The 68,612-nt window shown below is 47.4% G+C and overlaps 4 protein-coding genes across 7 annotated transcripts; 2 read left to right on the plus strand and 2 right to left on the minus strand.

The window, feature by feature from the left end:
• The first annotated feature begins 923 nt into the window (after positions 1 to 923).
• On the plus strand, positions 924 to 2,904 carry LOC128399255 (DNA-directed RNA polymerases I, II, and III subunit RPABC5-like). Of its 2 annotated transcripts, none has more exons than XM_053360501.1 (3): positions 924 to 1,037; positions 1,857 to 1,962; positions 2,537 to 2,904. In XM_053360501.1, the coding sequence occupies exons 2-3, from the start codon at positions 1,868 to 1,870 to the stop codon at positions 2,643 to 2,645; spliced, it is 204 nt and encodes a 67-aa protein (XP_053216476.1). In that variant the 5' UTR covers positions 924 to 1,037; positions 1,857 to 1,867; the 3' UTR covers positions 2,646 to 2,904. The 2 variants fall into 2 exon arrangements, with proteins under 2 accessions (XP_053216476.1, XP_053216477.1); XM_053360502.1 differs by having other exon boundaries at positions 958 to 1,049; positions 1,856 to 1,962.
• Positions 2,905 to 6,469: 3,565 nt separating this feature from the next.
• Positions 6,470 to 25,147, minus strand: PRMT1 (protein arginine methyltransferase 1). 2 transcript variants are annotated; one of them, XM_053363839.1, is made up of 11 exons: positions 25,023 to 25,102; positions 21,319 to 21,372; positions 16,229 to 16,330; positions 15,927 to 16,082; positions 15,286 to 15,349; positions 14,679 to 14,821; positions 13,540 to 13,627; positions 12,773 to 12,888; positions 11,026 to 11,176; positions 10,380 to 10,501; positions 6,470 to 7,426 (listed from the first exon to the last, which is right to left on the minus strand). In XM_053363839.1, exons 1-11 carry the CDS (start codon positions 25,050 to 25,052, stop codon positions 7,343 to 7,345), a joined length of 1,110 nt encoding a protein of 369 aa, XP_053219814.1. In that variant the 5' UTR covers positions 25,053 to 25,102; the 3' UTR covers positions 6,470 to 7,342. The 2 variants fall into 2 exon arrangements, with proteins under 2 accessions (XP_053219814.1, XP_053219815.1); XM_053363840.1 differs by lacking the exon at positions 21,319 to 21,372 and having other exon boundaries at positions 25,023 to 25,147.
• Positions 25,148 to 27,808: 2,661 nt separating this feature from the next.
• On the plus strand, positions 27,809 to 53,097 carry GYS1 (glycogen synthase 1). Of its 2 annotated transcripts, none has more exons than XM_053363837.1 (17): positions 27,809 to 27,970; positions 29,123 to 29,297; positions 34,889 to 35,070; positions 39,817 to 40,008; positions 40,234 to 40,419; positions 41,018 to 41,162; positions 41,708 to 41,825; positions 43,071 to 43,191; positions 43,984 to 44,090; positions 44,988 to 45,047; positions 45,289 to 45,367; positions 45,715 to 45,828; positions 46,258 to 46,384; positions 47,863 to 47,958; positions 49,128 to 49,291; positions 50,577 to 50,657; positions 51,990 to 53,097. In XM_053363837.1, exons 2-17 carry the CDS (start codon positions 29,180 to 29,182, stop codon positions 52,293 to 52,295), a joined length of 2,196 nt encoding a protein of 731 aa, XP_053219812.1. In that variant the 5' UTR covers positions 27,809 to 27,970; positions 29,123 to 29,179; the 3' UTR covers positions 52,296 to 53,097. The 2 variants fall into 2 exon arrangements, with proteins under 2 accessions (XP_053219812.1, XP_053219813.1); XM_053363838.1 differs by lacking the exon at positions 27,809 to 27,970 and adding an exon at positions 28,320 to 28,448.
• Positions 53,098 to 55,638: 2,541 nt separating this feature from the next.
• LOC128399970 (ferritin light chain, oocyte isoform-like) lies at positions 55,639 to 60,053 on the minus strand. Its single transcript, XM_053361868.1, has 4 exons — positions 59,810 to 60,053; positions 57,453 to 57,599; positions 56,526 to 56,651; positions 55,639 to 55,984 (listed from the first exon to the last, which is right to left on the minus strand). Exons 1-4 carry the CDS (start codon positions 59,909 to 59,911, stop codon positions 55,826 to 55,828), a joined length of 534 nt encoding a protein of 177 aa, XP_053217843.1. The 5' UTR covers positions 59,912 to 60,053; the 3' UTR covers positions 55,639 to 55,825.
• Positions 60,054 to 68,612: the final 8,559 nt, after the last annotated feature.

A 68,612-nucleotide genomic window follows, 5' to 3' on the forward strand; every position in this document is an offset into this window, starting at 1 on the left:
GGCTACATTTTAATATTTTAATGTTCCATTATTTTAATGTTGTATTTTATTTTTGTTTTTAAGTTGTAATCATTCATCTTGTTTTTATTATTGCTTGCAAGCCGCTCTGAGCCCGGCCTTGGCTGGGGAGGGCGGGGTATAAATAAAAAATTATTATTATTATTATTATTATTAAAGAACATTCTCTCCTTCAAAAGAATTCTGAGAGCCGTTTGTTACGGGTGCTGGGAATTGTAGCGATGAGAGGGGTAAACTACAGTTCCCAGGATTGTTTGGGGGGAGCCGTGCGCTTTGCAATATGAAGATCGGTTTACCATATGAAGACCCCCGTGTGGAAGACAGAAAGTTTATTGTCAAATAGCAGATGCGGGGAGCGGGGGCACAGAAAAGTAACGGGACAGCGCTCAGGATTTCACAAGCGAGGACCTTTACCTCGGAATAAACCCCTGTTTGAGATGGTGGCTGTTATCAACCCCCTGTATATAAATATTCCACAATCTTTGCAACAATCCTGTAAGGCAGGCCAGATATCATGATCTCGGGGAGAGAGAATGCGCATCACTCTCATAATTTAAACCGCATGCGCAAAAATTCCAAATTTGGGGGGCAAATGCCTTTATTTGCGCCAAGCAAAATGTATGAAATTACCAAGCAAACTTCCGAGTTCTCCAGAATTCTTCCTCAGGCGGGATGCGTTACAGAAAGAAAGAAAGAAAGAAAGAGAGAGAGAGAGAGAGAGAGAGGGGCGGAGAGAAAGAAAGAAAACTTGGATAAATGCGAAGATCCCGAGGATGTAAGCAACAACAAGATGACCCTCTTGCAGATCGATTGCCGCTTATAAGGGAAAGAAATTTGGGCTCCGCTAGGAAGGGGCGTCGCCGCCGTCGGGGCTCCTCCTCCTCCTGCTGCTGCGGCGGCGGCGGCGCTTGTGTCTCCCTCTTGCGGGCAGCGGAAGAAGGCTGCCCTCGGCCTCGCTGCTGCGCCAGAACCACGAGGGACCCCGGGGAGAGAGGAAGGCGGCCGAGGCCGAGAGGAAGGTGGGGAGCGGCGGGGAGAAGGAGAAGGGTCGGCCAGGGAGGAGGGCGAGGGGGAAAGGTGGCCAATGGGAGGGAGGGAGGTCTGGGGAGCGCCGAGCTGGCGGGAGAAGGCCGGGAGCAAGTGAATGTGTGGGGCCGCGGAGGGCGAGGGCCGCCCCCACTTCCCGGAGGGGGAAGCAGGAATGGGGGAAGCGCTTAGGGGAGCGGAAGGCTATTCGGGACGTCTCCAAGGGCACGAGAGGCAGAGATTCACCCGGTGAAGCTTGTAGAGAGATGAGGAAGACGCAATAACAGGGAAGCAGCACCTGTTGAATTTCAGCCTTCCCTGAAGCTGTTTACAAGCGTAAAAGCCGGGGGTGAAGGTGTGGCCTTAACCTAAGATGTGTGGGGTTTTTCCCTCCCGATCGCCTTTGCAGCAAGAGCAGTTAACCCGTGGCTGAATTATGATGATGATGATGGGGGGGGTGTCCTACGACTTCCATCACCTTTGGCCAGGTCAGTTGGGGTTGGTGGGAGCTGAAGTCCCCCACAATAAAATATTTGAGGGGCCAGGCGCCCCCAAAGTTGATGAGTATTCCCATTCAAACGGTGTGGGTGCACTGCATCCTGTGATCAGTTATGTGGGGGTGGGACTTACCTGGACCCCCACAATGTTTTATTCAAGTTGGGGGGCCCCTGATGTAAACTAATGTTAACAGAGAAATTCCTGCAACACTAAGAATAGCTAGGTAGCCCAGGAAGGTTTGGTGGGAAGAGAGGAAGCCTGGGTGACTTGCCTCTCTTCCTCTTTCTCCCTCCCCAAAATATATTCCTTTTTAGGCCACCTCACAATGATCATCCCAGTTCGGTGCTTCACCTGCGGGAAAGTCGTGGGCAACAAGTGGGAAGCCTACCTGGGCCTCTTGCAGGCCGAATACACAGAAGGGTGAGTCCACAGGTTTGCCTCTTTGCTGTATCTTCTAGGATTTCTACCTTGTCTTTCTCTGTTGACCTGCTGAAGCAGGCCAAAGGCGCATCTAGCCCCCCATCCTGTTATCACAGATAATAATAACTTTTACTACACGACTTTTTTGGATGAAAACCTTTAGTATACCTGTAATGTTTTAATGGTCTGCTTTCCCCCATCTCCGTCAATGGCTTCTGGACTTCTTCCAGTTGTTGTTGTTGTTTTATTTGTATCCCGCCCATCTGACTGAGTTGCCACAGCCACTCTGGGCGACTTCCAGCATATACAAAAACATAATAAAACATCAGACATTTCCCTATACAGGGCTGCTGCCCTCAGATTGTGGGATAAATTGGATAAAACTGGCTAACTCACTACACTGGACACGGGTGTTTATCTGTGTCTCCAGTCCAGAGCAGGCCGCTGATGAAAGGGGCAGGAGCAGAGGGCCGCAGAACTGTTGGCAATCCGAGTCAGGAGAAAGAGAAAGGGAGAGAAAATCCAGAGCAAAAATCTTGAGACCACCCACTCATTTTTCCGTTCCCTCTCTCAGGGATGCGTTGGACGCCCTTGGCCTGAAGCGCTACTGCTGTCGGAGGATGCTCCTGTCACACGTGGATTTGATTGAAAAGTTGCTGAACTATGCGCCCCTGGAGAAGTAGTAGCGTTGGCACCCTGGAACAGAGCCACAATGAGGCTGGAAGACACCCTCCCCCCTGTGGATGGATAGATAGATAGATAGATAGATAGATAGATAGATAGATAGATAGATAGATAGTCTGTCTTCAGATTGTATCCAAACCAGGCACCTCCCACTGGAGGGTGCTATTGTGCAATGGAAGGATTCTGTCTCATTCAGTGATGTGCAATAAAGAGCATGGTGCATAGGAGCACATGCACTGTGTTCCCAAAAGAATGATACTCACAAATCTACTCTTATGTTGTTTTCCGTGGGGTTTTTGGCGTGGGGGTTGAGCAAAATGATCTTTGGTATTTTGTGGCATATGCTTGTAGAGTAGATTTTACTGTTGCTTTTCATTTTGTCTTAAGCGCTGCCTTCCTCAGGATTTTAATTTTGAATGAAAGGAGAAACATACTTCATTGTGTTTGGAGCGGTTTATGCAGCCTTGTTTCCCTGCATATAGGCTTGCCCAGGTTTTTGGAACAATCTTGTGAGATTTGATCAGAACTAGTGTTAAATCAGAACAGACAATACTCTGAACAGTGAATTATTGAAGCAGGCTTTCCAACAGAACAGAGAGAATGATTTCAGGAGACGTGCCCTTCTAAGAACCATGGGTCCCAGAGTTCCTCAGTTCCTGCAAAAGCGAACAGGGTATGGCAGCAAGAGGGGGAGAGAGAAGCACCATTTCCCTTAAAAACAAGAAGGCCCCAGAGATTGCAGGAGCCAAGATTTGTAGGCCCTAGGAACATATTACACACAACTCCAATCTTCTTGTGCGGTTCAAGAGGTTACAAATGCTTTACCCAGGGTCTGTGTTCCTTTTTGGAGAGGCACAGCAGTCTGTGATGTCTTTAGGATATATAGTTTATTTACACATATATGCAAACTGTGGCTACTGTGAACCCATGTTGATTTCACAGAATTATGGATGTATGGCACACAACTGATTTCATTGGACTACACGCATGCTAACTAAAGGATTAGCAGGGACCCAGCTACCACCTCCAAGGAAATTGGCTTTGACGCCACCAAACCTCAAACAAATTTTGGTCTCTTGAATGTATGGACCCCACTTTAGGGCGGGCGGTAGCTCAGAACTTGCCGGTGTGACAGCCAAGGCTGCCAGTGTGCCTGCGAGTACCTCTTACACCTGCAAAAGGGATCAGTGAATATCCCCTCAAAAACCGACATGAGAGGCTGTATGCTGTTCCTGCTCAGTTTGTGTTTGCACTGAGATGGCCTTTCCTCCGCCCGCGTTTTGTTGGCTGCAAGAACTGGGCACCGGCCCTTGCTTCCATTTTGTTCCAGTCTCTTAAATGTATGTGGCAGCCATTTTGTGTTCTACCCATAACCATTTTGTGACTGCTGCCCACTGGTCCACAAAGGTTGGCAACCACTAACCAGACTAGCTGAAGCCTAGTTAGATAAGTGATTGAACAGGAATTAGTACTGGAAGTAGGCACAGGTAAAACACCCATTTATATAAATTAGCATGGCCACACATAAACCTTCCAGAGCTTTCAGAATCAACTTTCAGTGGTGCAGAAGTTAAGCTCAAGACCAGGGGTCAGCAAACTTTTTCAGCAGGGGGCCGGTCCACTGTCCCTCAGACCTTGTGGGGGGTCAGACTATATTTTGAAGGAAAAAAGAAAATAAATGAATTCCTGTGCTCCACAAACAAGCCAGAGATGCATTTTAAATAAAAGCTCATTCTGCTCATGTAAAAACACCAGGCAGGCTCCACAAATAACCCAGAGATGCATTTTAAACAAAAGGGCACATTTTACTCATGTAAAAACACACAGATTCCTAGACGGTCTGTGGGCTGGATTTAGAAGGCGATTGGGCCGGATCCAGCCCCCAGGCCTTAGTTTGCCTACCCGTGCTCAAGACCACCAAAGCCAATTCAGTGTTTAGGTTAGAAGTATCATTCAGGTTTCCAGATTCAATGGTGCACAACAGCAAAATACCACTGAAACTGCTGATGCTGGCGGAGTTCTGAGGCTTGTTCTAGGCCTGGGTGATAGATTAATATATCACCCAGGACCGGTATGAGCAGACTGCGATGTTGGCTTCACCCAGCAGTCTATTGCTGGCGAAACTACTGCTTCGGATTCCCTCTACTAGCAACTTCCTCCATTGAGTGTTTGTGAAACCACCATCCCATTCTGCCCTCATAGTGCGCACAGGGAGAAAAAATCTGCATCAGCGCTGATACAGCTTGTTCCTCCCTCTGCATCTTTTGCTCAGCTGAGTGTGCAGTTGCTGCTCCCCTCTGAGCAGTTAAAGGATCCCCCAGCCTGGCGCTGGCTTCCACACAAGTCGGGGGAGCACCAAGGATGGCGGCTCTGCCGGTGATGGGCTGAAAGTTGCGGATGCAGCTTGTTTTTGAACCTGCCTAGGCAGCAGAGTCGAGGATAGGCCCAGTCTACCAGCCTGCCTTTACTAGACTCAAAAACAGGAAGCTAGATTAGGCTGGACTTTGTTACAGGCAGAGGTCTTTCTCCATTGCCTGCTTAGCTAATCATTTTACCCTGAAATGCCAGAGAATGTGATACCTCTTGCATGCAAATTATGAGTACAAGAAGTTCCCTTATACAAAGTCAAACCATTGGCAATATCTAGTGCTGTGCTGTCCACATGGACTGGCTGTGGTTCTCAGAGAGTCCTTCCCAGCCCTGTACTTGGGGATGCCAGGTACCTCCTGGAAGAAGCACTCTACCACTAAGATATGGTGAAGGCACCTGCCAGTTCACAATTCCCTCCAGGTCCAAATTACAGCCTTCTTTGCAGCTGGAACTACCTTCCTCAAAGAGGGGAACACCGCATGGTTCAGCATCACCTCAGCTTCTTAAACCTCTGTTCTCAGTGATGTTTCATGTAGAGAAGCAGATCTCTGTAAAGCACTCCTTAACAGCTTTGATCAAAATTATACCCTAGGGAAGTCTCCACGGCCCCTTCTGTTCAGCCTCCTTCACACCCCTGCCAGAGACCCATAGAACAAAAAACCATGTGACTACATTGGTTCTAAGAAAATCTGGGTTTTGTCAATACCTTTATTACACCAACCATTCCCACCAGCGTGCACACTATTTTGTGATCTTTTGATGGGCCTAATAAAGGTACTGTCCTTTTGTGAATTTGAGGTGAGGGAGACATTCCTGTGTCCAGCTCTTTTGGCACTTTAAAATGGAGTTTTGGACCCTACATCCAAGGTGCAGTGTCGGCTCCCAATCCCAGGATCAGCATTCGTCCCCCGATCCAAATTCTCCCCCTCCATCTTAAAATCGACAAATAACTGCGTACGCAGTTAACCTTCTTGATAATCTAGGCTCCCCACTTAAAACAGGATTTGTAACAAGAATCTGAAGACACTGCTGGTGCAATTGGGCCCAAGAACAAGTCACTTGCTGGTCCCATTGGCTTCTGTACCTGGCAGTGGGAACAAGGGGCCTTGTTCTCCATCTCCAGTAACATGTCCTGGGATGGCTCTGTAGAGACCACCACTGTATCTGTAACTAGTCCAAAGCCACAGTGTTATGGAACAAAAGCATGTCTTCCTCAATAACCTCATTTTTGTGTGTGTGGCTGTAAGTTCGGCCTTGTGAGGTTCGACAGCTGGTTCGAGAGACCTACACCTTACGTTGTACTTCTCTTCTGTCCACACAGTTGTTGGAGGTGGTGTTTTTTTTTTGGGGGGGGGAGAGACATGCAGTGAGGCTGAGCCCAAGGAAAGGGCCCCTCTCTAAATGTAATTCTAAGGCCGGCAGGCAGGCAAGCAATATGTTTGAGTAAAAGAGGTGGTTTCAACTTCTTTATTATTATTTTTTCCCTCATGAATGTAACCATATAAAAACCATAAGTTATGAAACAGTCACACGATGTCAGCTTTCGAAGGGGCAAAGGATTTAAAAAAGAAAAAGAAAAACCCCACACAACTCCCTCCCACAGATCCAAACAGGGAATTGTTAAGGGGGGGGGGAGTACAAAACCGTCAGTGGGGAAAAAAACTTAACACTCACAAAATGGAGATGCCTTTTCCACCCACACCCCTCCATGTGCCCTCTTGATAAAAACCTGTTGGGAACCCCCTCCCCCATTTGGGCACTGGATAGAAGTGTGTACCCTTCAAAAAACTGAGCAGCGTTTACACTGGAGCAGAGGATATTGTCAGGAGCAGTTACTCCAGAAAACAGGGCAAGAGGAGGAATGAGGATCCTGGGCAACACAGTTTGGCAGGTGATACCAACAATGATTTAACTAACAAAAAAAAATTTATTATTATTTTTAAAAAAGAAATTCATGATGGAAGTCTGCTGTCGGCACTCGGGCCTCAGAACAAACGGACGGATGGACAAACCACCTGTGTCTTCAGTTGTGCTAACAGCCTTGGCTCCTGGCCTGGAGGAGGGGAGGTTGGGTGCGGGTGGGGAAGGAAGATTTGAAAATGAGGGGCAACAGGGTTGAGGGGGGGGTCTTGGCTATTTCCCCCTAGCCTCTAATACTGACCCTCCCCTTGCTGGCCCAGAGTCGCAGCAACAAGGAACTACACAATGAAATGAATTAGTGAGACACCAACTTAAACAGGACGACAGGGAGGGTTATCTCTGGGTTGCAAGGTCAGTTGGAGGAGGAGGAGGAGGAGAAAAAAAAATCTGGCAAGGGGTGGCTGGGCTAACGCATCCGGTAATCCGTTGAGCAAGACAGCTCACACAACTGGCCCTTGAAGTCCAGGTCGATGGTGAAGTCCAGGTCTCGCTGCACAAGGGAGGAGAGAAAGGAAAGGGGTGTGGTTGTCACAAAGTGTTTTTTTCCAAAATACACTCCCTTGGAACAAACCTCACATATCCTCTGTGCTCCCAGGGCATGGCTTGCCCTCTTTACCTCCTAAGTACAGTGCTGGTAATGTAGCTAACTCCTTTCAACATCTCAACACCTGAGGGTGCTCCCCGGCCACAAAAGATGTGTTTACCAGGTCATACAAATGGAGCACTCACAACCACATTGAAAGCATGTGTGCCCAAACTTTAGAACCTCTCGACAACCCTGCATGCCACTTCCTTGCCCCATGCCCCCCCCAATACTGCACCCGTCTCTTGATGCCACTGGATGGTAGGGCTGGGTGATGTATCGTCCAAAACCAGTTTGAAGTCCATATTGTAATACCGCTTTCATAATTTTTGGCCTAGCAATATATTGCGAACCATGTGTGTGTGTGCGCGTGCGCTATGCAAAAATCACAATGCGGGCAAAACCGTGAAGCCAGCAAATGCCTCTACTAAGCTCCATCCTTATTTCAGATATTGTGATATATCAGTATATCATGATGTTTAGCTGGCGATATATCACAATGTTGAAAACCAGATGTCACCCAGCCCTACTGGATGGCTTCCTGCACCAAATGCCTCAAAAAGGAAAGGTTAGAGAGCTGAATGCCGAGTTGGCTGGGAAGAATGTGACTTTCTGAAGTCAATGAGCAACTATGGCCCAGACTGGGTGAGCTGGCCAGAGTGGCCCAGGCATGGAAGAACTGCATTACTGCCAATGTGCCAAATTTAAAGGCCTCTTTCATTATTCAGAGCCCTAAGCAACTTAAAGGGACACGGGTGGCACTGTGGGTTAAACCACAGAGCCTAGGACTTGCCGATCAGAAGGTCGGTGGTTCGAATCCCGCGATGGGGTGAGCTCCTGTTGCTCGGTCCCTGCTCCTGCCAACCTAGCAGTTCGAAAGCACGTCAAAGTGCAAGTAGATAAATAGGTACCGCTCCAGCGGGAAGGTAAACGGCATTTCTGTGCGCTGCTCTGGTTTGCCAGAGGCAGCTTAGTCATGCTGGCCACATGACCCAGAAGCTGTACGCCGGCTCCCTCGGCCAATAAAGCGAGATGAGCGCCGCAACCCCAGAGTTGGCCACGACTGGACCTAATGGTCAGGGGTCCCTTTACCTTTACCTAAGCAACTTAGGGCAAGCTTACTCCGTGTGTCTCGCTGACCAACCAGAGAAGCATTTTGAATGATGATTCATGGTGCCCACTAGGAGCAGGGCATTTAGCAATATTAAGCGAGCATCATCAATGCTTCGTTTTGGATGAGGGGTGGGAACCTATAACCTTCCAGATGTCACTGGACCTCAACTCCCATAATCCCTGACCATTTGCCATGCTAACTGGGACTGATGGGAGTTGGAGTCGAACATCTCTAAGGGCACAGGCACCTCGCCTGTTTAAAAAAGGCCTTCACTCAGGCTTCCCATGATGGGCGACTCAGCCACGTGCTCTCTGTGTGTTGCTGATGGAACAGTTTCTTCCCTATGACTGAGAATCTATTGTTATTCATTGAGTAGTAGTATAAACACAAAATACTAATGCCTCCTCAAAATTGTAAACGCTAGTTTGTCAAAGTTCTAAAACGTTCACTTGTGTTTATCTTTTCAAGCTTTGTGCAACTGAAGGAATTTAAAACTGAGTTGAGAAGGAAGAGACAGGGCTGGGGAGAGGGAGCTAGACTGTTTAAGCAGCATAGGCAGACACATAAATGAGGGAGGGAGAAAGTCCGCTGGCAGAGGCTCCCATGGAGAGATTTATTGAGATCAACTTCCAGCCCGGATTGTGCCGGGAAGCAACAGAATTCCTAGGCTTGGCAGCCACCCAGTCCTTGTGAGTCATAAAAATGCTGGGGTAATAAAGGGCTGGCCCAGATTAAGGACATATTGTCTCCCATCAAATATAGTCAATTCACCAGTTACTTCAGTTTAATGCACTTTTAAAGTCCTTGAAATCCCCCCCTCTCTCTCACACACACGGAAGGGAAGGGGGGGAGAGAGAGAGAGAGAGAGAGAGAGAGAGAGAGAGAGAGAGAGAGAACCTATATATACAGGGACTTAAGAGGAAGATACAGAAGTGTCTGTTTGCAACTTGAACCTTCCCTTTACTACCTCTGCATCACTGAATACATTTCTGTTCTTTAACAGTGTGCAATTACAGGAGGCGGCCATTTTCTGCAAGTTCAACTGTTGCACAACTGCCAACACGTGGGTCATTTGGGACCTGGAAGAGGGCAAAATGGGGCGGGATGGACTTTGCCAACGCACATGGGGGCCAGCGATAGAACCCCTGCACAAATGGGTCACTGCCTGTGGTACAAAGGGTATTGTCTCAACACAGTGGCTGTTACCAAATGAACAAGACAAAACAACTCTTGACAAGTTATATGGTGCATTTCCCTGTGTGTGCATGCATGTATATACGTGGATGCGCACATGTACACACACACACATACAGCTGGGGTTGATTTTTAACTGAATATGTGGGACCAGCCTCAAAATATTGCCATGAATCCTCACCCGCCTAAATGGAGTGGCTCCTTTTCCTATCCAGGCTCAAGCCATGCTCCTCCTCCAGCCAACCATTCCACTTCCCACCCTCAGGTTTTTTGTTACTCTTTTTCCAACTGACCCTCCCCACTCCATCGCTACTCAGCCTGCACTGGACTGGTTTCTGGAGTTTCCTCCCTCCCCAGCCCTCCCTAATAATTTTTTGCTTTGTTTCCTTAAAGTATTTTGCAAACCAACACGCAGTTACTTCTCCCCCTCTTATTTCTCAGTGGCCCCCATTTGGGCTTTGTTTTCAGCTCACCACGCTTGTTTGCCATTAAAGGAAGTGATGCTGTCGGTGTTTACAGGGGCATATATAAGAACCAAAGTCCTCGACTCACATTGTTCTTGGCGTTCGGCTTCATGCCAATGGTGCCAAATATCTCCTCTCCCGTCTTCACTGTTAGGTAGTCCTCCATGTAAAAGACTGTCTGCTTCCAATGGGTGTAGGGAGATTCGGGACCTGGGGAGCAACAGCCATGTGAGGACAATGTGCCAGAGGGTGCAGGGTGGGGAGATAGAACAGACATAGGGAAAGAGACATAGGCCCTACACATAGTGTCCCCTATAGTTTGCTTGGGTTTAGTATACTTTTAGCTTTAGGTACTTCTTTTCCAAAAGAACTGAACCTTCCTCCTTGCCTTCAAGCTTCCCCCCAACTGTGCTTTATAAGCTCCCACTTGGCAAAAGCTACAAGAATTTCTAGGCTGGGAGGAAAGCCCAGCCTCATAAACTACTTGCTCCTGGCTTCAACTGAGCACCTTGCTTGCCAGCAACAGCACATTCTTCCCAGAAGTACAGGCTAAAAGTAGTCTGTTAACCAGCTAGTTCTTAAAAGCAGATTTTTAGAAAGCCAAAAGTTCTACTGCTCGTTAAGATGCAGCCACCAAGTCCCACCCTGCTTCAAGTATACTCGGGAAGGCAGAACCAGACCACCAGCCCGCCCGCTCCCCTGCTAACTCCTCAAGCCAAGGTCGTTCCCCTTACTGGTGGAGAATCCAGTGCGCTTGTGGCAACGAGTGAACTCTATGTTGAAATAGGCAACCAGGGCATGGATGTAGTCATTGCGCTTCACTTGGAGGCAGAAGGGTGATGTGAAGGTAAGATCTTCCACCTTCACCGTGTAGATATCCACCTCCTGCCAACCATGGGTGACGAGAGAAAGAAAGAAAATAAAGAGAAGGCATGAGAAGAAGTAAGAAATGAGGTCAAGAACATACTAAATAATCCTCGTCCTTTACTAACCCAACACTACAAATTAAAAGCCAATCATTACTTTTAAGAAGCAAACTTCTGTGACCCTGTGCCAATCAAATCAGGGCCACATATAAACAAAGGGGAAGATCCATCATATTGGGGAATTTTGAAACAAGCAGAAATACAGACATTAAAAAACAGTTAAGGGAGGACTGCGCTTTACTCATTGTTTATTTGTGTTTGGTCAGCTCTGGCCTTCGAGCTGGCTGTGAGAGGTTTGACAGATTCTCTCCTGAGGAGACACTTTTCTCCTCTCTCTGAGGAGAGACCTTTCTCACTGGCCTCCAACAGCCTTACAAGACAGGCTCTGCAACATTCTGCTGTCAATTCCTTTTGTGGTGCTATTTCTCCATCCATCCATTTCCTCCCACCAGAACAACAAGGCTGCAACCTCTTGCCTGCAGACTCCATTAGTGGGCCATCTGCTCCACGTCCGTAACAATAAACTAATACAGTCCAGAGCAGTTGTGTCACAATGAGGGTGAGTGCAGGTGCTCTGCCAAAAAAAGGAGCAGGCAGGAAAGCTGAACTACCGACAGCAATGGCAGGCAAAAACAGCCTGCAGCACCACACACCGCAGCTAAACACTCACATCTACCCTCCCACTTATCCAGATGTGGACTGCAAACCCCATAGACTGGCACCATGTTTCCCCTAAAGTTTTGCATATCACCATTGCTCCGTGCTTATCCATCTGAAGTTATGAAAGCCAGAGTTTCATTCCATCTAGTGAGCCATGAACAGTTTTGAAGAGGCAGCAGCAACACAGGCAATAAAGGGAGGAAGTGAAGCACCCAAAACCTTCCGGTTCCTTTTGCTGTGCATTATGCCCTCTAGAAAAGCACATTGGCCTGGAAACAAGAGCATAACCAGTGGACAAACTGCCTTTCGTAGGAGACATGGTTCTCAGCAGCAGCCATGGAGGTCCCTGGGCAGAAGGGCAAGATGTCTGTGTGGTACCAAAGGCAAACTGCTCCAGAAGCTGTACTTCCGCCATCTTGGCACTCAAAATGAACCTTCAAGGAGCTCATGTATGTTTATATATGCCTGCTTTGATCCACTAATTGGCTTAACTTTCATGGTGCCCTTATCTGGATGAACTGGGATGCTGGGCTCAAAAGCCCAGAAGAGGAACTTTGTATTGTCTTGGGTATCTGCTACCTACAGCCTTGGTCAGGTGGCTGATGTCATCTGCCATAGTGTATAAAGAATGTATGCATCTGGGGCTGGGTGTGGACAGTCTCCCAGCGGACAAGCCCTCTCCTTGCTGTGGAGCCTACTTGCTGTAGCGTCTGTCCCATGTCTGTAAGGGCAAGGGGACCTGACAGACTGCTTTGCTGTAAGCCTATACCAATCGACAATAAAGCAGCAAGACTGCTCACTCTGGCATTTGGCACTCTTCCTGGGAACTCCTGCATCTCACAAACTCCCAGCAGCTTAGCCCTGGCTCAGGGATGTGACACTCAGCTAGTAGTACCTTGATGAGACAAGCATTGGTGACCAATTGCTTCGGGTCAACAACATCCACCAGGGGCTCCTTGATCGCCACGTCTTTGATGCAGGACATGTCAAAGCCGTAGACATTCTCCCACCCTGCGGCAAGAGACAGAGGTTGGAGGTGAAGTCAGATCCTGGAAGGCCATAACGATCAACCACACAGAGGGGCACAGCATCGAGAAACAGACCAAACTCCCCAGCCATGGCTAGTCTAAGAGTTTTAAAACTGTGAACCTTCAGGGAACTATTTTGTAAGACATCTCTAGCACCTCCCACCCTGCTTCTCACCACAGAACCCCTGGACATTGCAGAAGGTTCTAGGACAAGTTTGTGGGTGCGCAAACAAACTGCTGACTGGGGCCCAACAGGCCTGGTGGCACCCCTGGATAACCAAGGGTTGACCCAAGAACATACTCCACACCCCTATGCTGCTGTGAAATGTATCCTGGGGCCCAGGAAGCCATAGTTTTGAACTTGCTGCCTTTTGGGGAAGCTTGTTTCCCATTATTCATCTTCTCTTCGAGAACCAACCAATCCCCAGAGGACTGTTTGAAAGTCACTGGGCTGGGCCACCATACAAGCGGAGAGAAAGACTTGCTCCAAACCAAGCTAGAAAGTACAGCTTGCCTTCAGTTATAGCACCCAGCCACCGACACCTGCACTTGTCACCCTTGTCTTCCTTGTTAGGGGAGCTCTTGAGCCTGGCCTTGTTCCCTGCAAACCACTGTGGTGCCGCCTGCTACTTACAGTGGATCTTGTAATCTTTGTACTGCCGGTCTTCAATAGCTGTGATGTACAGTGTAGCACGGTCTGGAAATATGAGTCCATCGGGGGTCTGGGACAAAAAAGAAGTATGTGAAGGAAGTTGTTACAACTCAATTCAGCCCTATAGTGCCCATAATTTTTCCCTGTCCAGAGAAACTGATTCCTTGTGCTGAACTACTAGATGAATGTGTGTGAGCTTCAATCCAAACACCATCCTGATTTGAATTATGACAAAGTGGCCTGGATTCAATTTACATACTGCAGAGCTTTAGACTTCAAGCAGCTGTTAGAAAAATGTGACTATAATTAAAGTCATGGTTTGCTGCTAAGCTTCAAGTCACACATTCACACTCCCAAGTTATTACAGTATAGAACTTAAAGTTTACCTTTTCCTATGGCCTTCCTGAGGGCTGATCCTGGACTGGGGCAGTACCATGCACTATTCACACATACACAACTTGCTTCTAGAGCTACCATGGAAGAATGTGTCCCAAATGTGTTTCCACACCTCAGACCATCCCAATAGGAAGTGGCTCTAAATCCCCACTGGGGCCATTTTGCCCCTTGATGAGGTTTCATTTCCCCTCATTCTTAAAAGCTGTTTGAGCATACTGCCCTTCTAAGGAACATACTCTAATTCAGCACCTGGTTGCTCTTATGACCGAGGGCCAGTGACAAAACCTGCCCTCTGTGAAGCAGAGTCCCCACAAGGAACAGCTCTTGGCTCCAAAACAGAGGACCTGGGAAGTATACAAGGCATGACACAGTCCCACTGTCAAAGGAGCTGACACCATATTGAAAGTCCTGGTTACTGGATGTTTGTCCAGCTGATCAGATTTGTGAACCTGGGATATTAATAAGCAGCCGCCCCAAATTTGCACCCTCCACATGTTTTGGACCACAACCTCCAAAACATTTGGTGGGCAACAGGTTGGAGGAGCTGATTATCTCAACTGCTCTTTCAGCCAAGAGAGCAACAGAAACCATTCTGCCCCTACGTGTCTAAGGTTGAAGGAGGGAAGAGGCTGGTGCACTCAGTTATCAGCACATCAGGAGATTTGAAAGTGTGAGTATGGACCCAGGAATTGCAGACACAGCAACAAGGCAGGGCAGAGACTCACCAGCCACTTGTCCCGGGCGTAGATGACAGTGTTGAGCATGGACTCGTAGAAGAGGCAGTAGCCCATCCACTCACTGATGATGATGTCCACCTTCTCCACAGGCAGCTCCACCTCTTCCACTTTGCCCTTGATGATGGACACCACTTCACCAGAGAAACATAACAAGAATGTAAGGGCTGCACTGGAAGGAGGTGCAAGCCAGCTGCAGCAATGGGATTTCCTCATATTAACAGATGTTGGTCAATAGATGTTAGATGGGGGCTCTTGCAAAAACATGACGCTCCCCAAGCAAAGAATCAACACACAAAGTGCCTGGGAGAGTTACAACAGCAACGGATCTCTGCCCGATGGAGCTTTCAGCCTAGCACTCAGCACAGATGAGGAAGGTAGAAGCAAAGTAAGGCAGGGGGAAAGGGTGTGCGTTAAAATTCAGTTCCTTGTATTCGTGCTTAGTTTTAGTCGGGGAGAAGGACTAAAAGATGATGGAGGTTTCAACAATTGATTTGAAGGAAGGAAGAGACAGGCAGCAGCAAACAGGTTTGATATAGGTGCATGATATTGCAGATGTTTAAAGGGCAAGGGAGAATGTAAAACAAAATTAGCTCACCATGATCGAGTTTGTTGGCTTTGACAATTTTGACAGCATAGTCAGAGATACTGGAGCATTCAATCTGTTAGGAGGGTAGTACCAAAAGGAAAGAAAGGATATTCACATATGTTCGTACAGCACACAAAAAATAAAAATACTTCTCCCTTCTTGCCTTGCTCACCCAGGAAAGAATCTTATTCATGCCCTCCACCCTCCACTAAATGTTGTTTCAATTCAGTACATCATAACCTCAACACTCTTTGGGGCCAGGGTTTACTGCAAACTAGAGGTAAATAATGTTTCTAGTCTTCATGGCTGTGCAGCAAGACATAGCAAACAAAAGGGCAGCAATGTCTAATCTCTCCTCCAATCTCAGCTTTCTCCCGAGGTCCAGCTACCTTGTCCCACATTCCCAAATTCTGAAAGGAACAGAGAGTCAGGCTGGCAACACAAACACACTCTTAATAGGCATGACTGGTTCCCACAACAGAATTTGGTTTTGTGGCGGGAGAATATAGTTCCTTCCCTACAAAATTCCAGACCCGTATGCTCACTCCACATAGCACCACAACAGATTATATAGAACCTATCAGTGTTTTTATGCTTACCACCCCGAACGAAAGCAAAGGAACCAACCAGCCTTTGACCACTTCACTCACCCCAATGACCCGCTTGGCACCAGCCTTGGCTGCAAACATGCAGAGGATTCCGGTCCCGCTGCCAACATCTAGGACCACTTTGTCTTTGAAGAGGTGCCGGTTGTGAAACATGGAATTTCTGTAGGTCAGCGTGCGCACCTCATCTTTCAGCATTTCCTGGGGGCAGGGAGAAAGGGCAGGAAGGCACATCAGTCAACTTTCACAAAATCCAGCTACACAAACGCACCCCTTGGACAGGCAAGAATGGGTCCCTGCGCCAAGGAGGTGCTTTGTAACCCATGCCCCAGCCAACTCTCTGTCACCTCGTGGATCCCGAAGTGGGCGTAAGAATCAAAATAGTAATCCTTGGAGGTCATCTCCTCCGCCGTTGGCTTGCCGCTGCTTTCTGGCTGGGTGCACGAGACCTGGTGAAAGACAAGAGGCAGTTAAGGCGAAACAGGCCCATGCAGGCAGGATTTCTCAATATAACAAGTCCCCGTCCCCCCACCCCAACCTCTTCATCAGAGTCACTCCCATCAGCTTTCATTCTTTTCGTCTTAAGATTCTTCAGCTGGCAGCAGGGTTGCAATGTTTATAGTTAATTAACAGGTTGGATAAATTCAAAACATTTTACAATAAAGGTCCCCCTGATTATTTTGGGCTGGGTTACAATGTTTATAGTCAATTAACTCGCTGGATCAATTAACTGGTTGGATAATTTCAAAACATTTTACTGTAAAGATGACCCCGACAGTATTGGACAGTTTTTTCTTTAAAAAGTCAGTACAACTACTTATAAAAATTCAGACCGGCAAGTGCTGTCTTAACAGGCATTACAGTCTATATGTAGGAGGAGGAATGCAGCCAGCATCATCTCAGAAGAGGCAACAAACATGCATGAATGAGCTGAAAAGAAATATGCCTTTTTTTCTTTGAGACTATTCCTTTAATTCATTTGCACACCTATGCCAATTTAACCAATCGCACAATTAAAATTTCTTCAGTTGTGTGACTGCCTTTGGTAGCAGTATTGATAAACCAACTGCTTTATAGTGTCAATTGTTTCTGATCATCACATCTGCAAAAGTAATCCCGTTTTTGAAGGATGAATACATTGGGGGGTTTTTCCCCCAAGGGACCAACAGAGCCTTTTGGAAATATCTGCAACTGGTTTTCCTCTCTTCCCCATAAGCTATATATTCCAATTATGCAACAGTTTCTTTATTCTAAGAGCCAGGTGATATAGTCTTCAGAAGTAACATCTCACCCCAAACTCATGAGTACCACCAGCCCACATGTGCTAATCATTTGTATATTAAAAAGCAAGGGGGGCGGGAGAGAGAAACTAGCACTTAACAACTTACTTGCAGACACACTTACTATAACTGATTTTTATAAGCCTGAATTTGCAAGCTGTAGGGTCAGCAACTGGTAACCCCAGGACCAATCTGACCCTGCCAAGAAGGCTATTGGGGACACTGTAGTTGAAACCACCTAGCTGGAGGTTAGCAGCAGCAGGGAATTGATCTCTTTATTCAATTGTTGAATTAGGGTGCATATCCTATGCTACGCCAACGACGGGGAGTCAACTTCGTATCTGTGCAGATCCTGATATAGTATTTTACTGAAACGAACCACAAATACCCAACAAATATATAAGACAGGGCTCTAATGTAGAAGACAGCAGCTCCTGAGGCAGTCTCATGCCCATCCACCAACCACCAGAAATTCTGACACAATTCAGAGACTAAACCTCAAACCTATCCTTTTGCTCTTCTGTTATCACCCCAATTACTAGGATGTAGATAAGCTCCTTCAGGAAGGGATCAAGGGTGTTTTAGGTATCTCGGTTTTGCTTAGGAAAATATGGAAAACCTATTGTGTACATTGATGGCACTGCAATACTCCTATTGGGATAGTAGCCCCATGTAAAACTAAATGCTAATAGCGGCTCTCAAAGTGAAGTTCTGACTTACAGCCCGTCATTCTGCCTGCAATGGAAATTACATGGCTCTCCTTTCCAGCTCCACCTCAACATTAAGTCATTAGGGTAATGAAAGCTTAATTATCTTATTTCCATATGTAGCACACCCTCACACTTCCATGTGTCTTGGGTTCTCAGTGTTGCTGACAGGCTTTAGAATGGGGCCAAATATCAACCCTAAAGCATACCAGAATTATTTGCATTTGGGGGCCGATTTACAAAACTACTTCCTGGCCCGTATCAAGATCACACAGGTCTATTTTGCGTGTGTGCTCGCAGTGGATTAGCCCTGTCTTGAGAGATTACCAAAGCCTATTCTTGGATAAAGAGCTCATTTAGCTCAGATTACGCTGGGACTGGTTAACTTTGATTGCTTTCATATTTTAAAAAAAAGAAGCACTGATGCACTTTCTGTGGTTTTGGCTTTTAATTGACAACCTCTGAGGAAAAACTTAAGATATTTCACGATCCTTTTAAGTAGACTGCTTCATTTAAAAACAGAATCCATTATAAGCTATTATTAGGACAAGGGGATGTTTATGTTCCCGCTGCGTCAACTAGAATTCTAACTTTTTAAAAAGCCACATTTGCATCCCCTGCCCCCATTAGGCAATGTGAGGTGAGAGAGCAGGGGACCACTTTTGCACCGCTGCTGCAACCACCAGATTTCAAGGTTCCAGTCCTAACTTTCACTTCTCTAGGCTCCATATGGTTGAGGTCTCCTGCTCAAAACTGGGGGCAGGAGAAGATAGGAACATAGGACTGAACAAGGTGTGACCTCAAATCATTTACAAGTTGCATTTCCAAGCATGACACTCAGCAGGGGGTGGGGGTGTTTGAACCTGCCCCAAAACAGTCTTCGGATGTAAAAGCTGGAAGCCCCCATCGGATTCATGCCTCCAAAGTCCCAAAGCTAGACTGCTGTGACATGCTAGGAAGTTTCCCCCATGAAGCAAAGAACAGAGGCTTGGTTGCGGGGCGGGTGGAGAACATAGGAAGCTCCCTTCTACAGTCAGGCCATTGGTCCATCTTTCCCAATATCATCTGCAGTGACTGCCAACAGCTCTCCAAGGTTTCAAACAAGAAGTCTCTCCCAGTCCTGCCTGCTGATGCTGTGGACCGGTGTTCGAAATTCCCTAGACAATCTGCTGCAAGCCGCCTTGAGGATTACTGGGATTGAAAGGTGGGATATAAACCTCCTGAACAGATAAAATATAGGGCAGGTGGAAGTTTCTCTCATTCCTGCCTGAATGAGGACAAGCTGCAGTTCCATGGTCCAGCACATGCTTTACACAAAAAAGGTTCAATCCCCAGCATCTCTAGGTTGGGCTGGGGTGGAAAAAAGACCGCGCTGCGAAATCCTGGAGAGTCGTCATTTGTTCGCTTTGAGAGTTCTTAGCCAGAAGGACTAATGGCCTGATTTGGAATAAAGAAGCTTCCTGTTGCAAATCTTCCACCATGGCCTCTTCTATACCTGGGTCACTCTTTCTCCTTGACTCCCCCCCCCCAAATATTCCTTTAAAAATTAAGTCAAAATAAAATTGGTGTAAGCCACCTTAAATTTAGCAACTCACTTGCAGCTCCCATTCCATCTGCTAAAACACGGGTGGGAAAACTCTGGCCCTTCGGATGAATGCGGACTCCCAGCCCCCCAGCTCTCAACCACTGGCCCCATGGGGTAGAGGTGATGGGAGACCAACAATATCCGGAGGGCAGCAAATGTTATTGTGGCACGCAATCCTGTGGCCATGTCAAGTGCACCAAAAGTGGGCGACAGTTCACAAAAGCTTCTGCCTGCAATACACCTGTTTTTGTTTTATAGTGCCCCAATATCCTGTTCTTTGGAATTTTAGGAGTCAGCTCTGTGCAGGGATGGAAAGCACTTAAGTGTCAGGTTTGTGTGTGTCTCAGTGACAAACCACTGGGTTCTCCCCCCTTTGGGTCAACCACAGCACACCAATTCCACTTTTGTGACTGGAAAAAGTCTGTCCTCTGGGAGAAATCCAGCAAGACTCTCTACTTCAGTCTTCTTAGCTCCACAATACCTATGGACCCAGATTCCACCCCCCCTTCCACTCTAGGGCCAATATTTTCACCCCAACCCAGGGGAAGGGTGGCAGGCTGCCCCAGTGTAGGCCTACCTCCTGAGCTGCTCTACCCCCCACCTGCCCCCAGGAGTGAGGAGCTGCAACGAAAGTTAAGGAAACAGTGAGTCAAGATTCCCAAATGCAACCAGCTCCTTCACCCATGACCCAGAGCCACATGGGTCCATATGCAGCCCTGCCCCACGTATCTCCATGCTCAACATACATTGCATGCCTGTTGGAAATGAACCAGCCTCCTTACAGTTTGGATTTTAAAAAAAAAGGAAAAGAAAGAATGGAGGGTGGGTGGGGAATTTGTAGTATGAATTCCTTCCTGCCCTCCACCTCCAGTTCCAACCCAAAAATAAGCTGCAGAATTTATTTGACCTGATTTTGGGATGACGTTGTATTAGAATTGGGAAAGTGTGGATTGGGAAGAAAGGCTCGGAAAACACTAGAGGGACAATGGGTGTTTAGCGCATTGGAAGTAGGAGCCACAGGGAAAGACAAGCAGCCAGGCTGAGCACAGCTGTTCCATCTCTCTGACCAGCAATGAAATCCTCTTTTTTCTCACTCCCCCTCCCCCCAAAGAGGTTCCTGAACCTTCAACCTGAACTCCCCCTCACAATCTCCATTTTCGTTTTCTCTCTGAAAAACAGAAACCCGGGTTTTTGTATAACAAACTACCCGTTTTCTTTCACTTGCAGCCATATATAAATTATTTGGATCAAAAGTGGAGCAGGCTCCAGTCTACGCGAGATCGCATTATCAGCAGATTTAACCGTCTGAAATAGAACAACTGTGACCTGGCTCCGTAGCCTCAGTTTGGATTAGTAACACCCATTCCACAAAACATGTATGGTCAAGGGCCCCCACTCTTTTCTCTCCTGTGCCACGTAGCTTTCTGGACTGAGTGGGTACCGTAAAACAAGTCAAAATCACCAGCGAATATTAATGATGTGGTCCAAATGATGTACACAAGCAAGCCAGAATGGTAGGGATTAAAAACCAATTCTGCAGACGGGGGGGGGGGCAAGTGGGCAGGAGAGGGGGGAGGCAGAATGTGGCTACATCTACAACTCATGGGAAATGAGATGGGTTATTCCTAGCAGCTCTGAAGAAGGGCAATACTTCTACGCCTCTTAAAAGCATGGGAGCAACTACAGAGGCTTTTTTTTTTTAGCAGAGGACAAGTGCAAGGTAGAAAAGAGGGTGACTGGGTGATGCACCGCCAAGCTGGCGACATAGCAAGGAAAATAGGTTTTCTTTTGCCAGGGCTAGCGTGCCTCACCCACACCCAGGGCTGGGCACTAGTCTAGCCCTCGTGAACTCAAAGGATATTTACATCTTCTAGCGGTGTCTGCAGGCTCATCCCATTAGCCAGCGTGGTTACAAAATTCTAGGAGAGAGAGAGTAACAAGGGAAATAAGGTCAATTCAAAGCTCAACGGGAACTGAGCCGGAGACTGGGTCTAATTGACGATGGGGGTGGGGAGGGGGGGTCAGAAGAGGTGGCAAAAAGGTGGTTGAGGACACAAAAACCAGACTGTGAGGGTGGCAGGGGTGTGTGTCAAAGGAATCTCCTGCTAAGTTTGCCACAGGTGGCTAAGAAGACTGGGTCTCCTTCCGGAGCCAGGTACTGGGATTCAAGATCGCCATGGCAACAGAGGCAGATAGATGCAAGGAAGGGGAAGGTTGTCCTCAGTAGGGGTTCTCTTATGGTGTGAAGAGTGACAAGACGCCCCACCTTCCAAATAATGCATGCACTCTATTATCAGCCACTATGATAACCGCAGCACATGGAACAAGGTCGCCACTGGTCCAAAAAAGCCCTCTTACAGGATTACCACAATCTCATGCCGTAAATAGAAAACAAAACCCGTCTGAAATACCAATGAGGTTGCTATGCCAAGCTATTAAGGGCCCTGCCAAGCTGCTCTGTTAACACACCCGTCCCAGAAAATTCAACAATAGCTCCCCCTCTGCCTCCTACTCTCCCTGCTCCGCTCCCCTTGATGAAGGGCCAGGTATGAGATCCAGATGTTTTTGGACAGCATCTCCACAAGGGACTAATAGGCAAAGATGCATAGACATGGCTAGAAATGGCCATGTATGGAGATGAAAAAGGAATGGCATACTGTTTGCATGGGCTCTTTTAAGATGTTGAGGTGGGGGGGAATATCCATGACTGCCACTTGTCATTCAGTACTCCTGTTCGGGACCATTCCACTTAACACCCCCGCCATTCGGTTTCACTACTCTCAATAGTCATTGCATATATGTCCATTCTTTTCAAAGCCCACAAACGCATGGGATCTACACTGCAAGCTGCCAACCCAATCCAGGGGAATCATTTGCAGGAGCCTCTGTTCTAGTCTGGTGCTAGTTGCCCTGTGCCAAACCACCGTATTTTTCGCTCTATAAGACGCAGTTTTTGGATGAGGAAAACAAGAAAAAAAATATTCTGAATCTCAGAAGCCAGAACAGCAAGAGGGATCGCTGCGCAGTGAAAGCAGCAATCCCTCTTGCTGTTCTGGCTTCTGGGATAGACGCACAGCCTGCATTCACTCCATAGGACGCACACACATTTCCCCTTATTTTCTAGAGGGAAAAAGTGAGTCTTATAGAGCAAAAAATATGGTATATCGCTTCTCACTGGCTCAGAGGCACAGGCACCAGTGGAAAGGGCTGTAGCTCACTGAGAGTATCTGCCTTGTATGCAGAACACCCAAGGTTCAATCCCCAGCATCTCCAAGGACTGGGAAAGAGTCTCAGCCTGAAACCCTGAAGAACTGCTGTCAGCCAGTGTAGACAATACTGACCTAGACGGACTGGTGGTCTGACTCAGGAAGCTTCCTTATGTTCAGCGAAAAACTTTGAATGAATGTGGCAACTGTTTTGGAATGTTGTTGAGGGGCCGCTTTTAAGGGCACCCGACCTATGCAAATTGAAAGGCAAACTGCCTCCTTGTCAGCTCTCCTTCCTTATCCAAACTACGTAATGCCTTGATCCCTTTTCAATAAAGACACATGGCAGAGAGTTGTGTGGGGAGTTCCCCACTGTCCCAACACTGGGTGCTCCTTTGTTCAAATGATCACCGCATGGTGAAATAGGCGGGAGACACACTAATTTCCTGTCTGAGGAAACCCCTCTCTGCTAAGGCAGGCACATATTCTTCCCTGCTTCCAGTCCCATACAGCTTCCTCTTCCAACATTGTACAACCCCCTTTCACTTCCAATCTGACTTTCATTCTTTCCCTCACCACAGCACCATCCTTCCAAACTTAACCCCATCCTCTCAAGCCTATGGGTTGTTGTCCAAACTTCCCCTATTATTTTCCTCCCCAATGAAGCTCCACATGCAAGGCCCCCAGGCTCACCCTAGCCCTATCTAAGTTCCGAGAGCTTTCCCTGACCACCTTTTCAACCCATAAGAAGCCCCCCCCCCGGATTTCCCAGTATTACCAAACTCCCTCCAACTCCTCCTCTTTTATTGGCACCTTTTATTGGCAAAGCACAATAAGCGCTCTCTTCCTAAAATCAAATTTCACTGAAGATGCAGACCCACACATATATGACAGGGGTGTCCTCCCAGGACACAGACAAACCCTCCATCAACAACAGCCCCCTTAATTACCAGAGAACAAGCCACTTAGAGTTTGGATCCAGTGCTTAAGTGAAAAGTAGGAAAGATCAAGGGGGGGGGGGAATCAGGAAGCAACAGACAGGCTGAGCATGCCGCTACCCCAGGTAGGCTGGAGACGGGGGTAATGCTTGGGACGAGGTTTGGGAAGGAAGACCATTTAGCAAATTTCTTCGGGTTTTTTTTTGGGGGGGAGGGTCCTTTTTCCCTCTGGAATAACTGGATTTGATTAAGTAGCACTGGCCTGCTCAGTTAGGAAAAGGGGACCATTGTTAGATGAGAGTCAATGTGGGGGTTCGTTTTTGGTCCACGGTGGGGTTTAACACGAGCTCGCAGACCCCAGCGGTCCACGATGCGGGAATATTACATTACAAGAGAAAGTCAATCGCCTGCGGGACTAACAAGAATCCCAAGGGGGCTTGAAGTTCAATGGGCCGGATTCTCCTTGGACAAAGAGCTCAGTTACAGCAACGAATGGCCGGGGAGCGGGGCGGAGAGAGAAGTGTTACGGGGGGGGGGGAGTGCGGTGGTCGGGGAGGTGGGGAAAACTGTGAAGAGCGACCCAAGGGGGCCAAGGAGCATCTGCGAGGGAGGCAGCCTGTCGGCGGGACCGAGCAAAACAATGCTTTTTTATTTAATTGGCGGTGCTGGGGGGTGTTGCAAAGAGGACTTTCCATGGTACGAGGCTTCTTCTACATTCATCGCGGGAGGCTGGCGGGGGGCGGAGCTCCACGGGCCTCCCCCCCCCCCGGCCAAAGGAGGCGGGGTCCTATGGGGCAAGGCGTGCCATGCGGCTACCATGAGGAGCGCAGGCTTGTTCAACGGGGAGGGAAGCGTGGGGGGGGGACCCCATAACTTTATGGTGTGGGAAGTGGGATGGAAGACGGATGCAGAGCGAAAAGGAAGGGGAAACCAAACGGGAGATCCTGTTCAATATTATTCATATGGGGGGGGGCCGCACAACTGAATCTTTATTTCCATCCCACCTTCAGACTGATACTCACTAACCCGGGTGGGGGAGGTGAATGAAACCATGGGGAGAGCCCCCCCCAAATGAGCACAGGAGGAGGAAAGGGGGGCGATGGGCTGCTTCTCTAGGGCACCAAAGGCTCCCAGAGGTGAGAAAGGACAGGATTGAACAAGCAGAGGCAGAAGGGAAGGGGGAGATGTGGGGCTGAGGCGCTTGGGGGGCCGGGTCAGCGAGGCACCGCGGGGCCTTTCAAGGGAGTGGGGGGGGGCTCAATGGCAGGGGGCTGAAAGGGGTCTCAGGTGAGCAACTCCACCCGCCCCCAAGGAGCAAGGGGGTATGGGGTACTAGAGGGGGGCTGGGGCTGCCACTAGGTCTTTCCCCGCCGCCGCCGCCGCCTTTCTTTCTCCCGTCCACCCGCCCTCCCACACTCCCCTCACCTCCATGATGCAGTTTGCAGCCTCCGCCATCTTGTGAATGAGACACAGAAAGAGAGAAGCACTGGCTCGGCTCCCCCAGCCTTGCTGAGCGGAGGGGAGGGGACTGGGCAGCCCATTGGGCGGAGCCGTTGTCATTCAAGGAGCATGGGCGGGAAAGGAAGTAAAGCCCGCCTCTGGATTTTCATAGGCTGACCGGGTCTCGGACAGTCAGAAGGAGGAATAGCTGTCTATCAACCGACTCTCAATCCCCATTGGACCAACTTGGAGAGGCAGAGCGGCTTCTTGGTCGTTTGCGCGCGTGCTGAGCTCTCCCAGAGGCTAAAGATCCAAAGGAGCGGGAGAGGAAGTTGTCCGTCAGCGCTGGGGGCGTTGCTTCCACTCCATGAGCTTTAAATGCCATTAGATGAGGTGGGGAAATGGCCGTCAATCGTAGCAGGGAGGCGGTTTTTACCAGCGATAGACGAATAGCTATCGGTGTACCTAAGCGTCATTCAAAGATAAAGGCCTCCGTCTTCTCCATAGCTATTGGTTCTTCTCTTCGTCCCACCTTCTCAAACGTGGAAGCTATTGGTTCATTTAAGTGGCAATCAAATAAGAGCGTTCGCGTTCAAATTCAGTCGCTTCAGATAATTTGACACGAGGGAAACGTGACAAAGGAAGAGCGGGATCCCGAAAAGGAATCCACATTCTGAATGAGAAAGTCCAGCAGCACAGAGTGAAAGCCGGATGGTTTAAGGAATTAGGAGACAGCCGTCCTGAAAAACCGAATATTGGATCGATTGGCTGAGATGAGGGAGAGACCGCCTATAAAGTGACTCTCTAATGGCCATTGGCCGCCTTGGTAGTCACTCACACATTTAAATCCCCACATAGCGCCCTTCATTCACTTACTGGCGGATCTCTATGACAATTATTGGCTGGAACGATTATAAAACGATTTAAAAGTTGTAATGCTTCAGGGCCAAGGTCAAATTCTATTTGAGAAGGGCAAGATATCACTTAGGGATTAGCAATAGCCCTTTCTCTTCAACAGAAGCGCTTATTGGGCGAGCTCGTTTTCGATTTAACAGCTATCATGTTTGATTGGGTACTTTTGTTATCGTTCATAAAGCGCGAACTGTCTGTATCCAACAAATACAGGCCTCCTTGATTAGTCAGGCCTATATGGGCCGCGCCATTACCAGCCTGGGAATTCTTTCGTGAAAGCTCATTGGTCGAAGCCCTAATGAGATCCTATTGGTCAAAAAGGGTGCCATTGACAATGTGAGGTTATGCACGTGTCCCTGTAGCTCCGTCCGTCCCTTTTTCTACGTATCGCAGTGAGGAATAATTCAGCACGCTACATGGTAACAGTAAATTGTTCAAATCTCTGACAAGCTCTCACTAAACTGGAATCTGAACAGTGAATTTAGAAAACACATAACAGATACTAACGAATCTGACCCCAAGAGACTCAGGCCAATTCAGAGGAAAATGTTTCATGTGTGTTTGTGAGTTTAACAGTGGTTGGACCTCCAACACTTTCCCCGTGTCTTTCTTTTTAATCACAAGTGACTGAATTTTTTAAGGCAGACATCAGGCAGTCACTATCCCTTATCCTAATCTACCTCACAAGGTTGTTGTGATCATAAAATGGGATGGGTAAGCACCCATGAGCTCCTTAATGGAAGGAAAGGAAAGATAATACTGTAGAAAATTAATATCCTATCTACATTGTAAATCCTGCTGAGCTTAATGAGGCTTACTCCGAAAAACAGTGTTGCTACCTTAAAGGTCCTTTGATTTGAGCCAGATTGCCAACAGAACTGTTTTGGGTGCCTCTCTTCATCCAAAATCCCCTGTTCACAGAGTCCTGCCAACACCCAAGATCGAGCAACTTCCGAAGTGTTGCAAGACCCATCTGTCTCGCTTTGGGAGGTTAAACTAGCACATGGGTTAAGATATTTCAACAAAATGATGCAATCTATTTTTATCCATTTGTAATATTTCGTTTTATGCCTTTTAGTTGCTTCCCACTGATAACCAGTTTTCGCAATCCCAGGCAGGCAGCAAAGTTTACCTCAGTGGGCTGTCATACACAGCTGGTAAACAGGATTCAGCCTAGTTGATCAAAAGTTGTGCAGCCCTAATTACTTTCCCTCTCTCACTTCAGGCTCTCAGAGCTCCTTACAAAGATCAGTAATAAGATGCATGATACAAAAGGAATTGGGAGGAAGGAGGAAGATGTTAATTAGTCCATAATCTCCTTTCACCCTGATTATCCATCATTATTCCAACATCTATTCCATAATCTCCTTTTACCTGTCATTAGCCCCATATTTTACACCACAATCTCACTTTAACCCTCAAACCACCCCACTCTGCTTTTACTCAAATTCTCCATTGTTATATCCCACAATCTCCTTCTCTATCATTACCCCACACTCACCTTCAACCAGACTTTCTCCTTTTGCCCCACAGTATGTCCTTAAGCTCTCTTTTATTATTCTGCATAATTGCCTCCTATATTTTTCCTGGAACCCCATTTCGCCCCTGATTCTCCCTGTACCCATATTCTATGCACCCCCCACACACCTTTCCCATTCGGCTTTCTCCTTCCATCGCCAATGCAACCCCTCCTCCCTTTCACTGCCGACACTTCCCCTTTAAGACCTTGCAACAACCTCTCTTCCTTTCCGACGCGTTCGAGACGCTGCCGAGCCTGCTGGGAGGCTTCCCCCTCAGCCAATCAAGAAAGCCGGAGAGGCAAAGGAACGTAGGTCAGGGTGGGCAGAAGCAGGAAAAGAAACCCCGGAGGCATGAGAAGGCTGCCCCTGTCGAGGGGGGCGAGTCCGTCTTGGGCCGTGGCCCCGCCCACTGAGGGGTGTGGCCTCTGAGCAGGAGGGTCTGGAGGGGAGGGGGGGTGGTGCGGGGGAGCGAGCAAGTAGTTTGTCCTCAGCCGCAGAGAGGTAAGCACAGCCGGATTCCCCCGGGCGCTCCCGAGGATCCCCCTTTCCTTTAATCGCCAGTGACCCAGCTTTATTCATAACTATACCTAGGACTCTTTTCATTTCATGCTGTATCTAGCTCTTCTTGCTCCCCCCGATTTCCAATGGGAACCGGACTGCATGCTTCACACACACAGAAAGAGAAAATTCCTGCGACAGTTACTTATCCCTTCCTTCCTTCCTTCCTTCCTTCCTTCCTTCCTTCCTTCCTTCTCTCTCGCCCTCCCTATCCTTGGACAACCCCCGCACAATACCTCTGAGGAACAAATCTTGTACCTCTGCTCCCAGAGGACTGCGATCCCAAATCTAATAGGCTCTCCTTTCCCCCACCCTGTTCCTAGCAAGAGTCTTAAAGGATCGCTACGTTCCTTCTTATATTCTAGTCTTTTCCGCGCTTCCCGGAAGGATCCCAAGCCTGCTGTCCAGAGTCTCTTGCAGAGTAAGCGAGGCCTGCACTCCGCCTTCTCTTCGCCTAGGTTTCCCTCTCGCTATTGCTAAGGGGGGAAATCGGGACCCCTGTTCCTTCCTACTTAGATACAGAAGATTTCTATGCACTCTCGTTTCAAGCTTCTCTAAAATGCACCCATCCGCCCTGCCACCTCTTAAATGTTGCAGTCGGAAAGCTCCCGGCAGACCTCCCATCTTACCCTTTCCCCTCCTTCAGCTGTTGCTGTTACTCAAGACTAAATGCAAGCCTTCGAAAATATCAAGGGGTGGTGGTAGTGGAGAGGTGGCAGGAACTTGGACTCCTGGGTTCTTTAGAAGCAAAACGGGGGTGGGGGGCAAACGTAAGGGAGGTTTTCCATCACAGAGCCAAACTTGGTTTATAATGGTTTAGAGAAGGTGGGCTGGGAGCCAGGACTCCCAAGTAGTCTGAGAAGGAAAAAAGGAGGGTTGAATGGATTCCTACATTGTAGGGGCTTGGACTAGATTGCCCCAACTCTACAATTCTAGGATCTGAGGAGGAAGGGGTCTTTATTTAAGCACATTGAGAGAACTGAATGCTTAGAATTCTCACCAGTTACGGAGACCCTTCCAGGCATGATAGAATAGTAGAACAATAGATACAATAATAGATAATAGAACATGACCTTCTTTTTCTGATTCCTCCAGGCTAGACCTAGACCTCCCCCGAAACCCCTTGTCCTCACTTTCAACCCCTGGGGCACCATGCCACTCGCCCGCAGCCTCTCAGTGACCTCTCTGACAGGATTGGAGGATTGGGATGATGAACTCGACCTAGAAAATGCCATCCTTTTTGAGGTGGCTTGGGAAGTGGCCAATAAAGGTAAGATGTAATCTCTTTTCAGGCTTCTTCTTTTTTTAAGGAAAATGGTGATGTTTGATGGGCTCGAGCAGGTTGGCAAGTGGAAACCAGAATGCCTGAGGTTCTTTTCTTTGGTGGGGGGTGTTGCAGAATTGGGACTAGTGGGTGAGCATAAGGAGGGACTGGGAACACGCCTTGCTGAGATATTTGTAAGCAAAGTAATATTGAGTCCTGAAAGCCAATAGCCTACACCAGTTGGACTACAACTCTCATCACCCCTAGCTAGAAGGACCAGTGGGATGATGGGAACTGTAGTCCAAAAACAGCTGGAGACCCAAGTTTGGGAAACCCTGGACTAGACGTTAAAGCAGGAGTGGCAGGCTTGCAGTCCTCTAGAAGTTGTTGGACTACATTTCCCACCATCCCTGGCAATTAGCCATGCTGGCCAGGGATGATGGGAGTTGCAGTCCAGCAATATCATTCTAGAGGGCCATTGGTTCCCCATCCCTGCTGGAAAGGGTAAAGGTATCCTTACCACAGCCTGATGTCCTCTAGATGTTGTCGGACCTGAGCTCCCATCACCCCTGACCATTTACTTTGTTGATGGGAGCTGGTGTCCAAAACATCTGGAGGGCACTTGTTTGGGGGACAGTGGTGTCGGAGGAAAGGAAGCTGAAAGTCAGGGATCCTCTTTTCTCTGGGGTTCCCCTTCTTCCTATAATGGACCTCTGTGGTCTCTTCCTTGCAATCAACAGGCCTTATTCCTCCTATGACTGTGCATGGCTCCTCCTAGCTATAAAGCCTCCCCTTTTATATTAATGCAATATGGGTTGATGGGCGGCTGTAGTGCCCTGTTACTCTGAGTGTTCCCAGTGCAGTCAGCTGTCAGAATGTAGAATGATCACCCAGTGTGCCCTCTGGCTGAATCAGTTGCCATGTGTCTTGCTTCAGAAGTCCTGGTGCTCTTTTGTCAGGCTATAAAGTGATTAACATGGGGTGCAATGATGTTGAAAGGAGGGGGCTGTGGTGCTGTTTGTACAAGGGGCAGTGGGCTTCATTGGAGACTCCTTTCAATCCTGGACACTTGCCAGCGCTGTCACTATCCCGGAGGACCTGTTCCCATGTGCGCTGTTAAGGACATGACCCTTTGGGAGGTTAAAGTTCTCCTGGCTTCTTCCCCAGAGTTTGAGCACGTGCCTTGCATGCCCCAGCTATATTACCAACACAGAAAGGTTACACTCAACCTCCCCATGTTCATGCACACACACACACACACACACACACACACACACAGGTTACGCTCAACATACACACACACACAACCCCACACACCATTCTGTTGCATAAGGAACCTCTTGAAATGTCACACAGCCCTTGAAGTTGCTGCGTCCTTGTATAAATAGGCAACTGTTTAGAAGCAGGAGGGTGGCTGCTTCTGAATGTCAGGTCAGAACCTTCCCTATCCAGTGTCATGATTCAGCCACCTCACCTGGAATCATGCTGCCTAGGAACAAAAACCTGACTTCGGTTTTGAAGCAAAATCAAGCTACTAGTCCTCACGGGATTATAAACATGTAAAGCAACATCTGCTCAAAGCATGGTAACTATTAAGAGCCTGTTGCAACTTCTGTTTGTTGGGGAATTGAACTTCTGCATCATGTACTTCCTTTCTCTGCCTGCCCCTGTCACATTAACATAGCCTATTCTCTCTTTCCTCTGTGTGCCTTTGGTTTTAATGGTTACATATCAGGAAACGGCAGTAATGTTTCTTTAATATGTGAGTTGCTACTGAAGGTACACTATTCGTTTCTTCCCTTTTGTAGTCCAAGTTCCTTTCCCATTTTAAAAAAAAACCTCAGCATCCCAGGTCTTGTATCTGAAGATGGTATATTCAAGAAGGGGCTGTTTTAGATGACTTTCTGGGAAACTTCCATTGGATATAGAATTTGGAGGCCTATCTTCTGATGGTGGGTGGGTTGCCAAGGAAATGTTACAGTTGTGCTCTAGCATCAGTCCCGGCTCCACATTGTCTTTTGGACACCATTCAAGATGCTAGTTTTAACTTGCAAAGCCTGCTGTTTTTCTTAGGACATTCAGTGGAAGATGCTCTCCATTGTGACTATTAGATCAAGCACGAGCCATGTCACCAATGCAGCAGAGCCAGACGACTAAGGCACGTGGTGGCTAATGATGGATCCTGAGCAATTCTGGAATTTGTTTAGGACAGGCTTTTGACACACTGGGCTAAGCAGGTTGAAGCAGTTTTAATGGCTTTTTATCTACCGTTTTACATAACTGCATTTTGCCTTAACTGTTTTGTTGGTGTGTTGTTGTTTTTAAACAGTTGCTTCCACCAAGATCCTTGGGGATCTGAGAGGAGGCAGGTCTTAGAAACGGAAATCTGCCAAAGACTGCAGTCCTCTGCATGTGTAACCTGAGCATAAGTGGGACTTGTTTTCAGGCGTAGTGTTGCACTGTGATTTTGTAAAACATAGTTGGAATTTGTATCTGAATGTATCCTATGAAATTCTTTGTGTGCATGTGTCTCTTCCTATATGCATAAAATGGTAATGCTGTTGTCATGTAGGCAGCCTTGACAACTCCTATCTGGTGAATAGCAGGCAGCCAAGCAAGCAAGTGTGGGGGTGATAGGTGGATGGGGTGGGGGGAGGGGAGGGGAGGCACCATCAGAGGCACAATGAAATTTGCTAAATCTCTGTGTGAAGCACCTCCCGCTCCCCATTAAGCACACCTTCACATAGCGGTTTAGCAAGCTGCTCTATGGAGTGGGGTAGGAGGGGAGGGGGAAGCTGAGGGGCAGGATAAGTGAGGGTCTGGGGTGAGATATAAAGGGAGGGGGTTGTTGTTCTGGGTGTAGGGGAATGGTATTTGGCCAAAGGGATTGGGAAGTGGAATGAGCAGGGGTGGCAGACCCTAGTTAATATATGCATATTTATGTCCTAGTACACTCTGAAATACAGCAATTGTACCGTATAAGATCGCAACTGGAGTTACTAGGAAGCAGTGTGCCAGAAGAATATTGGAGCAAATCAGCTCCTGAAAGTCTGGAAGGTGTATCAATATTAAGTACTTCTTCCATTATCTCAAAGTAGGGCTTGCATATATTTGTGGAGCGATGAATACAGAACACAGTGCCTTGGCGTCATGGTCATGGGGATGAATGAAACTGGGGTTGTTCAAGGCACATAAGCATCAGAGCTATCAATGTCTAGTAGCTGGGATGGAGGCAATGCTCTTTCTCTTCTAAATACCAGTTTCTGGAACCCACAAGAGGGGAGATTGTTTTTGTGATCAGGCTCTGCTTGCAAGATTCCCACAACCAACTGGTTGAGCCACTGAACAGAATGCAGGACTCTTCTTATGTTTAGGGCACCTCGGTTGTCCAGGTAGTGTACAGGATGACATTGGTGAGCCTTGTCCTTCAGGGCCCTCAATTTGCAGACATCCAGCTGAGGTCTTGCCTGAGGCCAAATTGAGCAGCAGTGCACCCATAAATTCCATGTGAGATGCCTGCATTTATCCAGCCCCAAAATGGCACCTGCTCCTTATAGAAGTGGTGCCCGAGGCCCTTGTATCCTGCAGTGCTGATTTCCTGGCCAAGCCTTTTCACCTACATTATTCATGTAGGTGGTTTTCCTCCCTTCTTTTCGATTTACTAGCTTGGAAAGGGATGCAGCGAGCCAAGATGAGATGCACATTTGACAGAGGCAGCCAGGACCATAGGTAGGCGAAGTGGCTTGCAAGTGATGGCAGAGTTCGTGCTCTTTCCAGGAAGAGAACTGGCGCCTAACTGGTTATAAGAGAACAATTGGTGCCAGGAATCTTGGAGCAAGTGTATGGCCTCCTTAATTCTCTCGGGTCTGCAGAGTCAGAGCAAAGTATTTTGGGGCAACTCCAAACTGAAAGATCTAAAGTTTTGATCTGCGCATCTCCTGGGCTGCTGGGGTTGCGCTTGCATCATTCCAGTTTTCCTTGGCAAATCCCAGAACCCCAAAAGCCTTGGTGAGCAGACGCAAGGGTATCTCAAAGCTTCCTTTTTGTATGTGTTCTTCAGTTATAATGTTGAAACGGGAACCCATTCAGAAGAGGTGTGCATCGTGTAGCTGCTTGTTCACCACCCCTGAGTGAATTCTGCCTCAGACATTTCTATGGAAGTGTAGCAATACCCTACTGCAGGAATGGGGAACCTGTGCCCTTGGGATGCTGTTGGACTCCTGTTCCCATCAGCCCCAGCTTGGGGATTATGGAAGATGTAGTCCAACAACATCTGAATAGCCATAGGATTCCCATCCCTACCCTAATATCTGTACCTAAACCTAAGTAGATGCAACTGAAACAGTTGTATATTCCTAAGCTACTTACTTCTGCTTATGGCACTGTGTAAGTAAGTGCATCTCTGTGGCATCCACGAATTCATGTTCCCCGCCATGATTTATCCTTTCTCAGTGATGATTTGGAGCCAAACATGTGAGCTGCCCCTACTGAGAACCATTCTGCTCAACCTGCAGTTCACATGTGGAAATTGTTGTGCTGTGCCACAGACATCCATTGGGAGCATGCACGAGCCAACCTCCCCTTAATGTTTCTGACTTAATGTTGGAATGCTTCCATTTCTGATTAAGGATCTAGCGAAAGTAGGTTGTTGCATTGCACAAGGGCTTTTCCTATCGAAGGGAAATAGTGTTAGTAGGTTACTGTATAAAGCACTGAAATAGGTTCACTGAGGAAGATCCAAGCAGTACAACCACAAGAGTACAGGAAGAACTCTAAAGATCGAATCTAATCTAAAGACCTGCCTGGTCCAGCATCCTAACTTTCTGCAGTAGCCAGGCAGGTGTTTCTGGGAATCCTACGCAAGAGCCTGGAAAAATGCCCCTCCCTTCCTGTTGTCCCCCATTGTGGAATGAATGTGCAAACTGGATATACTCATTGTGACTAATTGCCACGAACAGACCTATCCTCCATGAACTGCTTAGCCTGAAGAAGAGATGATTAAGAAGCGATACAATAGCCATTTTCAAATATTTGAAGTGCTATTACATAGATGATGGAGCAAATCTGTTGCTTGGGTGGGAATGAAACTAACATTCGAATTACAAGAAGGGGGATTTCAAGTAAACAGTTATAAGGAACTTCCCGATGGCACAGCTTTTCAGCAGTTCAGAAGCCGCTGCTGGAGAACTCTCCTTCACTAGAGGTTTTTAAGGAGAGGTTGAAGCCAAGCAGGGATGCTGAAGCAGTGGATTTTCTGCATTGGCAGGGGGTTAAACTCGGTGACCTTTGAGATCCTACTCAACTCTGAATCTATGAACTTCTCTGTCCATGTTTGAAAGCCACCAGCCATCCCTATATCATATCTTAGCGAATCCCATAACTTTACATCGTGTGAAGAAGCGCTTCCTTTCAGCCTCTCCTCAATCTACCACTGATAATTTTCACATTCAGCATCCTGTGGTCACAAGCCAACCCACTGCCAAGACCCCTGAAAGTGGACGAAACTCCCTCTTTGTGCTTGACCGCATTGATGCCTGGGAGCCCGTGGGTACCAGCCTATAGGGGGTCAACTAATGCCACATCTTCTCTCCCTTCAGTTGGTGGGATCTACACGGTTATCCAGACCAAAGCCAAGATTACACTGGATGAGTGGGGAGAGAATTACTTCCTGATTGGGCCTTACCTGGAGCTGAATGTCCGCACACAGGTAGAGCTCATAGAGCCGCCCAACCCTGCCATCCGCCGCACCATTGACTCCATGAACGCAAAAGGATGCAAGGTAAGAAACGGGGGGAGGCCAAATTGGGGTCCACAGAGGCCAAATTCTTGCAGCAGCCCCTCACCTTCCTTTGAGGCAGAGACTGCAGCTCATTGGTAGAGCACATGCTATGCATGCAGATGGTGCCAGGTTAATCTCTAATTAAAAGAATCAGGCAGCAGGTGTCAGGACAGACGTCTTCCTGAGACCCTGAAGAGCTGGTCAGAGTAACAGATATTGGGCTAGATGAACAAGAGGTTTGACCTGGTATAAAGCATCTTCCTTTCTTCCTAACAGAGGGGGTGTCATGTGACTGTGACTGTCATGTGTCTTTCAGTACTGTGCCTTTTCAGACCACAGATGGGAGCCAACAAGACAGAATTGCTCCCCCACGGAAAAAAATAACATTCCTACATGTGTGTTGTGCTGTACTGTTGTATTGTTGTTAGCCGCCCTGAGCCCGGCGGGATATAAATAAAATTTATTATTATCGTTATTATATAGGAAGCTGGCATGCCTAGGATACATCCAATTTAATTTTGCAGGACTTTTTAAAAAAATAATAATCCGATGAAGCTCTTGTGAAGTTCTTGTGAGCCCCTTTCTGCACTCTGAAGTGGTACAGTCTAGAACCTGCTTTGCCACCATTGTTTGTGGTTAATGTCTCTCTACATGAGGTTCCCTGGTCTAAAATAAGGGTCTTTTCATTTCCTCTTATCGCATCCTTATTCCTCTTTTTCTTCATTTGGAGTGTATTGCTTGTCACACTCCCACCCCCCGTTCCAGTGGCAGAGTGGGCCATTTCACCCCCCTAAGTGCAAGACACTTATTTTAAAATACGGTGGTACCTCTAGTTGTGGACTTAATCTGTTTTGGGGTGCCATTCGCACCCCGAAAAGTCCACAACTAGATCGCTTTTGTGCATGCACGAAGTACACAGATCGCTTCTACGTATGCACGCTTGGCGAACCCGGAAGTAAACACTTTTGGGTTTGCCGCATTCGTAAGCTGAAAGTTTGTAACAAGAGCGGAACGCAACTAGAGGCACCATTGTAAATAAAAGCAGAACCCTTCAAGATGCTGAATTTTGCACCCAGTACTAAGCTCTTTATTTTATCTACACTTGGGCAGAATTGTGGAATCGAAGCATTCCAAATAGCTATCAGTTGGGGTCTCATTTGCCTCTCTGGGTCATGCCTGAATCTAACATTATAATGCAGAAATCTCTAGCACAAGTTTTAAGTGATTTTATCCTTAAAATTGCCGGTACAGTTTTCATCACACCAGGGGTCAAATTTGATAAGACAGCTGGGCTATAACACAGAGAAAGATACTCTTTGTGTTCACCCCCCAAACATTGTGGAGCTGCTCTGCGCTTTCATTGCACATTCCTTGTGGCAGCTGCTGCTGGCATTGACGGCTGTCCACAAAACTGGGAGGACCCCCATAGTAAGCAGTGCAATTGATTCAGGACAAACAAAAGAGAAGTCCTCCTTCAATTAGCACGCGATTAACCAGTGGAATTATCTGCTGCAAGATGCGATGGAAGATCCTGGCTTGGATAGTTCTAGGTAAATCTAAGGAGGAGGAGAGACCACTGAGCCACAACCACTAAATGAGACCTGTCTTTTTAGAGACCCAGATCTTACAGGGCAGAAAGGTCTGTTGCTGCCTTGCATGTGAGCCTACTTGAAGCATCTAAATGGTCACTCACTGCTGATAATGGGATGCCTTGGTCTGATCTGTTTACATTACAACTCTTAGCTTTGGAGGTGCTGTCGCATAGACACCATTCTTGGCAACTTCCTTATGGTGGATGTAACATGCCTGCTTCTGGGGAGGGCAGTGCAGGTATTTAAAATGTTTTGTTAAGCCAAAGTCCAGAAGTGAAAGAGAAATAATTAAGCTGCTTTCATCAAGGTTTGTGGGTTTCTTTTAGCCCACAGCTGGCAGTCCTGTTCACTACTGCCCACTCTTACCTAAGCTCCCACTTAAGAAGTGCCCAGCCTTTGCCTGCAGGAGTTGTCTACTAGCTGGGCAACTCCCTCTCCTTCTCCCCCTCTCCCCCTTGCCTGCTTTGAACTGTTTTGGTGGCATGCCTGGCCCTTCCTCACTCTCTGGAGACTCCGATCTTGGATGCTGTCTCTCAGTCTACAGGAGACAGGCACAAGTCACTTTTCACATCTTGAGGGTCCTTTAAGCATACTGTGTCCATAGGATTTCTTATTCTTGTAGCCTTGGGGCCAGGGGCAGAAAGTGGCCTCCAGGCCGCCTCTTCATTTGCACACCTTATGAGCTTCGCACCCTCCTGGAATGCCTGGAATGCATCTTTGAGCTCTGATAATGCATCTTGCTTCCCTGGATGGAGGAGAGAGAGGGGTTTCTGAGTGTGTGTGGAAACTAGCCTAGTGTACAAAGCTGAAACTTGATTGCTCCTCTCACTTTTGCTTCAGGCCCAGCCCACTGCTGGCATGTGCCCGCCCCCCCTGAAGGAAATGTGGCCCTTGGGCTGACAAAGATTCCCCACCCCATCATAGGACTGGATTTCTAGGCCTGTCCTTCTCCCCATAGTTATGCTACTTTTTAAAAAAATCTGGTAGGATAGGAGCTTGATTCTCAAACTGCCTACCTGACTGGTGATGTCACTGCCATCTTTTACGTATTTGTGATTAACTGAAAAATTGGAATTCTAAATACGTTTAATTTTTTTTTAAAACTGTAGTCATGGTGGCTGGGGATGTTCTGTACTGTGGTTTGGCCAGACCTGGAATGAAGTTTGTATTTATATATATGACGCCTGTTTGACTGCCTTGCCCCAGCCATTCTGGGCAGCTCCCAACAAAATATTAAAAGCACAATACAACATCAACCATTAAAAACTGTCCTGAACAAGACTGCCTTCAGATGTCTTCTAAAAGTCAAGTGCAGTGGTACCTCGGTTTACGAACTTAATCCGTTCCAGATGTCGGTTCTTAAACCAAATCCATTCTTAAACCAAGGCACGCTTTCCCTAATGAGGCCTTCCACCATTCAGTTTCCATTTGTAGATCGAGGTAAAGTTTGCAAACGCTGCTTCCGGTTTTGCAGAGTTCATAAACCGAATCGTTCGTAAACAGGACTGTTCTTAAACCAAAATACCACTGTAGTTGTTTATTTCCTTGACATCTGATGGGAGGGCATTCCACCGGGTGGGTGCCACTACCAAGAAGGCCCTCTGCCTTGTTCCCTGTGCTTCACATCTTGCAGTGAGGGAACCGCCAGGAGGCCCTCGGAGCTGATCTCAGTGTGCGGGCTGGATGATGGGAGTGGAGATGCTCCTTCAGGTATACTAGGCCGAGGCTGTTTAGGGCTTTAAAGGTCAGCACCAACACTTTGAATTGTGCTCGGAAACTTACTTGGCTAAGAAAGAGTCAAGATGTGGTCAGGGCAGAGTGTGTGGCAAAACGAGGAGAGAAGTGAGTTGAGTTCTGGCTCTTGAAGGCCTTTCAAGTTTCTAAGCTCCTATCTGCTGAAAACCTTACTCTGACAGAACAATCAGTTTGATCAGAACGATCAGCGTTTAATTCTTCCCCATAAGATCCTGTTCAGCACCATCTGCTTTTCTCCAAACACAGCTGGGTTCATGCAAATAGTTTCAAAAATTATAAGAAAGCAACTAATAGAAGTAATTATTATTCTTTGTAGCTAACCACCCCACCCCATCCCTGACCACGAAGGCAGCTGGGCATTTCTGTCCAGGCAGTTATTTTGGGCAACTCTGAGAAGAACAACACTAGGCAGGCGAGACCTTTCACAAAATGGAGATGGGGGGGTGTAATATGAACCGCAGGCTAAAATTAGACATGCACATACACAACACACTCTGCCTCGTGAAGCCGGTTGAGAGGGACCAATGACACTGAGGCCCACTGAGTTCAGGATGGAGGGGCAGAGGGAAGGGACTGGTGGGAAGAATAATCTGGGTTAAAAATGGAAGCCTGAGCTCCTTGGGTTCTTCCACAAAGGAAGGCAAGAGCTTGGAGGCTGCTCACCAGAGTTGACAGGCTGTAAGGCCTGTGTTGCAAAGCGGCTTGGTAGAACAGACAGGAGGTGTATAAGTTCTTTCAGTAGATATATAGATTGGCCATATAAGATGATGATTACTCTTGTGCAGAGGGCTGATGGGAATTAAGGTCCAAGACTGCCTCTTGTGCAATTCTGTGAAGAATTTGATGGCCTAGTATAGAATTTGGGCCTCCAAGCATTTTAACTTCCTCGTAAAAATCTGAAGCAAGTTTCTAGGCCTTGTGACAAGGAAAGGAAATGTTTTAACATGTTACAGGCATCATCTGCTGAAGCTCAGAAATATAAAGTGGAGTTTTGAGTGTGATCCGCTTGCCCAGTGCAAATCATAATTCTAGTTCCCTGCCCACTTCTCTCTCTCCTTCTCTCCTCAGCCCTTTTAAAATAGGTTGTTCCTTTAAATCTTCCATCCCAAAATCTGTGTGTACGCACAAATATTCAGGATTTTGCTTCAAACAATACTATGCTTAGGCTCTAAAAATCTATTCATTAGCCTGAAGCCCAGCGTTTTGAATTGGAGCTTTCGAACTGGGAACAAAGCTGAAATTTCAAGTTTGCGTGTTGAAATTCAAAACCCATGCTGCAATGGTTGCATTTTACTGAGGGGAACTTGAGTAGATAATGGGGAGGAGTCGCATTTTACTGTGTGCAAGTCCGTACCTACCTGCGATCGGCTAACCTGCTGCGCATATAACACCTGTCCAGGTTTATTTTGGCCGCTGGCTGATTGAGGGAGGTCCGTATGTTATCCTCATTGATATCGGGGCAACTGCCTGGAGCTTGGACCGCTGGAAGACAGAGCTCTGGGAAAGCTGCTCCATCGGGATTCCCTGGTACGACCGAGAGGCCAACGATGCCGTGCTCTTCGGCTTCCTCACAGCCTGGTTTATGGGGGAGGTAAGAAAATGCGCTTCTTCCACATCATATCGGCTCCCTCCCTTTCCCTTCTCCTGTTTTCTCTGGAGATGGAGGGCTTACTGCCCTGCCAGATGTTGTTGGACTCCAACTCCCATTAGCTGCAGCTCACACGGCCAGTGGCCAGGGATGACGGGGAGATATGGTCCCAACAACATCCTCAGCGCACACACGGGCCTTACTCTCTGTCCGTGCCTTTTTCTGCAGTTTGCTGCACAATGTGAGGAGAAACCTTTCATCATCGGCCATTTCCATGAATGGTTGTCTGGAGTCGGTCTCTTCCTCTGCCGAATCCGGAAGCTTCCGGTGGCTACCATCTTCACCACACACGCCACCTTGCTTGGCCGATACCTGTGTGCGGGCAGCGTGGACTTCTACAACAACCTGCAGAAAGTGAGTCTTGTGGAGGCCAGGAGGGAAAGGCGATTGAGGCAGGGAGCTATGGGGTTCAGAGGGGGCGATGCTGAAACCTCTGGCTTGCTGTTTTCTTCTTCTGCAAACCCCAGGCTGTCGTCATAAGGCTCCTGGTCTGCTCTTAAATAGCCCAGGAATCAAGAATCTTCCCCCTTGAACCCCTACTAGGTTCCTGGTCTGCCCCAGAAATTCCCTGGTTCTCCGCTTCCTTACTCAAAAGTCACAAAATCCAGCTCTCATAATCTCACTCTCTTCTCAGAGGTCCATCATCCACAAGGCCTTTCCAGGGAGTGTCCTAGTCAGAAAAAAAAATGTGTAGTCATCGCACAAAATCCAGACACTGTTCCTCAAGGCAGGGTCTGAGGAGATCACATTTTCTCCACCATTCAAAACAGCGGTGTTTTCACTGCCAGGAAAACATGATTCTGCTCTGCAGCCTGCTAATACTTCTCTTATTGTGAGTGCTGCGTGGAATTTGTTTCGCTTGAGTACTTTCTGCCCTCTTCCATTCCTAAGGTGTCACAATGCCAGGTCCTGTGGTTTTGGTTCAGTTTTATTGTATCACCTTCCTATTTAGTTTAATGTGGACAAGGAGGCTGGGGACCGGCAGATCTACCACCGATACTGCATGGAGAGGGCTGCTGTCCACTGCACCCACGTCTTCACCACCGTCTCCCAGATCACAGCCGTGGAAGCTGAACACCTGTTAAAGCGGAAGCCTGGTGAGTGGCATTAGGCAGGGGTCCTCAGTTTTCAAAACTTATTATTATTATTATATCGCCCTTCATCCGAAGATCTCAGGGCAGTTTACACAATAAAAATACAGGATATAAGCACAAATTAAATAGTTAAAATAAAGCAAGTGACATGCAATCAATAGGGCAACCCCCTCAACCCCCCCTTTTTAAGCTCAGTTAAAAATTGATAGGGGTTGGGGCTTTTGGCAGGCACTGGTTTGTGTGTGTGTGTGTCTGGTCTGAGGATGCCATAGTAACCAAAGGGGGTTGTGTAAGCACTGATTGGCTGCAACCTCTTCCTTTTCCAGAGCTGTAAATCACCTTTTCAGAAAGTGCAGATTTAAAAATAAAAATAAACAGCATGGAACAAACCTGAAACATTGTCTTGTTGCTGTGACTCTTGCTTTTTTTGGTACATTTGTGGGTAGCTTTCAAGTGTTTGTCAGGTTACTGATGATCTTTAGAGAAAAGAAATAAAATTCTGCTTCCAATTTTTTTTCTGCTCTGTTCTCCACTCCCAACATATCCAGATATCGTGACTCCCAACGGACTGAATGTCAAGAAATTCTCTGCCATGCATGAATTCCAGAACCTCCATGCCCAGAGCAAAGCTCGTATCCAGGAATTTGTCCGGGGACACTTCTACGGGTGAGTCTTTGTGGGCCCGCTGCAAGGCCTGGCTTTGCTTTGCCTTCTCGGTGCCTTGTCAGTCAGTTCAGTTGCCCCAGGAAGATGAGTTTCTCTGGACAGGAAAAGGAAGGAGGTAGTGATGATCAATCTTGGGAGAATGCAGTTGGGTTGAAATATCAAAGTTTTTACAGGGGGTGGACAGAGCCGGAAACTACCCTTTGCCTCATTTATCCTCATACGGTCTTAATCCTTGTTATACAGTAGTTCACATTCAGAGAGGCAGGAAGTGGAATTAGAGGGCTCTTCCTTTTTTAAAAAAGGGGGGGGGCAAGTGTTCTCTCAGAAGTTGCATTGGTGGCCTAAAAATATACAACTTTTTTTTTTAAAGTATACCCCGCATTTCACCATGTGTCTCTCAATGGCATACAAAAAAAAAAAAAAGAGTACAGTATGCAAAATGTTAAACATAGATAAAAACTTCAGAGAGCAGAACAACATTCATGGTGCAAAGGCCTCCTGGAATAAGACAGTTTTCACCAGGTGCCTGAAACATAGCAGAGGCAGTTCCTGCCTGATTCCTAATGGGGAGGAAATTCCACAGAGTTGGGCCTGCTACATCGAGAGAAACTTCCATTGGTTCCCCCCTCCCATCTTGCTTTGTTCTTACCTGCCTTCTCAGTTATTACATCCTTGGGCACTTTCGTCTTCTTTCTTCCTTCCTTTTCTCCTCCCCCTCCCTTTTTTCTTCCTTCCTTTTCTAAACTACGTTGTAAGCCTGAAGGTAGAGCTTCCATTGATAGTTTTGTGATTTTGATCATTTGAACGGTGTCTAGTTTCCTAAAGTAATAATAATAATAATAATAAATTATAATAAAGGCAATAATAATAAATAATACACCTTGGCTGAGTTCCAAGGAGCTACTAAGGCTCATGTAAAGGTCTTCTACTAGTTTTGTGTTTGCATATGTGTGCGTACTTTTCTCCCTTTCAGCAGCTGACCTGTGCCCCTAAACACACATACACCTGGAAGCTTCTCTCATTTTAAAAGCAGTTTCCCCCTGCTGGAGGGTGAGGAGTGGCTGTTGTTTAAAGGATGCAGGTACTAAGAAGGAAGTCCTATTGAACCTACTGGGGTTTGCCTTTGTGTAAACCTGCCTAGGTTTTTCTCCCTCTCTTAAAATGCCCAGGGCCATCCAGTGAAACTGATGAGTGGTGGGCAATAACAGAAAACATTTTTTCACAAAGTGCATTCTTATTCTCTAGGCACCTAGACTTCAACCTCGACAAGACCATTTTCTTCTTCATTGCCGGGCGCTATGAATATTCCAACAAAGGGGCTGACATTTTCTTGGAAGCTTTGGCCCGACTCAACTACCTGCTGAGGGTAAGCAGAGAAACAGGGGCTGAGGTGGGCAATCCAGTGTGACGAGGTGGAGGGAGGGATGTGGCTTGTAGGATTTGGGCCTAGCTATTACAGTAGTAACTGCTGGTCTTCAGCATTGACAGCAAACACAAACCATTGTTTTGTTTTGTTTCTAAATTTCTACCCCACCCTTCATTGCAAAGGGCAGCAAACATCGAAAAGTGAAAACGATACAATTTAAAACAAAATCAATATTTAAAGCATATAAAAACTACCAAAAACGTGAAAAACAATAACATGCCCTTATAGTTGCTATTTTCCCAGTTGCCAGGAACAGTATCTCTCAGCCTGGTTTTTTCAGTTTCTCCTGAATGTTTTTGAATTTCTCCTGAAAACCAGTAATGAGCAAGACAGATGCACCTCACTAGAGAGAGCATTCCATAAGCAGGGAGCCTCCACCTCTTAGAAGACCCAGTCAAGGGTCAACAGGCAGCAGTCAGAGGCAGCATTTCCACAAGTTATGACCTTTCCATGTTTACAATTGTTGTGGAGATGGGAGGCAGGGCTTTTTTCCCAGCCGAATCTTTCTGGAACTCTGTTCCAGCACCTCTCAGGTGGGCGCCATTGGCATTAATAAGAAAACAAGGGAGGCGTTTGTGGTGAGTTCCGGCACCTCTTTTTCTAGAAAAATAGCACTGATGGGAGGTAATGGCATATGTGAGAGAAGCAGGTGATACAGCTTGCGCCCTGTGTGGTGAAAGCAGGAAGAGCAAGCCGTGGGTGACCTACCCCATTCACCTTCTTTCCTCACAGGTCAACGGCAGCCAGACCACAGTGGTGGCCTTCTTCATCATGCCAGCCCGGACCAACAACTTCAACGTTGAGACTCTCAAAGGCCAGGCAGTCCGCAAGCAGCTGTGGTGAGTTCCCTTCGTCAGGACACCCAGATGCTCCCTGAGGGGGGATCAAGAGCCACAGTACACATAACATTCCCTGCTCCAGAAGCCGCTAGGCCTCTGTCTCCCTTTCCAAGAGGTAGAAGAGCCAGTGTGGTGTAGTGGTTAGTGCTGGACTAGGACTGGAGGGACACAGGTTCAAATCCCCACTCAGTCATGAAACTCACTGGCTGGTCTTGGGCCAGTCACTCAGGAGGGCTGCCAGGTTTGAGGGGGCTCTGGGCAAAATGTCTTCTGGGCCTCCACCACCACATGCACGCCATGCCGCTTCAGGCTCCCTCAGCCTGATGCCTCCTTCATTGTTGTGCTCCACTTTGTTCCCTCAGCTTACCAGGTGACATCAGGAAGATGTCTCCCCCCACCTAAATATTCACTGCAGAGATTTAGTGCCCACAAGCTCTGCTGTAAATGATAAAAATTGTGGCGGCAGAAAAGGGCATTGCCGTGACGGATGTGTGTCCTAGTATGCTCCTTCTGAGTGCCTGGCACCAGGCCTGCTTACTGCTGTGCTGCAGTTATATTCCCCAGTCCCGTCTTAATGGTGCTGATGATCACTGTTTCTCTCAGTCTAACCTGCCGCACAGGGTTGTTGTAAGTATGAATGGGGGAGAATCATGGAGGCTGCATGGAGCGCCTCAGGGGGAAGGCAGAATTATCAAATACTAGAATAAATAAAAATATTGAAATCCACCTTTCTTCTCCAGTCTGCTAGCCTTCACTGGCAAACTCGAGGGGGATCCATTAGCCCCAGTGCTCTCCCTGTGTTTACCTCGTGGTCCTGATTTCTGATTCAGAAGCCTTCAGGAATCCTGCCCTAAGTTCATTATTTTTCTCACTCTCTCCCTTTTGTTTTAAATCTAGGGACACAGCCAATGCAGTTAAGGAGAAGTTTGGCAAGAAGCTTTACGAATCACTGCTTGTGTAAGTGGGTCTCCTGTGAGAAGGCAAGAGGGAGGTGGGGAAGGGGCTCAACCCCCGAGAATGGGCTGGGTTGCCATGGCTGCAGTGGATGAGGTCTCGGGGTCTCCTCCCCACACTGTTCTTTGCCTTCTGCTTTTGGGAAACCTTGATTCTGACGTAGACAAATAATATGGGGAGGTAGAGTTCCTCTCTCCTTTATCCATTCCCATTAAGCTCTTCCTTACCTGTTCTTCTGCCTCAGGGGGAATCTTCCTGACATGAACAAAATGCTGGACAAAGAAGATTTCACTATGATGAAGAGAGCCATCTTTGCTACCCAGGTAATAGGGAATTTTCAGAAAAGAATAAGAAATTAGGCCATCGTGTGCGGAGGGGAGAGGAGTAGGAGCCAGAGGAGTTAGAGCAGAGGATTCTAGGAAACCTGGCTGCTTAGTTATTTGAGTTAAAATGTTAGCTGAGCAGGATGGTGGTGATTGGATCAGCATTCCTAAATTCACTGAGAGAATTCAGCTGTAGCCCAAAAATTTAAGAGGACACCAGGCTGGAAAGATCATGAGGAATATCTTAACCAAGCTATATCTTTTTTTGCTGCTGTTGTTATGGTTTTTATGGTTTTGAATGACATCTATTAATGTGCCTGGGCTTTTTCCCCCCGCTCCCCAACCAGCGCCATTCTTTCCCCCCAGTCTGCACCCACAACATGCTGGATGATTCCACTGACCCCATCCTCAACACCATCCGACGCATCGGCCTCTTCAACAGCAGCGCTGACCGCGTCAAAGTAAGTGGCAGGAGGCTGGCTACCAGTGACAGTTTGCCGAGAGTTGAGGCACTTGGCTGCCTTACAGAAGGAATAAACCTGGTTTCACCACAGTGAGGGTCATCAGAAGCTTCAGTCTATAAAGTCTGTGATGTTGAGAAGTTGAAGAAAGTTCTTCCGCCACCTGCCAAGTGTCAGATTTTCCCAAATCGAACATGGATACTTTTTTGTGTTGATGGTGGGGATTATTTTATTCTGCTGCTGTGGCTTTCCTCTGGGCCTGGCTGCTTAATGGTGGTCTCTGAGGAGCTGACCTCACATCCTCTGTAAGGGCCCGACCTTGTTTTTGAGTTAGAACTCCATCTCTGGAATAGATATGAACAGTTTTGTCTGCAGGGACAGGATGTTGGGCAACTGAACTTCCAGCCACTGTGTCTTATCTCTTCCTAGGTCATCTTCCATCCCGAATTCTTGTCTTCCACTAGTCCTCTCCTTCCTGTCGATTATGAGGAGTTTGTTAGAGGCTGCCATTTGGGGGTCTTCCCTTCTTACTATGAGCCGTGGGGCTACACACCAGGTAGGCTTCTTTGGGAGGGGGGCAATTGGGAGAGTAAAGAAACCCTAATGGTGGAAGGATGAGCAACTTGAGTTCTGTGGTCAAAACCTGATGCCGCAAATATGGATTACCTTTGAGGGGGGCACTCTGCACAGTTACAAACAGCTTGTCCTCATTGCTCTGAAGGTCTTAATCTTGGCACTTATTTTTTTATTGCAATGAACAGTTTCACAACCAGGAAGATAGATAATCAAAGGGCAGGGGGAGGAGCAAGCATGCCAAGGAACAGGTTTGTGTATAACTTGCCGTTCTTCCATGGTGAAACTCAAGGCCACGTCTATGAGGTTACCAGGCAGCCTCCCGTCCACGTGTTGCCTGCAGCCAGACCTCCATGGAGTTAAACAAATGTGTTTGTTTTGCTGAACTTATTCTGCTTCTGCTTGTCCTGAAGAGACGCAGAGAACCATGCCAGGCAGTGAAGCCTCAGTCCTTCTGAAATAATACCAGGCATTTCCTTTAAAAAAGAGGAAAAAGCAAAGCGGAGGTTCTCTTTATTCTGAATTCTGCACCTTAGGACCCATTTCTGCATGTGCTCCCTTTGCCATTCCTGGCTATTGTAGGTTACAGTCTCCACCCAACAAACCACAGAGCCTTTCTCAATCTTTTGGTTTTTTTCTCTCCCCCCCCCCATCCTCAATTTTCCTTTTTTACTTCTGCAAAACTTGGGATTCCCCAAGCATGTTAATATCTCTCTCTTATGTGTGGGCGGTGCTCTTTGGGCTACATAAGGATCAGCACTTCTTCCTCCCCCCCCCCAAAAAAAAACCCCACAGTTGATGGATGTGGCAAACCAGAAATTTTGTTTCTATCATGTGCTGAGCCTAAAAGGTAAAACCATTAGAAGGTGCATTACAGTGAGTTAGACTAGTGGGCCATCTAGCCCAGTTTAGCCAACACTGATCGGCAGCAGCTTTCCATTGTGGCCCTTTGTGGAGATCCCGGAGTCTGAAGCTTGGGCCTTTTTTGCATTCATAGTAGATGCACTACCACTGAGCTACGACCTTTTCCCCAACATGAAAACTTACGAAGACTATAACTGTTTTAAGTGTTTGGTTTATTGTATTTGCAGTGCCTGATGTTTTTATGGTTATTGTTGCTTTTCTTTTTGCTCCCTTTGTGAATGATGCCCTGGCCTTTGGCTAGTGCAGTAAAGTTTATGATGATGGTGATGTTTTAAGTGAGAGAAATGCAGCTTTTTCTGCAAGTCTGAAACCAGATCTTGTGGACAATTCTGAAGAGAAACCCCTTCAGGCTCACTGCTACCATCTTCAGCTTGTTAATGTTACCATAGGAAAAAGCACATTGGAGTTTTGCTGGTTGGGTTGGCTGACCACTTTCTTGAGCAGGACCCAAAAACTTTTAAACCCCAACATCATCATCTCTCTCTCTCTCTCTCTCTCTCTCTCTCTCTCTCTCTCTCTCTCTCTCATTCTTCCCAGCTGAATGCACTGTCATGGGCATCCCCAGCATCTCCACCAACCTCTCCGGCTTTGGCTGCTTCATGGAGGAACATATAGCGGATCCATCTGCCTATGGTTGGTGTTATGAACTGTGAACCAGCACATTTGGGCGCTCTTAGACAGACAGGGTAGTACGGTGGCCCTATGGGCCAAACCTCGCCTAGATACAAACACCAGAAAGCCTCACTGACTTATCTGGGAATGTGATTTTAATGTTTCCAAGATAGATAGATAGATAGATAGATAGAGATTTGTGTGTGTGTGTGTGTGTGTGTGTGTGTGTGTGTGTGTGTGTGTGTTACAAGGAGCTCAGGGCAGCATGCAAGGTTCCCCATGCACAAACTTAGACCTTATCATTGCAACAACCCTGTGAGGCAGGCTAAGCTGAGAAAGAACAAATAGCCCACTTCACAGCTAATTGTGGGTTTGAACGTGGGTCTCCCAGTCCCAACCACTAACTCTACCCAATACTACACCGAACTGGTTGTCCCTGTCTGACACTCAGATTTTACCTGAAATGGTATTCAGGCTGCATACACTGCATATTTCTTCCACATGGGGGTAGACAGGAAGGATGGCACCAATTCATGTGGTTGAGAAGAGAACTAGAAAAGGCTCATGTGTCAGAACCTCTCTCAAATCATGCTATGGGGGTTGGAGGGGCTGCCCCTTCCTTGTCCACATTAGACAGAGCCATTAAGTCACTCTACTCTGACTGCTCCTTCAATGGGTTTGAGCCACGAGAAGCCTGGGTTTTCTGAAAAGGAAAGAAAAAGTAACTACTGGGTTTTGGGGAAAGGCTTTTGACTCAGGATTCTGAAAACATCTTTTAAGAAAAAATGAAGATTCAGCCAGACTGAGCGAAGGGTTGAGGGAACTGAGAGTTCTTTGGCCTTGAGAAAGGAAATTCAGTGGGACCAGACGCATTAGAGCAAAGGATGCTGGGAGCCCATGACCCGTGGCGTCTCAGGCTGAGGGATAGTAGGCCAAGGCTTCGCACATCAGTTGGGCTCCAGCAATATAGACTGATCACAAATTGCCAGTGCTGGGCAAATAGGGCAGAGTACCATAGAGATGGCTGTGGGGTGGGAAAGAGCAGATTTGTATTGTGTTTGTGTGCTTCAAATGATGACCATTCATTTAGAAACAGGAAGTTCAGGCCTGTGCTTCAGTTTGATCCATTCTTACCTCTTCATACTGGATTAGAGTGACGTGTGTCCTTTAACCCTTTCTGAATCTACCAGGGATCTACATCCTTGACCGACGTTTCCGGGCCTTGGACGAGTCGTGCACGCAGTTGACCTCTTTCCTCTACAGCTTCTGTCAGCAGACACGGCGGCAACGCATCATCCAGCGAAACCGCACAGAGCGGCTCTCCGACCTCTTAGACTGGAAATACCTGGGCAGGGTGAGCTTCCCCTGCAGCAGCGGGAGGGTGGACATATCGGGAATGTTGGGAGAGCCAGGGCAGATAAAGGAAAAAGCACTTCTTCATGCAGCATATGGTTAAACTTTGGAACTCCCTCCCACAAGAGGAGTGATGGCCACCAACTCAGGTGGCTTCGAAAGAGGGTTGGACAGATTCAGGTAAGGACAAGCCTACTAGCCACAATGGCTTTGTTCTGCCTCAACGGTCAGAGACATTATACCTCTGAATACTTGGAATCGCAGGTGGGCAGAGGGCTGCTGTCCAAGCCTCACCTCCAGGCTTTCCACAGGCATCTGGTTGGCCACTGTGAGAACAGGATGCTGAACAAGATGGGTCATTGGCCTGATCTTGCAGACTCTTCTTACGTTCATGTGTTGTTGTATCTCACCCCACTGTGGCAATCTCTCTTTCCTGCTCTTCCCTGGCATTTCAGCAGCCTCCTTCAGTTCTCCACATGCTGCAGCTCACCTCTTTGCCACCAGAGGATGTTCATTCCCAAGGTCAGCTCTGACCATGTTTCCCAAATGCCTCTCCTGAAACTTAACCCGACCACCATTATCGTGTTTTTTAGCTTGCCTTCTGTGGCGCTTGCTGGAAGGGGAGACAAAAGCGAGGAAGGATCAGGAGTATTAACTTCTGCTGAGAACCAGACGTGGAACAGCCCAGGGCTGTGTGGCGTAAGGGCCTTAGACTGCCTCTGTGAATCTGCAGAGTGTCTTTCTCTTGCCACTGAGTCCCAACAACTGTGTCCTGGACATCTGGAGATAGGATGAAGAATGCCTGAGCCTCCAAACCTCTCACTTTATAAATGGCTTCCAGATGAGTGTTTCTGAGGCCTAGTTCTCACAGAGGTGGTTAAGCCCTGTGCCTGGTATTTTGAGCTGGCGGTGGGGGGGCTCTTGCACTCCACCGTACAAAAATATCTCCACATACAGAAAATGAGTATAGGCGACTCTCAACTTAACGCAAGGGTTACGTTCCGGGAATCACGTGTAATGCCAAAGTGGCACATATTGTGTGCTCAGTGGCAGTTGGGATTGCCAAAGTTGTTTTCCCTGGAACCCTTCTTCCTTTCTCTTTTTTTAAAAAATTTGTTCGCCACGTGCTTAGAGCTGAAAGCATACAAGTTAAATGTGTGTACGTTACAAGTTTCCTGCATATGATTTCAGCTTGGGTGTCAGTGGAAGAAAGTAAGTTGCAAGGGAGTATAATAAGGGAGCCTCTCTAATGTCCCTTTCCCCCTGTCTCCTTCCTCCCTTTGCAGTACTACATGTATGCCCGCCACATGGCACTAGCAAAGGCATTCCCTGACAACTTCACCTACGAGCCGCATGAACCAACAGCGGTAAGGCACCATGTGGCCAAGGAGAGGGGTGGGGGAACATAAGTCTGATTTATTTGGGGTTGTTTACCCCAGGAGAGGCAGGTACCACTTACCTAGTGCACAAGGCCATAGTTCAGCGGTAGGCTTGTATGCAGGACTTTTCCCCCAACCAGAATTCAGTTCTAGCACCTCTCAGGTGAGCACCATTGCCATTATAAGAGAAGAAGGGAGGCGTTCATGGCAAGTTCCAGCACTTCTTTTTCCAGAAAAATAGCCCTGCTTTGTATGTATGTACAAGGTCTGGAAACCACAGGAGGGGAGTGCATGTTTCCGAGCACAATTCAAAGTGTTGGTGCTGACCTTTAAAGCCCTAAACGGCCTCAGTCCAGTATACCTGAAGGAGCGTCTTCACCCCCATTGTTCAGCTCAGACACTGAGGTCCAGTGCCAAGGGCCTTCTGGTGGTTCCCTCGCTGTGAGAAGCCAAGTTACAGGGAACCAGACAGAGGGCCTTCTCGGTAGTGGTGCCCGCCCTGTGGAAACCCTCCCTTCAGATGTGAAGGAAATAAGCAGCTATCTTATCTTTAAAAGACATCTGAAGGCAACCCTGTTTAGGGAAGTTTTTAATGTCTGATGCTGTATTGTTTTTAATATTCAGTTGGGAGCCGCCCAGAGTGGCTGGGGAAACTCAGCCAGATGGGCGGGGTATAAATAATAAATTATTATTATTATTATTATTATTATTATTATTATTATTATTATTATAATATAAGCTTGAATCCTTCTTGTGGGTTTCCCCACAGGCATTTGGCTGGCCCCTCTGAGAACAGGACGCTGGACCAGATGGGCCACTGGCCAGATCCAGCAGGGCTCTTCTTATGTCCAGTAGAAAGGAATTTGGGTACCGGGGTTGGATTATTTTAATAATGATAATAATAATATGGATGTCATCTGTGTGCACAGCACTTGAGGGCAGGCTCCTGCAAAGAGCAGGCCGCCTAATACTTCTCAGTGGGAAGAAATACTCATTTAAGTTACTTAGGCAGAGCTGTGACAGGGCAGACTTCCCCACACCGGTCCCCTCCTGGTGGTTTGGACAAGACGCCCCAGGCAGTGCAGCCAATGGTGAGGGGAGTTGTGGCCCAGCGACACCAGAAGGCACCAGGCTGAGGAAGTCTGAGGCAGGGCGAATTAACTAGAAAGTTGTGTCAAAGGCTTCATGGAAAACGTGGGTGTTGAGGCAGGGTTCAAGGCACTGCAGTCAGTGAGGGAGCTGGGGTGGAGTCACGTGATTCATTCTCTCTTGTGCACTTTCTCATGCCTCGTTTCTGTTTCGTTTCCCCGCCCCCCGCAGGCTGAGGGCTTCCGCTACCCCCGCCCGGCCTCGGTGCCGCCATCCCCCTCCGTCTCCCGCCACTCCAGCCCCCACCACAGCGAGACAGAAGAGGACGACGAGCGCTACGACGAAGACGAAGAGGCGGAGAAGGACCGGCAGAACATCAAGTCCCAGGCGCTGATGGGTAGTGTCCCCGAGTGGCGCAAGCGCTCCAAGAAGGGCTCCAGCGAAGCGAGCGTCTCCTCCACCGCCAGCACCCCAACCCCCAGCAGCCCCAGCGACCTCAGCAGCCCCACCAACTCCCTGAGCGAGGAGAGGAATTAGTTGGGGGGTGGGGAGAGAGAGAGGGCCGGTTGCGCCCCGGCTCACCCTCCCGCTTCTTTCCACACCTTGCCCCCCACCCCCATAGGTCAGCTGTTCTCTGGTGCTGGATTCTGAAACCGTCCTGGAGTGCAGTAGGGTTCTAGCATGTTCCGGAACTGAGGAGGGTCTCGGGGCTGGCGCGTTTCTAACGCCAATCTGTGTATGGCTGTCTGCTCTGGATTGGGTTGTTGTGGAAGTTGTTGGGAGGCGGTGGCGCCCGTGCTGTGGAACGGGCAAGGAAATGGCTGCTCTAGACCACGGGGTGCATTATTCCTGTGTTCAGCTTGACCTAGAATGTGAGGCGGCATGTTCCCCCACCCCACAAGCGTGCCGCCAACTTTTTGGAAGGAGCTGTCTTGATGTTCATGAGGGTCCTTCTCTGCTCAGGGGAGAGCTGCCTCTGGGACACAGGAGGGGTCATTGTGGTTTTTGGTGCCCATGGCTAAACCGGTGACTGGCTAGGTGCAGGGTCTAGAGATGTAGCAACGTTGCCCCCAGATGTGCCACTGACTCGGAAGAACTGCAGCCTTTTTTAAAAAACGAATGTTCGAGGACATAGTCTTGTAAGTTCCTGATCCTTTTTATAATAGTTGGTTGGGTGCGGTGTGTGTGTGTGACTAGCAAAGTTCTGGAACTTTAACTTGAGGAGGCCAGAAGCATTTTTAAAAGCCATTGGCCCACTCTGCTCGAGAGTGCTGTTTATCAGGAGAGAGGCGGGCTTTCCCACTACAACGCATTTTGAATAAATTGGGTGTGTATCTTATCTGCCTTCTGGTTTTGTTTTTCCCAAGGAATTTGTGAAGCCCTTGAAAAGGAAGGCCCTAGGATAAAGGGTGGTGTAGTCCACTTGTTGCAGGATGTGTCTGGCTCCGGGGGTATTATTGCCTTCGTTTCTAAAGCGATCAAGGGAGAGGAGTAGGTGCGCAGCATTCTAGGGTGGAAGAAATCTAGAACTCATTTTGTGGTATAAAACACTCTTAAGTGGCTGTGCTCTGGAGTGGAATAGGAGAACTGACCAGAGGTTCCTTCCTAGGGCGGCTGAAAGGGACATTTTCTTTCTGAAGCCATATTCATAGCCCAGGAACTGTTTCTCCTAGTGGACACTCAACATTCTGGGACAATTATAAGTGCAATATTATTCATTCTGTGTGATTTTTTTAAAGTACCATGTTGACCTTAGTGAGGGCGAAGGGCACAGCAGGTGAGCCAACTGCCTGCTTATAAAGGATGGTGTAATAAGCTGTATGAGAGTAGTCTTACATTTCTCTTGCTTCAGGAATGCAGTCTTAAAGCCATCGCCCCTTCTGTAGAGTATGCCTGGCATACACCCTTGTAGAAGGGCAAGCAGTTCTGAGTGGCGATTGTTTCTAGGGGAAGGTTTAGACGGTTGCGCACTGTGAAACACGCAAGTTCTTTAATGGCCCTAAGAGCCCCAGTGTGAGATGCTCTGAGAAGATAGGCAAGCTGCTGGCATTGTAGAGTGTGCTTCGGTTGTAGCCCCCAGCTGCTCTTCATAGGGTGACCCTGCTGTCTATAATATGTGGAGAGAAGCTGCCCCCCCATGGCTGTCATATTGGGGGTCTTGAAGACAGGAGGTAGCCGTTGAGATCAGAGCGTGCTATGACATTCTGGGCCGCTGTGTTGCAAACTCTGAGCCTGGGGTGGCAGTGATGATGCAGGAGGGCTGCATGTCCAAAGCAGGTTCCTGATTTGTTCAGAGCAGCAGAAGGAATGCTTCTGAAAGGGTGTAAGACATTTAACTATAGTTGGCATGGGGGTATTCTGTCCAGCACAAGAGAGACTACCTCGTGGGTATAGCAAAATGCCAACACACACGAGTCACTTCAGTTCTGCATCTGCTGCCAACTTTGGCAACAAGGAAGGAAAATCACTTTTTTAAAAAACCCCTCTGATTGTGCCTCCTGTTCCTATGGACTGCCTGACCTCCTATGCTTGGATCATGAGCCAGTTCTCCCCTTCTCACCAACCCTACTTATTGAGAAGGGACTCCCTTTGGTTGAAGGTCCCTCATGAGCCAACACCCTTTTATCCAGTCTCTTCTACCCCCACCCCACCCCCCAAAGAAAACCCTAGAGATTTTATTTATGGTTGTTGAAATATGCTTGAGGTTTTTGTTTTTGGTCTCTTGTCTCTCCCCCTCCCCCTGGTGTGGAGAATCAATTCTGAAGAACAAAAGCTGCTTGCGAGACACAACTCAAATATTTAAAGAATAAATTTTGCTTTGAAAAAGTGTGTTCCAGTACAGTGGCTATGAAAGTGAAATGGGAAAAGGGGTCTTTTCTTCAGAAGGAAAAGCACCTTTTGGAGGTGGATGGTGCTCCAGAGTTCAGTGGGAAGAGGAGGAGCACGTGGTTTGCTGGCAGTGGGGCCCAAGGTCTGCTCATGCTAATCTCTGCTTCAGATTATCTTGGCTAGCAAATACTGGTTTAACATACATTGCAATATTGCACACAGTTGGCAAAGCACTGATAGTACAAGACTAGACCGAATGGTCTCTCTTGGGAGAAGGCAGCTCTCAACCCCGATTTTTAATTTAGAGCCTTGCCTGAAAAAGTAGGATCTCAACCCAAGATGCACAACACCCAGCCCCACAGTTGCAAAACAATCAATTAAAAAGTACCAAGTTGAGCCACCCACATACTACTTGAGGGGTAGGTAGAAGGTAAATTAGAGTGAGGGGTCCCTTGTAGGTCTCATCTTCATAGAATTTTTCCCTTCTCCAATGCAGTCAGAATGTGAGTTGCAATGGAATTCAGGACAGATGGAAGTAATTCATTCCCCCTGCAGTGTGTACTAGGGCAGGGTTTCAGCTCCACATCCATCACTGCCAGTACCTACACTGGTGGAAAATGTAATAGTCCCCAACAAATCCAGAGAGCACCAGGTTGGGGGAGGCTGAGGCAGGGCCACCCAATGACTTTCCACCCCCTACTTAAGTCTACATCATAAGGTTGTGGCAAAGAATAGGGAATGAAAGAGAAAAAACTATGCATGCCACTTTAAGCATGAAGGATGAGGTAGATTTGGCTGTCCAAACTAAACTCTTACCTACCAACATGGTAGACTACTGGACCAGTGAATAGTATCTGCCAGCAACATAGCAGGAGATTCATGTCTTGATTGGTTGCAGAATGCTGTATGGGACAATTTTGCTCTAATCTGAAAATGTAACTTTTTTTTGCATCTGAAGTCAGATACATTCCAGTATTAAGTGACTCTTCTGACTGCCCAAGCATCACGCCATCATACCCCGGTAGTTATACATACAAGCCACGCAAAGTAGTAGTGCTTAATGCCAAGTTTATTTAATGCCAGTTACAGACTTTTCCCTCCCTGTAGATGGACAGGGTTACAGAGGCCTCACTGATTAAGCAGCCAGCTTTTGAGAGAACAGGGTAACACACACAAAGCAGCACACACTTCTGGCGGAAGAGGCTGCAGGAGTCGGGAGGGAACCAGCACCTCTGGATTCAGTCACTGGACTCTCCCAGGGTGAGACGGTCAAAGAGGTATTCACCAAGGCCCTCGTCTTTGGCACGCACACGCTTGAGGTTGGTCACGTGGTCCCCAAGCTTCTTGATCAGTTTCACCTCCTCATCCAGGAAATGGGTCTCCAGGAAGTCACACAGCTTGGGAGGAGAGAGGAAGAGAAGGTTGGCCATAGAAAACTGGAGCTCACAATTCAATGGGAAATCAGCCAAACTGGCATCTGGGAGCTCAACTCAGACTAATAGTGCTGCCTTTTAAGGTACCACAAGGACTTATTTTTGCTGCAACAAACACCCTTCTGGAAATTAATGCAGGTAAGATATCTCATTATGGTTGCATATATCCCATGGCACTGGGCACAAAGAATTCAGCAGTCCAGCCATCTTTATTCTTACAAAGTTGTCTAGTCCTTAAACAAACCTGTACACAAATCTAGGAAGACTTTAAATGTTTAGTAGACCTGTTCAATCGACTGGTGTGCGGTAAGTACTTTGGCTCTCGCCATTCACCAGAATTAAGCTAGTCTGCATAGTCAGTGGTCCCCAAACTTTTAACACACACACAAAACAGTATACCAATTTTGAGGCACTTCCCGTTTTATGTAGTTGATTAGTGGGCACTGATAGGAAAGGCGACATGACCCCCAACCCAACCACGTTAGCTTCTTCCAGCAAGACTTACATGGGGATCCGTGTGGCTGGTGGCAACCTGGTGCAAGTCCAGCAGAGCCTTGTTCAAATTCTTCTCCAGCTGAAGGGCCGCATCCATGGCAGCAGCTCCATTGGTCCACTCGTCACGTTCTGGTTTCTGAAGTTAACAGCAGAGAACACTCATGAGAGAGGCTGCCAATTGCAGCACCTTCATGCCCAGCAGCCCTTACATCCCGTTCTGCAATGTTCTACACCTTCAGCATCAACAGCCCACTGGTGCCAACAGAAATGGAGCTAAATTGGGAGCCGGGAGGACAGCATGGGAGAAGCCCAATGTTAGCAGAAGTACTTTTTCTCTATAAGAATAAAGCCTAAAGCAGCCAAAATGCAACCCGGTGAGAACTGGGCATGCTCAGTAGCAACATAATGTTTTAGTGGGGAAAAGGAGGTGAAGGAATGCCCTTCCTTGAATTTCTTTTAAGATCCTGGATGTGGGCATGGTACCCTGAACAGGAGCACTCCTACTCTGAAGATACAATGCAACATTTAGTTGCACTTGTTCTTTCCATGCACAGCTGCTAACATTATCCAGTCAGACTTGCAGAACAAAGCAGCTGCTTGCATTTCATACCACTAATCCACCCCCAATTCATCAGATGGGAACAGATGAAGCTACAATGTTGATGAAGCAATAAACAGGTGTACCTTAGAGAGCTTATTGGGAGCGCTAAGTTTCCCGGGAGGTGGGCATACAACGCACACTTTAAAATGCAATTCATAAACATAACAGTGTGCTATGGAAAAGCTGTTACAACACACCCAGCAAGTCAAGAGGAAGCCCAAGCTTTGAAGGGGGAAAGCGGAGATTATTTCTGCCACTCCCATTCCTCCTGCCCATGACTGCGGCCTTGATCCACCAGCACAAAACCCCTCCTGTCCAAGCCATCCGCATTCTCACTTTGACATCCTGCAGGACAACTCTGCCTCCACGGCGGTTCTGGAAGGTCAGGAGCTTCTCTGCTTGTTCGTGCTTCTCCTCAGAGAGGTGCCGGAAGAAGGATGAGAACTTGGATAAGGCCACGTCATCCCGGGTGAAGTAAAAACCCTGAAAGGGAGGGGAAAAGGCAAGGGCTCAGACTCAAGATTTACTCAAAGAAGAACTAGAAATGAACACAAAATGTTCCCAGTTCCAATCCAATAAATATTTACTGTTTGTAGCCATAGGCCATTGAAAATACAGTAAAATGCCTATTGGCCCAGACATAAAAATGTGGGGAAATGTACACTCAAGTTTAAAAATGCAACCAGCTTTTATTTATTACATTATTATATTTATATTGCACCCTTCCTCCAAGAACCCAAGGTGGTCTCCCCATACCCATTCTATTCTCAAAACAATCCGGTTACCCAGTGAGCTTCGTGGCCTAGGGATCTGAACCCTGGTCTCCCAGGTCCTAGTCCAACGCCAACCACTATACAGTGGTACCTTGGGTTAAGAACTTAATTCGTTCTGGAGGTCAGTTCTTAACCTGAAACTGTTCTTAACCTGAGGTACCACTTTAGCTAATGGGGCCTCCTGCTGCCGCCACGCAATTTCTGTTCTCATCCTGAAGCAAAGTTCTTAACCCGAGGTACTATTTCTGGGTTAGTCTGTAACCTGAAGCGTCTGCAACCCAAGGTACCACTGTACCAAACAAACTGGTGTCGTAATGGGAGGAGAAAATCTCCTTAGCCAGTTTCTGCACATCATTAATAATTTTACACACCTCTACCCTGTTCCTTCCCATTAATCGCCTTTTCCCCAAACTAAAAAACTCCAAATGTTGCAATGGTTCCTCACAAAGGAACTGTTATGATTTATGAAGTGTATAGAGATCCCTCAGAGACAGCAACATTCCTTGGCTGGAAACCAGGGCAAGTTAACTTACCTAACAAACGCAATGGCAATATTTTAGGATTTATCTAAATCTAGCTATAATTACCCCAGCCCAATTTAACCCACACAAGAGGAATTCAAGAGACAGACTGGATGGCGCCTCCATTTCAGGCCTTTTAGGCATACAGGTGGAGAGGCTAGGGTTGCTGTTTTTAAATCATTAACGCTATATCTTCATGATGTTGTTTGTTCAGACCACACAACTCATGGGGAACTCAGCAGTGGGTAAACAGGAGGGCAGTGGACTTTGCCACAGCCCACAATGGAGGGAAGGGATGAAGAAAGAAGCAGGCAGCAGACCCAATAGGGAGGGAACAAAATGGAGACAGAAGCTGTACACACGCTAGTCTCCTTTTTTTTAAAAAAAGCACATTCTTCCCCTCAAATAGTTTTTTGGCCTCTGCTTCCCTCCTACAAACATTACTGGCATGTGGCTCCTGGAATATTACTCTGGGGAGCAGTGTTGCCCTCAGTCAGAAGATTCCCCACCCCTGATCTCGAGGACAGCGGAGGGAGCTCTCCAAGATGTTGACATGAAAAAATATGTCCCACGCAATCATGGCTGCCAGGTCCACTCTACTCCTATTTAGCAAGACGCAACAGCTAGACCAGGAGATTTAGGAACAAGGAGAGCCAGGCACCTGCCTGCTCCATCTCTTTCAAGGGCAGGCAAGATACAGACGTAGCCAATGAGAACCCAAAAAGCCATTGCCAGCCATCAGACAAAGGCAGCTTTCTGAACTGAGGTGAAGTAGCAACACTGGAAAGAAAGCAACACGGGGGGGAGATTTTTTTGAAAAATGCCCTTTTCTATAACCCCCAAAAATGATGCACTATTTAGAAAAGACTGTGCTGTTGGAAGGCAAACGCCCATTGATCAGTCAATAGCTGGAAAGATTAAGCCATCAGATTTCCCTGACTGAAAAGGTAATTCACCTGAAACCCCTAAGTGCTGAACTCCCCTAAAGAGGGACCCTTTTATTGTTTAGAATTTTTGAGAGAAAAGCCACCCTCAGTAGGTTTAGAGCTTAAAAAAACAAGTCCCTGCACTACCCATTGTCATCCTTGCACCCTGTAAGATGCTTTGGGGCTACAATTCCCTTTTACAACTGTGCTCGCTAGGGCTGATGGGAGTTGTAGTCCAAATCTCCCGGAGGGCACCTGGCTGGCATCCAGCAGACTAAAAGATGCTGCGAGAAAGCAACACACCCTTACCAGAAAGGAAAACCGCACCTGCTGGATTTCTACCTGCCACGTACCCGTGGAAAAGCAAAACGGAGCAACAATCGCATACCCAATGTAAAGAGAGACCAAAAAGATTAGCAAGAGATTATTAAAAGCCGCGGCTTCGCCTCCTCCCCTCCCTTCTGGACGCTCACCAGGGACAGGTAGTTGTAGCTGGCATGGAGAAACTGGTTGACCAAGCGGTTCACTCCGGCTTCGCTCTGGGCGTCGTAGTTCTGGCGGACCTGGGAACTCATGGTGCAAATCGGCGACTGGACTGGCTGGTTTAAGGATGAAGATGATGGGGCGGCGGCCGCGATCCTGCTCCGTTCAAGCACTGTTGAAGCAAGAGCAAAGGAGCGAAGGCCAGGAAAAAGAGCGATCTGAGCTGGGTGCGCCCGAACAGGGGCTTTTATAGGCAGCCCGGGAGGCTCTTCCAGGGACCTCCCTCCGCGAGAAGCGCAAAGGCTCCGCCCCGTTTGCTCGCTGATAGGGAAACAGCTGAGGCTTTCTGGCTTCAGCAAGGGGATTGAAAGAAGTCCGATTTTTAAAGGGGAGGGGGGAAAGTTCCACGGGTTCTCAACGATCTGCAGCCCTTGAAGGTGTTACCAAGGGACAAGGTGCCTTTGCGTTGCAATAAAATATTTACATGCAAAAAAGAAAATGTAATGCCCAGAGATACAGCTATAGGTGCAGTGCTTTTTTTCTTTAAACATGTTTAGGGGTACTCTCATTTGGACTCAAGAAAACCACCATTTTTATAGTTCAAATTGGGGGGGGGAGAAATACAGTAAATGGACTAAAGTATAAAGATTCACAAAATGTTTAGGGGTATGTGTATACCTGCGTCCCCCCAGGAAAAAAAGCACTGTATGTTAAATATGTGTGTGAAATATGTGTGTTAAAAAATCCTTTCCTGGCTCGGAAAGCAAATGCTACTGAATTTCTGTATGTGGGGCTTTCTCCCATCTACAGCATGTCTACCCAGATGTAAAGTTCAGTGGGGTTTGCTCCTAGGTAAGTGTGTAGATAAAGTTTGCTACCTTAAGGAGTTTGCAGCTTTAAATTCCTTGTCTGCATTTTTACACCTGTTGTGGCCAAAATGGGATGACACAATAGGTGAACAGACTCCGCCTCAAGAAGCCCAGAGGAAGGCGCTGTGTTCTCAACTGCTGCAGGATCAGGCCCATGGCTTTAGGGTGATCTCTGATCCTGTATTTGTGCTGGATGCACAAGTTGGCATGAGAAGCTTCAGCTGGTACCACTAGCCAAGACTGCCTCCTGATAAAATCAGCTCTTGCCACAGTTATTTGTGCCACGGAGAGCTCCAGGTTAGACTGCTGTAAGTTGCTCTATACGGGGCTGCCTTGAAAAGCATTCAGAAACTTACAACTTGTGTGAAATGTCACTTCCATTTTGTTGACAGGGGCTAGATGTTTTTGTTGGAATAGAAATGGATGCCAATCTGTGTCAAGGCTCAATTAAAAGGGCTGGTTTTAGCTTTTAAAGAGCTAAACAGGCCTTGACATTTTGTCTTCTTTCATATAGTCCTGTGCTTGGCACCTGGAATCTTGCTCCAAATCCCTCAATTATATGAGGTATTGATGGGCGAGTCCTTTTCTGCGGTGGCCCCTCACCTTGAGAGAACAGTCAGGCCCTAAAACAATGGCATTTTTTAAGGCATTTGGTCAAAGCATGGCTGTTCAATAATGTGTTTGGATTAATGTCTCCTGGCCTTTTAAACAAAAGGGGTAGTTTAATGGTGTGATTTCTGTAATTTGATTAAGTTTAAAGTCAATGCTGCTTTGTAAGCTGCCTTGAGATCCCCTGGTGAAAAAAGCAGGCATCTATAGTTTGAATAAATTAATAAATAAGATGACTTGCCGCAAGCATTTCAATGAACCAAAGCTGAAGGTGGATTTTTTCTCATCCTAATGCAGTACTCTCTCCCCATTACACCAGATAGGTGATGGTGATAGGTTGAAACACCCCTCTTAATGGAAGAAAGGGGAGATGGGTCTCTTTTACAGTGAAGTCCTTTGCCCACATACTTGGGAGTAAGTCCAATTTAACTAAGTGGGACTGACTGCTGAGTAGATAGGATTGCATTTAAAAACAAAAACATACAATTCCTAACTGTTTCCCCTTCAGACAGATACACTGAGCCTTTGGGCAGAAGCACATTTCAACAGACACAGCTTTCCGCTTCCTAGAGTCCCACAGTGGGGGGGGGGGGCAGGGGGGCAAGAGAAGCTGTACCTGTTGAATATCTCCTCTCTTTTTAAGGTACAAAGGCAGGGAAGTGGGGGACAACAACCCTAGTTTAGAACATGACCTGCAGGGAAAGAAAAGTTTAAAAAGTAATGGGACTAGCAAGTGTGTTTGGGGATGAAGCAGGTGGCCAGGATCAGACCTCTTGGGTTCTGTAAAAGAGGCCCATCAACCTATGGATTAGAGAGAAGCTAGGACACGGGTAGCGCTGTGGTCTAAACCACAAAGCCTAGGGCTTGCCGATCAGAAGGTCGGCGGTTCGAATCCCCATGACGGGGTGAGCTCCCGTTGCTCGGTCCCTGCTCCTGCCAACCTAACAGTTCGAAAGCACGTCAAGTGCAAGTAGATAAATAGGTACCACTCCGGTGGGAAGGTAAACGGCGTTTCCGTGTGCTGCTCTGGTTCGCCGGAAGCAGCTTAGTCATGCTGTCCATATGACCCGGAAGCTGTCTGCAGACAAACGTGGGCTCCCTCGGCCTATAGAGCGAGATGAGCACGCAACCCCAGAGTCGTCCGTGACTGGACCTAACAGTCATGGGTACCTTTATCTTTACCTAGGACTGTAAACACACCAGACATTTAAAGCACATTCTCCCCCCCCCACGAATAATCCTGGGAACTGCAGTTTGCTAAGAGTGCTGGGAATTGGAGCTCTGTGAGGGGTAAGCTACAGTTCCCAGGGTTCTTTGGGGGAAGCCAGGTGGATGTGGCCTAGGACAGCCAAGGTCTCTAGAGCTGGGGTAGGGAACCTCTGGTCCTCCAGATGTTGCAGAACTTTGTGTAGTTCAACAACATCTGGAGGGTCAACTGTTCCCTGCACCTTCTTTAGAGGGATAAATTCATGGGGGTTTTAAAAAAAGAATAAAACGCATCCCTATCCCCCCTTCTTCCCTCATGAACATGACTCAGCAGAAACACTTCCTCCAGAACACTGACGCAAGGGAGGGGGGAGAAAACTCAGGATGATTCAGCAAAAAAAGTGTCTTTCACTTCCCTTTCCTCCCCCCCCCCCTCCCTTTGTTATTGTTCTCAAGCTGGAGGCCTTGAGGCTGTTCTGTCTATCCACCGCTGCCCCCTGAAAATAACTAGCTAGCAATGTGTGGGATGCAGCAGCCAGGAGACAGAGATCTTGTAATTCCAGCAAAATGAGAATCCTCTTTCTCAGGCCCATTTGCCATGGAAGCTTCATGTTGTTGTTCGTGTTTCCAAAATATAAATTATACGGGGTAGTTTTGAATCAATTGGGCACACGAGGCCCATACCATTTGTAGCAAAATATTAGGAAATTATCCCAAGCATTCCTGCTGAGATGACATGACTGATAATTAGCTATCCACACATGCCTTAAAAACAACCCACCCTAAGCACAGATACAGAGATATCCCTTCAATTTCACACTGCATCCGTTTTTGGACATCGTGATCAAAACTGGTGGGCTGTATTCATTGTTCTACCCTAGTAGACCCATTGTAACAAAGAAACCTAAGTCATCTTAATGAACTTCAGTGAGTCTACTCTGGGTAGGAGTAGCACTGCCTGCAACGCTTGGCACACCCTTGTGTTCAGCTGTTTGCTTTTTGCAATATTTATCACAGGTGTTTTTGAAGAAGTCAGAATACAACACTTGATGAGGACATACATTTTCTTGGATAGTTCTCTCTACAGCTTCTGTCAAACAAGGCTTTTCCGTCCATTCGAACCAACCCGGTCCTGGTTCTCTCTGCATCCCTACGAGGTGTCATCTTGGGTTCAGCTTCGTCATTGTCATGAAAACAAGTTGGAAGGGGAATGGGAAGTGGGGCGGACGTAAGGAGCTCAGCAGTGCAGTGCAGATCTTGCTGTTGGACATGACCCCATGACATGTTTAACTGCATGATGCTGGGAAACAGGGACCGAAACTGTATGAGGAAGCTGGGCATGTGATGAGATGGGTCTTAAAACTGGCCTGAAGTGGGGTAGTAAGGGTGAAGGCCAGGGAGGATCTCGTATCTCTGTCTTGCTTCTCTATCTTTCTGTCATAAGGAGTGCAGGATATGCAGAATTTCTGCAAAGGTCAGCTTTGTGGGGTGGCGGCACATGATAGCAGAATGCGTTGTGGTGACAAATAGCGAAAGAGGAAGCTTAGAAGCCAAAAGATCTCCAGTGAGAGAATTGTTATTTATCTAGTTTTTGCTTCAAACTGCTAAAGATGGTCTCCCCGTTCCCAAAAGTATCGCTACAGATCTGGGGTAACGGAGTTTGAGGGTGAAAAGGCACCCATAACTACTAGAGTTAGTGACTGTTAGAAACCAATAAAGGGGTAGAATTTAGCTGATTTGGGAAGCATTGAATGGAAGTTTCCAGGCCAGTGGAAAAATACAGGATATGCTCCTTTTCCAGACCAGGGCCTCACCTGGGATAAAAGTCGCTAAGAATGACTAAAAAGTGCTTGAAGCAAGTCAATCACACATCAACAAAAAGGTGATGTCACATAGGAAAAATGTGTCCTTTTATAAAGCAGAGATCTGGAGGAACCGGGGGTGAGTGGACAGGCAGAAGGGGAGGTGTGTTTTGGGCAAGGTGTTCTGTGAACAAGAAGGAAGAAGTGGGGAGAAGTCTGTGGGGAGCAGATGCTATGAGGGCTGGCTGGAGACAAGCTGGGGCAGAGGCACAGACGTGGTGCTTAGAAAGCCTCTGAGTGCCATGCTCTTTCTGCTGTGAAGGACAATCCCTTCTTGAGACGCAAGTGCTCTCAACTCTGCACTGCCTCCATCTGCACCCAGGTTGTAAATATGTGTCAATAAACCATTTTTCTTAAGGACACGACAGTCTTGACCACGTCTTGCTTCCCAATGGAAACACGAACCTGGGTGAGTGCCTGAGACTCCCTGGGATTTTGCTACTGCTTGGCAGAGATTTGGGGAGGACTGCAACCTTTGTAACATTATGGTTTGGTAGATTCAGGTTGCTCTGACGCAGTCGAAATAAAAGTCCAGTAGCACCTTAGGGACCAACTAAGTTTGTTCTAGGTATAAGCTTTCGGAAAGCTTATACCTAAAACAAACTTAGTTGGTCTCTAAGGTGCTACTATGGGACGCGGGTGGCGCTGTGGGTTAAACCACAGAGTCTAGGGCTTGCCGCTGAAGGTTGGTGGTTCAAATCCCCATGGCGGAGTGAGCTCCCGCTGCTTGGTCCCTGCTCCTGCCCACCTAGCAGTTCAAAAGCACGTCAAAGTGCAAGTAGATAAATAGGTACCGCTCCGGCGGGAAGGTAAACGGCATTTCTGTGCGCTGCTCTGGTTCGCCAGAAGCGGCTTAGTCATGCTGGCCACATGAACCGGAAGCTGTACGCTGGCTCCCTCGGCCAATAAAGCGAGATGAGCGCCGCAACCCCAGAGTCAGCCACGACTGGACCTAATGGTCAGGGGTCCCTTTACCTTTACCTTTAAGGTGCTACTGGACTTTTTTTAAAAAAAAAATTATTATGGTTTGTTGTTCATCTCCCTCGTTCCTGACAAAATACATCAAGACAGAAAGTGCAGCAAAACAATCCAAATAAGCAACCATTTGTTATGTTATAATAAAACAGTGTTTGTATTTTATACATAAGAAGACGTTCCTGAATGCTGTCTGTCCCCGTCCCCACCAACTTGGACAGTGTGAAGCTTGCTAAAGCAGGCAAAGAACAGGGGAAGTCTCACACACTTGTCTTATTTTCAGTCTTTGGTGGAAATTCCCCCACAACCCTACCTGTGGTTATTTTGAGACTCCACCAGCATGATATTTGTCTCATCTGCACTCAGCTTGGCTTCCTCTGTGCTGGAAACCAACAAAGTAAAATATTCTGTTTAAAAAGTGTATGCTGAACTATACCTGGGATCCCCTTCACCAGCCCCTTCTCAGATTGGCCCTCCAGCAAAACCAGCTGCAAACCAAAAGGCTGTGTGTCCATTATCTCTCTGAAGCACATTCAAAGCACATTCTTCCCCTCAAAGAATTCTGGACACTGTAATTTACCCCTCACAGAGTTACAATTTCCAGCAACCCTGAACAAACTACGGTGCTAAATAGTTCTGTTTTTACAAGCCTTGTTCTCAAGGTAAGACTGTAGCTCGCTGGGTCTCCCAAATTGCTTCTTTTTTTAGTGACAATAGCTTAGATGTACATGTGTTTAACCTGCATCGTTTCCCCCATCAAAATCACTCCCCCCCCCACTGCAAATTAGAATTTTTATTATTCCACTTATTGAAAAAAGGGAAGCAGCATTTTCAGGCATTGAATTCAATGGCAACTATGCTTCATGGCACTTACTTCCCCTATGATCTCCCCCAGCACCATATTTTAGATTGTAAGCCCCTTGGGCCAGAGACCTGCTCTCTTGTACACAACAAAGCTCCATGTGTATTGACAATGCTATTCAACAATCAATAAGAGTGATAAGATCTTGCCATCAGGCAAGGCCTCCTTCCACCTGCCTTGCCCCACCCTCCGGCCCTGGGTCTCCTCATAAGGAAGCTGGTCCTGGAGGAAGAACTGTGAGGGAAGAGACTCCATCAGGCAAGGCCTCCTTCCACCTGCCTTGCCCCACCCTCCGGCCCTGGGTCTCCTCATAAGGAAGCTGTGCCTGGAGGAAGAACTGTGAGGGGAGAGACTCCATCAGGCAAGGCCTCCTTCCACCTGCCTTGCTCCACCCTCCGGCCCTGGGTCTCCTCATAAGGAAGCTGTGCCTGGAGGAAGAACTGTGAGGGGAGAGACTCCATCAGGCAAGGCCTCCTTCCACCTGCCTTGCCCCACCCTCTGCTTCTCAATGTGTATTGTATTGTTTTATGTACTGTGGCTTGCTGTTGTTTTATTGATTATAGTTTAGATATTATTGTAACTGTTGAGTGGATTTCTGTTTAACTTTTGTATGTTGATATTATTTTATACTATTCTAATTGATTGTTGAATGTTACTTTTTTGATGTAGGCTGCCTATTTTAAAGTTACGTTTTATAATCACATTTTTGTATTGCATTAGATTGTTATAAGATGTACATTTTTTGTTTCTTCAGCTTGTAAACCACCTTGAGTATTGTAAGATAGAAAGGCGGTATACAAATTTAAAATGATGATGATGATGGTATCATTTGTACCCCACCCATCTGAATGGGTTGCCCCAGCCACTCTGGGCAGCTTCCAGCAAATATAAAAGCATAACAAAACATCAAACATAAAAAACCTCCCTATACAGGGCTGTCGTCAGATGTCTTCTAAAAGTCGTATACAGTGGTACCTCGGGTTAAGAACTTAATTCGTTCCGGGGGTTTGTTCTTAACCTGAAACTGTTCTTAACCTGAGGTACCACTTTAGCTAATGGGGCCTCCCGTTGCCGCTGCACAATTTCTGTTCTCATCCTGAAGCAAAGTTCTTAACCCGAGGTACTATTTCTGGGTTAGCGGAGTCTGTAACCTGGAGCGTCTGTAACCCGAGGTACCACTGTAGTTGTTTATCTGTTTGACATCTGACAGGAGGGCGTTTCACAGGGTAGGTTCCACTACCAAGAAGGCCCTATGCCTTGTTCCCTGTAATTTCATGTCTCGCAGTGAGGGAACCTCCAGAAGGCGCTTGGAGCTAGATAACATGGCAGGCATCTCCCAAGCACAGCACCTCTCCAGGCCTATATTTGGTCACCTGCCCTTGAATCCAACTCTGGCAGGTGTATATTTAATGGGCCCTGGAAGGGTGCCCATGTCATGAATTTTACAGGGGGATGGAAATCCATATTAACTGACTGTTGATAAGGGCAGCTGGTTTGCAGTGTTATGGGTTTGTGGGTGCCAGACCTCTAACCCCTATAATCCTATAAAGTGTTTTAAAATATAAATCAGGTTAGCTTCCTTATGAGGCGATTGCCTGGGTGAAGGGCCATTAAGAAAACAACGTAAAGGTGATGGGCCTTAAAAAGAGCAAAAGAGGGGGGATCTGTGCCAGATGGCAGGTGGGTGGGACCCCTCCTCCATCTCACAAATAGGGAGAAGGATAAAAGCCAGTTGAGATTTTGCTGTTATGTGAAAGAAGAAACAGGAAAAAAGCAGCAAGCAAAGGGTCAGAGAGCAATGCTTGATTTCTGCTGGAATAGCGTCGTAGGCTCAGGTTGTACAGTGGTACCTCAGGTATATATGTGTAAATAAACCAAATATCATAAAGACATCACAGGCTCTGTTGTGTCACATTGTCCAAAAGCAAACCCAAACCCTGGGTGAGAGCTTGGAACCCTGGGATGTCGCAGCACTCAAGAGATTGGGTTGGGGCACAACAACTCAAGCATTTACTTTGTGTTTGTTCATGGAGTTCAGCGAGTCTGTGTATCAATAACAGGAAGGAAAGTTCAGGGAAAACTGGCCGAGCTCTCCTTTTATTGATCAAAGTTCTTTGAGAAAATAAAATAAAAAGGGAGACTTTAGATTCACACACACCTTTACAGGCTGCGATGGAAGGATAACAAAGGGAGGAGGTGGGGAGACTGGCAGTTGTCCAAAGTGACAACAGAACGTTGTTCCTGAGCTGAAGGAGGCCACGAATACAATGCACGCTGCTCAAGGACTAATTCTAGGGACTATCTATATTGGTAAAAGTCCTGCTTTTTCTCACACTTGAGTTCTGTCTTGTGGTTGCAGGACTAAAGGCAAGGCCAGGTAGATAAGAGCAGGTCTGGTTCTTGCCCCAAT

This window comes from Podarcis raffonei, chromosome 13 (genome assembly GCF_027172205.1).
Source record: "Podarcis raffonei isolate rPodRaf1 chromosome 13, rPodRaf1.pri, whole genome shotgun sequence".
Classification (NCBI taxonomy): Eukaryota; Metazoa; Chordata; class Lepidosauria; order Squamata; family Lacertidae; genus Podarcis; species Podarcis raffonei.

What these genes read in the sequence shown, in the direction of transcription:
- LOC128399255 (XM_053360501.1), top strand. Translation starts at nt 1,868, where the DNA reads ATGATCATCCCAGTTCGGTGCTTCACCTGCGGGAAAGTCGTGGGCAAC. An exon ending in CAGGCCGAATACACAGAAGG is followed by an intron (nt 1,963 to 2,536) that starts GTGAGTCCACAG and finishes TCCCTCTCTCAG; the next exon opens with GGATGCGTTGGACGCCCTTG.
- PRMT1 (XM_053363839.1), bottom strand. Translation starts at nt 25,052, where the DNA reads ATGGCGGAGGCTGCAAACTGCATCATGGAG. An exon ending in ACGCCCGGGACAAGTGGCTG is followed by an intron (nt 13,628 to 14,678) that starts GTGAGTCTCTGC and finishes TTTTTGTCCCAG; the next exon opens with ACCCCCGATGGACTCATATT. An exon ending in CAAAGATTACAAGATCCACT is followed by an intron (nt 12,889 to 13,539) that starts GTAAGTAGCAGG and finishes CTCTTGCCGCAG; the next exon opens with GGTGGGAGAATGTCTACGGC.
- GYS1 (XM_053363837.1), top strand. Translation starts at nt 29,180, where the DNA reads ATGCCACTCGCCCGCAGCCTCTCAGTGACCTCTCTGACAGGATTGGAG. An exon ending in CAGCCTGGTTTATGGGGGAG is followed by an intron (nt 40,009 to 40,233) that starts GTAAGAAAATGC and finishes CTTTTTCTGCAG; the next exon opens with TTTGCTGCACAATGTGAGGA. An exon ending in AGCCGCATGAACCAACAGCG is followed by an intron (nt 50,658 to 51,989) that starts GTAAGGCACCAT and finishes CGCCCCCCGCAG; the next exon opens with GCTGAGGGCTTCCGCTACCC.
- LOC128399970 (XM_053361868.1), bottom strand. Translation starts at nt 59,911, where the DNA reads ATGAGTTCCCAGGTCCGCCAGAACTACGACGCCCAGAGCGAAGCCGGA. An exon ending in GCTACAACTACCTGTCCCTG is followed by an intron (nt 57,600 to 59,809) that starts GTGAGCGTCCAG and finishes CCTCCCTTTCAG; the next exon opens with GGTTTTTACTTCACCCGGGA. An exon ending in CCAGCCACACGGATCCCCAT is followed by an intron (nt 55,985 to 56,525) that starts GTAAGTCTTGCT and finishes TCTCCTCCCAAG; the next exon opens with CTGTGTGACTTCCTGGAGAC.